Raw genomic sequence first — 72,089 nt, forward strand, 5'->3', positions numbered from 1 at the left:
TTGGTTTGGCTTCAGGCTGTTGTGGAAAGGTGGAGCAGTGACAGTGAAGCCACACAGAATGCTAAGGATATACCAAGGAGGTTTGTCTGTCAGACTGAGGAGCTGGGATTTTCTCCTTGGGGCACCGGTGTGTGTTGGGGCAGGAAGGCCGCGGGATCGCTGAGGGTTATAGCAAAGGGAATGATATCATCAGAATTTAGTTTTAGATCATCTTTTTGTGGTGGAAAAGTTATCTTCGTCAAACCTCCCCCCCCCAACCGACACACACACCTAACAACCTACTTCAAATCACACAACATGAAGGAGAAACATTACACTCACTTTTCAAACACAGCTTCATGATGATCCTTCTCTCTCTTCTAACCTGTCACTGAATGTGGATCCATATTTCCCACCAGACTGCCATGTCCTCCTAAGAGAAACTTCATTGGTAATGGAAATAAGGCCAAGAGATCACACGCAGAAATTAACCAGGAAATTTTAAAGCATTAAGTCATTTTGCTTCAAAATAGAAAACATCCCACAATTCTGTCCCAACAGGAATTTGCAGCTGGAAGCTGCTTCTAAAAAGGCACCTACGATTTAAATACGCCACATCCCCCTGACAAGTTCCCAACCCTGTGTCAGTGGGAGTCTCTCTCTCCGGCTTCTGACTTCCCTCTCAAGCTACATGAACCACTGACCTCTACTTGTTATCATTCCTTATCCCCTGCCCCAGATGAAAGTAAATATGGAAGATCATAACTGAAAACAAGGAAAAGGAACTAGTGTTTCTGGAACACCTGTTTAAGGCATGTTAGGTATTTCCTGATACCTTTACTACATTCATTTTTTTTTTTCCCTGATAGCAACCCCGTGAAGCTGGTAAAATCCTTGTCCTATTCTGCACTGGAGAAATTGGGTTTCATGGTGATTCATTTCTCCTTTATCTGTGCCAGGCACTGGGGCACTGGGCTAGAAGTTCAGGGTCACAGGGCACGGTCCTTTTGGCTCATGTCTTTCCAACTACATCATAAACAGGGCTTGGTCCTTTTATTGAGGTCTTCTTTTACCGCCACCAGTGCTCACACAGCTCCCTGAGTTTCTGGTTCCCCGTTTTTCCCTCCCTGTGGCATTCTCGGCTTGTGACTACCTGCCCATTCAGACTTTGGAGTCTTCATGTCGCTTCCCCTCTGGGTGTCTATAACCTCCTAATTCTTGATTGCTGACGTGAGGATGCCCATTTCCTCTTTGGTTTGTGTCCAACTCTGAGCCGCTCATGCCCTCGGGTCAGCTCCACTCTGTCCCCTAACACACTTATCTTCCAGCATCGCCCAGACAGGACCCAGTTGCTAAGCACCCACAGCACCTCCGATCTAGGGCCTGCCAGGCCTTTTTATCCCACCTTGCAGCCAGAGAGATCTTTAAAAACTGCTCTGTTTCCTTCACCTCCTACCACGGACCATTTAAAAAAATATTGCCTTATTTTTCCAAGTGAAGCTGTGGAGAGCTTCGTGATGAAATACTCATGCTTTCTATTTTGATTAAAAACTTAGGAGCCAAGAAGACCCAGCTATTTCTTACAAACCGAATATAGACAGTAAAGTCAGGCTTATGAAGGGCGCCTGGTTGGCTCAGTCGGCTGGGCATCTGACCCTTGATTTTGGCTCAGATCTTGATCTCAGGCTCATGGGATCGAACGCCTTGTGGGGCTCCACGCTCAGTGGGGAGTCTGCTTGAGACTCTCCCTCTCCCTCTGCCCATCCCCTACCCGCCCCAGCCCCGCTCATGCGCACTCTCTCTAAAATAAATAAATCCTTAAAAAATATCAGGCTTGGGGCGCCTGGGTGGCTCAGTCGTTAAGGGTCTGCCTTCGGCTCAGGTCATGGTCCCAGGTCCTGGGATCGAGCCCCGCATCGGGCTCCCTGCTTGGCAGGAAGCCTGCTTCTCCCTCTCCCACTCCCCCTGCTTGTGTTCCCTCTCTGGCTGTGTCTCTCTCTGTCAAATAAATAAATAAAATCTTTAAAAAAAAAAAAATCAGGCTTATGAGTAAATTTGGCCCAAGAATATAGTGAGAGAATCACAAGGCTATGAGATTTCTGAACAACCATTTAGCCTGCCTTTTAACCCTCAGATAGGAACATGACTGAAGTTTGTAGAGGGGACAGGGTGAGAATGCTATATTAAAAAAAACACCCAAAAACCTGAGGGGATGATCTATTTAGGCCATCCCTCACCTAGTACCATTCATACTAGAGATCACAAGATTTAAGAAAGAGACTTAGCTACATAGAAAACAAGGTTTGAATAATTTTTATAAAGGGAGAGAGTCTTTCTAGTGGCAGTTACCCAACTTGTAAAAATCAGTATGCAATAGCCAAAACTGTGGGGCATTGTGCTGGTTTGCTATTTCTTTTAAATATGAATAAATTTTTAACTAATAATAATGTCTTTCATGATCCAAGGTGGGGATATTAATGATCAAATCTCATGCTTCAGGCTATAAAGCAATTACTGCAGAGAACAGAGTTCTCTTGCCTGTGTTCCAAATGAGAGAGAGAGAGAGAGAGAGAGAGAGAAGGAGGGAGGGAGAACCACCACACACACTGGGCAAACCCATCTTCCCTCCCGGGAACCTGCACGGAGCCACTCCAATTTTCTAACCACGGTGCCCTGACTTTGAATCAGAGGTGATACAGCGTTAGGCACAGTATATAAAGCTCTGATTTTCGTCAGTTTTTTTTTCAAAGTTTTCTCTTTATTTGCCAAGATTAACGTCTTTTCTCTAAGTAAAATAAGAGTAATGTTTGGCTAGTTAATAAAAAGAAAATAACACAATGTTTGTGTTCGCACATGACTTCTTAAAGCAATGGAAGGCCGGTAGAGAGGCTCTTGTTTAAAAGTGATAATGAACCTACAGCAACACAGGCATTATGCAGGTGGCATTGGCTTGGAACTCATGTTTAACTTGTTATATTACTCATGGTAATCCAATACATAATAAGTTCATTTTTTTGCTGTTGTTGTTGTTCTTATGATTGTATTCAAGCTAAAATACTAAAGGAAAACAACAAGGGCAAACACTGTAGTATTGGGACTTGCATTGGACAGACCTGGATTTAAGTAAAGGTTTTGCCAACTGCTGGCTGGATGAATCAAACTAGTCATTTAATCTGAGTTTCAGTGGGAGAGATTAAAATAGGAAATATAAAAAAGTGAAAAGAATGGCAGTGACCTCCTAGGGTTATTGCAAGGACTTTAAAAATTAGGCAGTGTCCAAGATATGATGCAAATTTTCAACAAATGACAGTAATTCTTATCACTAAATATAATGGGCTTCTCATACTTGAACGCAGATTTAGAAATTAAGATTATTTTGGGGTGCCTGTGTGGCTCAGCCTTTAAGCATCCGCCTTTGGCTCAGGTCATGATCCCAGGGTCCTGGGATCGAGCCCCACATCGGGCTCCCTGCTCAGCGGGAAGCCTGCTTCTCCCTCTCCCACTCCCCCTGCTTGTGTTCCTGCTCTTGCTATCTCTCTCTCTCTGTCAGATAAATAAATAAAATCTTTTAAAAAATTAAGATAAATTCTTACGCTGTTTCTAACAAAAATGCGTATTTTTTTGAGTAGTATATCCAATAAAAATGAGCCTCAGTACAGAAATTCCCGAGTGGGGCTGCTAATTATTATGAAGTTACTTAAAAAATAATATGCCAGTGCAATTAGACTCTTCAGCTAAAAGTAAACTTTCTAGGTTCTTACTACTCAAAGTGAGGTCAGAGACTCAGCGGCAGTAGCAGCACCTGGGAGCTTCTCCAAATTTTAGAACCTCAAGCATTATCCAGACTACTGAATCTGAAAATGCATTTTAATAAAATCCTTGGGTGATTCATCTGCACATAAAAGTTTGAGAAGGATTGCTCTATAGGTCGCCTGGAAGTGTCTGCCTTCAGCTCAGGTCATGATCCCAGGGTCCTGGGATCGAGCCCCACGTTGGACTCCCTGCTCAGTGAGGAGTCTGCTTCTCCTTCTTCCTCTGCCCCTCCTCTCTTCTTGTGCTCTCTCCCTCTCTCAAATAAGTAAAATCTTAAAAAAAAAAAAAAAAAGGATTGCTTCCCTATAGAGTTCTCAGACTTCAGCATGTTTCATAAGTACCTGGGGAACTTGTTAAAGCACAGATAGCTGGACCCCAACTCCAGAGTTTCTGATTAAGTAGGTATAGAATGGCTTAAGAATTTGCAGTTCTAACAAGGTGATGCTGATGGTGCTAGTCCAGGGACCACACCTTCATAATGACTAGAACATTCAATAAAGACTCCAGAGGTCACACTTTAGTAGTAATACTACTAGTAAATGCTACTCTAGACCCACTCTAAGAAGACTTAAGGATAAGCCTTGAAAATATCAAATCTAACAAGTAACAAAATTACCTACCACAAAAAAGCCCAACACTACTTAAAGGAGAACGAGAAATCCAGACAACAATATAACGTTCAAGATGTCCACCATACAATCAAAAATTAATACCCATGCCAAGATGCAGAAAAACATGACCCAGAAGCAGGAATCAGTCAACAGAAACAAACATTGAAATGAAAGAGATGATGGAATTAGCAGATAAGAGCATTATAACAGTTATTGTATATATGCTCAAAGATTTAAGGAAAAACATAAACATAAAAGGAGAGAAGTGGAAAATATATTACAAAACCAAATGGAATTTCTAGAGATGAAAGATATACATGAAAAATACATTGAATGAGATTAACAGGAGGTATATACCCAAGAGAATTAAAAAAAATATGTCACAGGGGCACCCGGGTGGCTCAGGCAGTTAAGCACCCAACTCTTTTGATTTCAGCTCAGGTCCTGATCTTAGAGTCATGCTATTGAGCCCTGCATTGGGCTCCACGCCCAGCATGGAGGCTGCTTAAGATTCTCTCTCTCCCTCTCTTAGTGTCCCTCGCTCCCTGCCCCTCCCTCCCACCCCTACTCATGCACTCCTTTTCTCTCTAAAAACAGAAACAAAATCAAACAAACAAAGATATATATATATATACACACACACATATATATATAGCATTATATCAGATACAAATGTTCTTAGGAACATTATCCATAATAATACAAAAGTAGAAACTCAAATGTTTAACAACTGAAGAATGGATAAACAAAAATGGATAAACAAAAAAAAACAAAAAATGGAATAGTATTCAGTCATATAAACAAAGTACTGGTACGATATCAGTCACCACATGATTGAACCTTGAAAATATTATGTTAAATAAATGAAGATAGTCACAAAGACCATATTGAATGAGTCCATTTATATGACATGTCGAGAAGAGGTAAATCTATAGTGACAGAAAATGCATTTGTGGTGGTCTAGGGATGGTCAGGCAGCCCATTTTGAGGAAAATGAGGAATGATTGCTAATTGGTATGGAATTTTTTTAAGGGGTGATGAAAATGATCTAAAAGTCATTGAGGTCATAGTTGGATAATTCTTTGAATATCCTAAAAACCATTGTATTGTATACTTTAGGTGAAATGTATGATATATGAATTATATCTTAATAAAGCTATTATATTAAAAATATAAAAAAGTTACCATTATATTTCACACCTAGGAGGTCATTAGTGACCTTTTCTTGAACAATTCCAATTTGAATTGGGAGAGGGGAACCCAAATTATGTTGTGTGTTGTTAAAAAAGAGGCGGGTGATGTGAAAACAATGTGGGTAGACCATTCTCTTAATGTAGTCTAACTGTAGGGGCGCCTGGTGGCTCAGTCTGTTAAGCCACCAACTCTTGACTTTGGCTCAGGTCATGATCTCATGGGTCCTGAGATCAAGCCCCACCTCAGGCTCCGTGCTCAGTGGGGAGTTTGTTTGAAGATTCTCTCCCTCTGCCCTACCCCCCACTCACACGCTTGGGCTCTCTCTCTTTCTCTCAAATAAATAAATACACTTTTTTAAAAAAGTCTAGCTGTAAAGAGAAGAAAACAGTGTTATTTAGAGGGGTTTCCATGAAAGGGAATGAGGTAAAAGGAGGTGAAGGAGAAAGAAAGATACAGAAGAGTGGAGGTGGGAGAGTTGACCGAGCCAAGTGTGAGAGGAGATGGAATCTAAAGAAAGGGATTAACCTTGCATAGGAGATCACCACTCTTCAACTGATCCAAGAGGAAGGAATGAAGGTCAAACATCTGCCTCTGAGTTGCTCGAAACGTGGGGGCAGCAGCTGGGCTATCTGACTGAGGACACGTTGCCCAAAGATAACTAAACCTCCCCAGCATTCTAGTACTACCCATTCTGAGGCCTGTTATGGTAGCGGTGGTGGTGGTGGAGTGTGTGTGTGTGTGTGTGTGTGTGTGTGTGTGTGTGTGTGTGAAAGGGGGAGACCATCCTTCTCAATGATGTTCTCACTGAGAGGAAAGTGACGATTCCCACAAGGAAACCTGATAGTTTTGAAGACACAGAATCTATAGGGGATGTTCAAGCCAAATTCAGAGATGAGAGTAGGGGTTGCAAGTTCAACTGTCTACAAGGTCCAGGTAGTTAATAATAACTTCTGATATTTATTGAGTGCATATTATGCACAGGCATCAGTTTGAATACTTCTTATTCATAAACACACTTAATCTTTACAATAGCCCTATGAGGTAGGTATTCTTAATCACTGAGGTGCACGAGGGTAAAGGAACTCACCAAGGATACAGAGTTAGGAAGCTGGTAGAGCTGGGGTTTGCAGCTGAGCCATCTGACTGAGAGCATGTGCTCCAAACCATGAAGTTATATTGCTTTCTTTAAAGAAATACACACAATAAAACGGGGTGAGCCTATGATGACAGAAGAGCCCACGACCATCCTGAAGGAAGCAGACATTACCTATGTCCAGCCCATTCCTCACATGCATGAAGTGGGCTCAGTGTTTCCAGACCATAAGACTTTTTTTAAGGAGGAGCTGAATCTGAACTTGTAAATAAAATCTCACAATTTTTAAACACTGGCAACTTATTTTTTTTAAAGTTTAGATATGTCATGACAAATATGTTCATGGGCTGGTTATGGACGTAACGAGCCAGTGTGTGATCTCTGCTTTAAAGAGAACTACAGGCTTCTGTCCAAGAGAAAGAGAGATATGATACAAAATATGAAATCTGATAAGTTTAGAAGCCTGATATGTCTGCAGATGGCATTTTTTTAATGTACAGCATGAAGGGGAAATGAATGCACATTCAGAAACATGCAACCAAACAAATACGCACCAAGAAGAAAATCAGGTAACACCAGTACAAAGGAGAGAAGACAGCAGACGTAAATGAATGCACATTCAGAAACATGCAACCAAACAAATACGCACCAAGAAGAAAATCAGGTAACACCAGTACAAAGAAGAGAAGACAGCAGACGTAAATGAATGCACATTCAGAAACATGCAACCAAACAAATACGCACCAAGAAGAAAATCAGGTAACACCAGTACAAAGAAGAGAAGACAGCAGACGTAAATGAATGCACATTCAGAAACATGCAACCAAACAAATACGCATCAAGAAGAAAATCAGGTAACACCAGTACAAAGAATAGAAGACAGCAGACGTTTTAGAATAACAATGACAAAAATGCTGGGCTACTGTCATGGACAAGGATGATCAGGATGGGATGACGTTCTCCAAGAAAGATAAATGTGATCTGGAAGAATAAATCTCTTGCAGTAAAAATCCTGTCCCACTTACATCAGACATACTGTATTCAGTGAGAGGTAAAAAAATAAGGGACAATCCATCACTATCTCACAAAGTTACGGGAAGGAGAGGGGAAAAAAGAGGGTTGGCATCAGTAGGAAAAACAGTTTCCCAAAACAAAATTAGGCTCTGTTACCATGAAAAGGGAGAATAGATGCTGAGTGGTCCTACGGGGCCATGGGCAGTAGGGGGCACAGCTAGAATCGGAAAACAGATTGCTAGGTCAGCTCTCTTCCATGGCTGCCCAGGATCACCATACCCAGGGTGATGCACCTAAAACAGTGTTGTGTAACCTTTTCACAGCCCATTTGCAAACACTTCTGTCTGCATTGAAAGGATTAAAAGGTACAAACTGACGTTCCAGTGTCCAGCAATCATTACAAGGCCATCACTACAACGGGACCAAAGCTACCTGCACCTACGCAAGAGTCCACGGTTATCACACCATTCACTGGCCTGCCCTGCGGGGCTCAGCCTCTGGCCGGGAGAAACTGTTTACTGCCCCCTAGAGAGCTCTCTTTTATATCTGCAAGGCAAGGTTGTCTTTTGTTCCAGTAGAGAAACTCTTTTGGTCGGTTCAATCCCATGGTACATCTCCTATCTCTTACTCACAGCTGGTCATCAAATCCCATGACCGTCTGACAAAATTGCCAAAACAATGAAAATAGCAAAATAACAAGAGTGATCACTTTATGAATGTATGTTATATGTAGGTGCTGATCTGAGACTTGACACATTTACTGCACAATGTGATTTTGCCCTGATCAATTTTTAGCTAAGCTGGAACTTCTATAGCAGCTGGATGTACGTAGCTTCTAGAAACTCCTACTCATTTACCCATGCCAGGGATGATGGTTGACAACTCCACCCCCCATCCCAGATCTTTTCAGACCTTGATTTCTCTAGGTTCCTCCTACTGTTGTATAAGTTGGAACGCCTACAGTACATTCTTCATTCCAGGTACTCACAAGGTTTCTACTCCCTGATTAAACACTAACTCACACTCATTCTGACTTTAGGAGGCAGGTGCTATTATTATTCCTACTTCACAGGAAAAAAAAACAAAAACAAACTGTGGCACAAAGAGGGAAAATTACTTGCCCAAAGTCATACACCTGAGGAGTACTGTGGGATTTGAACCCACACTAATTTTTTGACTTAATAGCTGGCTTAACCACCATAACAGAATATATAGAGAGACAGGTATTATATAATTGCCTTTACAGTATATATACATATATAATATATATTACGCATATCTAGTAGATAGATACAATATATATATACTATGTGACATATACAGTATGCATTATAAGTAGCAGATATCATATATATATCATATAAACTATGTAACTGGTTAGATATAGATATTCCCCTTATATATACAATTTAGCTCTAGGATTTATGGAAATTGATTTTTCAACTGTTTTTGCTAATGGATAACAAAATGCCATCTGTGTGTGATTGAAAATATACATACACAAATATATATCCTCAACTGTATATTTTCAGTATTTTTAGATCATTTGCAATAACAATTGAAAAACCAGTTTTCTATAAAATCCTGGAGCTAAATTGTCCTACAAACGAAAAGGAATGGGTGCAGCTACTTTTTTTGGATAATACTGGTGACTCCAAAAATAAAAAATAAAAAAAGGAACGAAAAGATTGAGCTCATTAACGTTCAAGCAAGGATGCATTTGAATAAAGAAAGTTAATAAGTACTCAGCGTGGAGGATCCATGAGACAGTATAAGCTTGTGAAACAAATTTAATGTTTAGAAGAAAATGATAGCTAATTTCATTTAATGAGTACACGGCAGACTAATTATTGTAATGAAATATGTTTAATTAAAAAGAAGCCTGTTTCCTAATGATTATACTGACTGTAAACCAGTTTGGAAAACCCCAAAGACAACTTAAGACGATATATATATAAAGGCTGCAGGGAAGGTTTGCACAAGGAGGGTAAATACATGTGTTTACTTGGTCTAAAATAAGCATTCTAGTCATCCTAGGCTCTTTTAATGTAATAATATGCCCTGATTTCTTAAGGCAATGCCGATTTGGAAATAAAAGAAAAGAAATAAAAAGAAATAACAGAAAGTATTAGGAGAGTCATTTAAATATATTTTAATATGAATTTGGAGGAAATATATCTTAATACAAATTTGGAGAAAAATCTAAATTATATCAAGTTTCATTCAGGATGGAGTGCTAAAATCCATTCATGGAATCAAAATATGTAAGAAGTCTGTGTAGCTCCAGTTTGTAGTGGGACTTAGGAATCACGTATAAAGCATGCTTTCATGTCCTATTTCGGTCATGCAACCACTGGTAGCTCAATGGACAGGGAGCAACATAGTAAGTGGGCAGAATTGGGGGTTTCAATCCCAGGCTGCAAAAATGTGACCCTTTCTGCCTGTGATTTCTTTAAGTGTATGATGGTGAGAGTGTGTGCTTTGGAGTGTGGGTGGTGTTATCAGATATATCTTTAAGAAAATTTCAGTCTGGCGGAACATCCATGATGATTCATTTTCTGGGCATATTCTGCACCTGAACCATTGATTCTTCTTGCCTCTTTCCTGACAAATGGTGGGATGGAGCAGTAGCATGCTGGAGACCCTGGTGTGCTGGGGTTAGTCTGTACTAGTTCCTGAGAGCTGTCCAAGTTTTTAGAAAGTAGCAGGTTGTTTATTAAACACAGATATTATTAAAATTTAAATTATATAAGCTTACAAGTCGATAAATTATAGTAGAAATAGAGGTAATAAATATTCAACAATTCTGACTTATTTTCCTAATTTTTTATTATATATGCTTTTGGGGTTACCTACCGCCATCATATCTACATAGTGGGTATGCTATATACTCTTCATAACTCCACTTCTAGTGACTTCATGGTAGCAGCTTAAAACCGATCACTGTGGAAATATTTGCATCATGGAAATCAGCATTGCTGCAAATTAGAGCTTCCCTCTGCCCTTGATGGTTGTTAAATATTTACCAGCACATCCCTGGGTAGAGGCCATCATGAGAACTGATTTATGCTGCCTAGATCCTATGTTTGGAGGGTAACACTTGAGCTCTGGCTGCTGTGCAGAGCAGAGGAAAATGATAACAGGTGAGTCTGCAGAAGAAACCACACACATGTTTCCGAAAGCGGTTGTTATTCTGGGGAATCTAGGCAGAGAGAAACTGAGGTTCTGGCCAGGAGCTGTTGAGAGGAGAACTTAGAAAATCAAAAAAAAAAGTGAGGTCTAAAGAATGGGTGGGTTGTGAAACCACAGAAGAATTATTGGACCAAGTAGATTAGCAGGTTTTATAAGGTGGATCCTAGGGCATAAATAGGGAAGAAGCATTTAAGGACAGGGACACTGATTTAGACATTTACTCTACATTGCTTCAAACAAAACCCTATTTTTTTCTGAAATGATTTCTTCTCCCTCTATTCAAAGTTCTTCGATGTCTGACCTCACATTAAAAAGGAAAGAAGCCAGATTAAGACAAGTTACATGGAAGTATGATTAACATTCTTTAACACTAGAGCAAATGTTCACACAAACACACACATAGTCACACACACATAAGCACACTCACCCCCATACACACACATGCACACCCCATTTACAGGTCAGCTAGAATGGCATTCATTGGGAAAAACTACTGGAGATAGAATTAGCAGCAGGTATGTCGGTTTGCCATTGCTCATTCATTATAGCAGAGCCAGACATAAGACTAGACAACCCCAGACTTTGAGCTGTGAAGTTCTAGGCTACATGATTAGAGAAGCACTGGCTTCTTCCTTGGTGTGATTCCATGCTGTGATGTGGTAGAAACTTGATTCCAACCATATCCTGCCAGCTTAGTATTCATGGGTGGTGGCAAATAGTCTCTGCCCCAGGCACTGGGGTCCAGCCATATAGTTTCAATGATAAGATGTACCAAACTAGAAGTTGCAACATCAGGGTTTATGGCTGGGAAACCAACAGTCCTTCCTCCAGGGTAGGAGCCAAAGCCTTGCATTTGACTAAGATTGCTCATCCTAAAGACTGGGCCAGCTACCACATCGCCAGCTACCACAGAATTTGAAGAAGACCAGCTCTGTTCCTCAGAGAATGGTCTTCACAGTATAAGTCTTGGACATATTTTTCCTTATTTCTCACTGACACATACTGTGGATTCTCCAAGAGATTTTGGGTGTCTAATAGATGAGTTCATCAACACAGATTAATTAGTCTTTATTAGACGGAAAGTTCAAGGATTTTTTAATTAAATCGGGAAGGTCTTCTGCTGCCTATCCCCAGTCTTCTAGAATATTTCATCCTCCTACAAAAAGAACAATTATGAACACCTAGAACAAGAATAAAAGATTTATTTTTTTCCCCAAAGTGCCAACTGCTCTGAGGAAAAGACTATGATTTTTTACTGACGTCTGCCATGGGTACAGCATAATAGGTAGGATAAGTCATGCCAAGTATTTGTCACTTTACCTAACTTTTCTGTAAATGATTTTCCCCACTTCAAAAAACATATTTTTGTGGGCACCTGCTTATCTCCTTAAAAATCACAAGCTACTGATTTTTGCTATGATTTTTTTTTTGAAAGACTACGCCATCCTACGTAAGATAATTAGAAGAAAGTTAAATTAATACGCTGTATCTATCCTTGGATAATACTCTAGTAAGGTCAGATCTGATTGTGTCTAAGGTTTGAAGAACATTATAGTACAGATTCCCTGGGGAAAGATTCCTTTCTCTCTTCTGGTGTGACGAGGTGCTCAATGTAAAACTGGCCATCTGAAATATGTTGTTGTTTTTTTCTGTAAAAGTAATGGTAACACCTGCTCTCTCTTGCTTTTGCAAACATCAACACATTTCTCTATGTTATGGGTTATAAAGTCATTTTCTATTGGATAAATTTAAATAATTACCAACATAAAGAACCAAAATATATAGATTTCAGGAATCATTTCATAATTCATGCATTATTTCTAATGATGTTAAGCATTCAGTAGGTGCTTATTATGTGTTAGATACCGCAATAAATACTCTCCATATAGGTGTCAATCTACAGAATAATACTGTCTCCCTATAGAAATGTAGTTAAAAATACAGAGACCAGGGACTCACGCGAATAAATGACACTCTGTGAAATGTGAAACTAGAATATTTCCCCATAAGTTCCATAAATTTGTACCCTCCTCCATGCTTAGCAGAATAATTGAGCACTTGTTAAGTACTTATAACATTTCAGAGCATTTTACACTAAAAAATTTCATCTATTTCATTTCACTTCACAATAACCTGAAGATAGATAAATATAGGAAAATAATCCATTTTGGGGGTGAGGAATGAGCCTTGGGGAGGTTAAATGATTTGTTCAAGATAAGCAAGTCTGTTCACTCCAAAGTTTCTAACTTTACCCGTTCACCACACTGCTTTCCCATTCGCTGTTGGATGGTTTTAACATTTGAGTGCCAATTTATTTTTTACCTAGAGGCCCAACTTATCTATTTAAAGCTTACACTTTATAAATTCATCCTCCCTCTGGGCGCCTGGGTGGCTCAGTAGGTTAAGCATCTGCCTTCGGCTCAGGTCATGATCCTAGGGTCCTGGGATTGAGTCCCACGTCGTGTTCCCTGCTCAGCAGGGAGCCTGCCTCTCCCTCTGCCTGCCACTCCCCTTGCTTGTGCACTCTCTCTCTCTGTCAAATAAATAAAATCTTTAAAAAATGAGTCACGCTCCTCTAACCTTGCATTGTCCTTATAGGGTTCTTAGGATAAAGTTCATAGTTTTAAGCATGATCTAGAAGGCTCTGGAGAACCAAATCTTCACCTAACTCCCCAGCTTCCTTTCAAAGTACATGGATTACACTCAGTTCTTAACACCGAGCTCCTTCTTAAGTAAAGGTCTTCACATATGTTCTCCCCTTTGTTTATGACACCTCCACCCTCCTCCTCCCTTCAGTCAGGCTAGCTTTTATTCATCCTTTGGGTCTCTGCTTTAGAGAGACTCATTCTTTAAAATTTTCCCCAAAATTTTCCACATTAGTTGAAGACACTGTTATTCATTTGTGTACACTCCATATATAAAGAAAACATTTGTCAAAGTCTTTTTGGCTGTGCTGCCGGTGGACCAATTCCTTATTTGGTCAATTTCCCAAAGTATGAGTTATAGTGAGGAATAGAGCCCTCCTCCCATTGTGAAGGGCTAAAGGTAGATATTCTTTCCCAGCCTTCCTTTTTGTTAGAATGCAGATCCCTGGGCGAGGTTTAGCAAATTAGATGCACCTGCTTCCAGGCTCAAATGAGAAGCTGGTGATTCAAAGAAACATGGACAGAAGAGGATTTATTCCCAATATGGTGACAATGGCTGTGCTGACATCCAGTTTTAAGAGATCACAGAGCTATCAACAGCATTGGTGTCAGTGGTAGAATCCTTGATCCAGTTCTGGCAATGTAAGGAGTACAAGTCATGGATCCCAGTGATTAGTGGAGTTGGTAGTGTCCTCACTTGACCAGTTCTGTAGCTTAGTTTTGGGTGTGACCTGGCTATGTATCCATCCTTATTTTCATCCACTTTTTCATCTTGGTTTCCCAAACTTCCTGCCAAACCTATAAATTAATACATATCTTTTCAATAAATTATATTTCTGTTTAAAGCAGCCAGGTTCAGTTTCTGTGGCTTGCAAATTAGAACCCTGAAAAAACATTGTTGCCCTTTTAACCTCATGATTTAAAATGAATACATATTTCAGTGATGTCTGCTTCTCCCACTGAACTATAAGCTTGAAGACTTGTACTTTGTCTATTTTATGAGCCACTGATTTTCTGGTGCCTAGCACAGGGTTGTCAAATAGTAAATACAAAATTAATTTGCTGAATGAAAAGAGTGAATTAATATCTGCAAAGCCCTTGCCTAAATGATGGAGAGGGTAAGGGATAATAAGGCATACAAAGGAAAATCACAAACATGATCCACAATAAAAAAGATATGCTTATAATGAATTAATATGTATGTGTGTACACAGACACACACATATATACATATGACCTAATGAATGAACATTATATGAGATAGAACGTGAAAAGTGTGGGAAAGACAGAAAGGTCAAAAGGAGAAGAACTGAAGGCATTATGAAAGAGGTGATTTTCAGGCAGGATCTTGAAAAATAGACCAAATTTTGACATCCAGAATTGGAAAAGGGATTATTCAATAAAGTCTGGATAGCTGGAAGGATGAACAAAGGCACAGAAGTCAAAATGCATAGAATTATGAGCAATTATCCATTTACTTAGAATGTAATGGGCAGTCATTAAAAGCTATTAGGGAGGGGGAAAGGCTATTAGGGAGGAGAATGACATGTCTAGGCTGCATTATAAGAAATTCAAACCGACAGAACTATTTAAAATTTAACACAGAGTAGGAAGAGTAGACAAAAAATCAGATATTAGAAAATATTGGTATAATTCAAAGGAGAGGTAATAGGGCATTGTTTAAGTAGTAGAAATGAGACAGATTATTATTATTACTCTTATTATTGTTATGAAACAGATTATGAGCTATCGAAGAGGTAGGACTGCAAAGACTTGGAAACTTGCTGGGTATGGGAAGCATAATAAAAGAAAAGTTTTTAAAAAGTGAAAATAAAGCATGGATAACTGGGAAAATAGTGATACCAAGAACAGAAGGAAGAAATCATGGGGATAATTGAAGTTTTACAGAGAAAGATTAACTTTCTTGTAGGACATCTTGAGCTTCAAGTTACAGGTGCTTTACAACAGGCAACTGAAAGTAGAGGTCTGGAATTCAAGAGAGAAACCAGAATTAGAGATCTAGATTAAGTGAAGCAGATGGTGTCCACACTCTCCTAGGTCCCCTCAACTCCCTTTATATCATTTCTGTGTACATTTCTCCCCACTTTGGTGTGGGTTCAAGCATCGGCCCCCATGGCCCATTTTGGAAGACAACCATGAGTTACTAGAGGTGCACTACCAGCATGTGCATATTGCTGGAAGAGTTCGAAGTTTAAGTGCCTTCTTCTCTTCTGTTCTTAGCCTTTTCTAGTGACATTCAGGTAAAGAATATGAAAGCCTCACCTTGAATTATGCAACACTGACATGTAACTTACATTCCACTTGTTCTGCAGGATCAGGCTTATGCCTGGATCACCCTTGCCTGGCTTCCTCCCCTTCCCTGTCCTTGCTCTACTCCCTTTCCCATCTCCCATAAGAGTACTTCTTTACTGAATCAATTGCACATGAATCCATTTCTCAGGGTCTGCCTCTGGTGAACCAGAGGGAAAACAGGGAGCAAACCATAATGTAAAGTATGGACTTTGAGTCCATGTGCCAATGTCAATTCATTCTTGGTATAAAATGTACCATTTTGGTGACTGATGTTGAAGATGTGAGAGGCTATGCATGCATGGGAACAGAGGATAGACAGGAAATCTTTGCACCTCTCTCAATTTTGTTGAGACCAAAAACTAAAACAACAAAGTCTTAGAAAATAAATTAAAAATTTAAAAAGTGTATATTTCACCTTCATTTTTGAAAGGAATTTTTGCTGTATATAGAACTTTAGGTTGGCAGTGGTTTTTTTTTCTTTTAGTAACTTAAAAATGTTGTTCTACTCTCTTCCTTGCATTGTTTCCAACAAGTCTGTCGCCAGTCTTATCTCTGTATCTCTGTATCTCTGTATGTGATGTATCTTTTTTGCTGGTTACTTTTGAAGATTTTTCTCCTTATCATTGCTTTTAAGAAAGCTATGATGTGGCTTGGTATAGATTTCTGCATGTATCCAACTCCTGGGGTTTATTGAATTTATGAGATATGTGGCTATAATTTGACAAAATTTGGAAATCTGGCAGCCATTATGTCCTCAAAATTTTTCCCTTTTCTCCTTTTGAGATTAGAATTACAAATATATTAAAACACTTCAGGTTCTCCCACTAATCACTATGTGCTTTCATTTTTTTTTCAGACTTTTCCCCTCTGTGTGTTTCATTTTAGATCCTGTTTCTATTTCCATGTCTTCAAGTTAACTAATCTTTTCTTCTGTAGTATCTAACCTGATGTTCATTCTCTGCAGAGTATTTTTCATCTCAGACATTCAATTTGGGTCCTTTTTATATGTTTTATATTTGTTTCTACATGATATGTTCAATCTTTATTTTTTGAACATATGGCATACATTTATGGTAACTGTATTAATATTCTTTCTACTAACATAATCATCTGTATCATTTCTGGATTCGATCATGGTGGTTGATATTATCCTCATTATGTTTCATATTTCCTGCTTCTTGGCATACCTGGTCATTTTTAATTGGATGCCAGACATTGTGAATCTTTTCTTGTTGGGTGCTAGACGTTTTTGTATTCCTTAATATTCTTAAGGATTGTTCTATGATTAAATTGAGTTATCTAGAAACAGTCTGAGCATTTTGAGGCCTTTAAAAAAGCTTTATAAGGCCGGACCAGAGCATCCTTTCATCTAAGGCTATGTCTTAGTACTGAGACAATACTTTTCGGAGTACTCCATCCGGTGCTCTATTAATTAGGACATTTTTCACTCCAGGTCGTGGAAACAAAAACTGTTCCTGGCCATGTATGAACTCCTGGGACTGTTCCTCTGCTCCTTTGGAATGCTTCTTCCTTGGCCTTAGATAAGTTACTTACCTTCATGTGCTGATTAGCACTCATCTGACGATTTAAGGGAGACCCTTTGCTGACCTCCCAAGCTTTCTCTGCACGCAGCTCTTTCCTTGCTAGTATTCTATGAACTCAGCTCCTCTGGCGCCCTCAAATCCAGCTTCACCAAATCAGCCCCTGGCCTCCACCAGAGTCCTCCTCACTCACTCTAGAAACTCTTTCCAAGGTGAGAAAATAATAGGGTTCACATTACCTTTTTTCTGTTCCTCAGGGATCATTACCTTGCATTGTCTGATGTGCAATGTCTAAAAACCATTGTTTCACATATTTTGTCTGGAATTTATTTCAACTGGGAAGATGAATCCAGTCTTATTCTATTTTGGGCAAAAGTCACATGTTGTTGTTTTTGATGATAAGAGAAATATGCATATATTCCTAGAGGGGAAAAGATTGAGTGTAAGGTAAAAATTGAAATTGAAGAGAGAGAAGGAAAGATTAATGAATGAATTTCCTAAAGGAAGTACAAAGGAGAAATCATGAAAAGCTGGGATGGGACGTACCCTTGGACATGGGAAAAAGACATTTTGTCTGAGACAGGAAGGAAGGAGGTGAGTAATAGTGATACAGCAGAGAAATTTAGATGCAGAGTACGTTTGGCCAGTTAATATTAAGTGAGCTCCTATTATGTAATGTGAATAAATCTCAACTACTTTCTGCAGTGTGGGTCAGGAGATGGAGCACAGGTCTCCCTGAAATCACCCTCCTTCCAAATCCTTATTCCTGAGCTTTCCGTATTCCTGATAAAAGTGAGGGTTTTATAGATTATCTAATGAGTTCTTAATCAACTTACTTTAAAACTGCTGTTGGTCTGATTCACAGCTCACATTGGTATCTGATATCTATCATCTCCTGGTGTCTCCACTGATCTTTTCAAATTAATATCCTGTTACACAATACTACCTAAGGGATATGAGACACATGAAAATACAATTTCAATTTGGGGAGGTAAGTGTTCTGCACATCAGGTTGTGGAAACACAATGGATGGGTGGGGGCCCTAAATAATCTTCAATGGCCAGATGAATGCTGCCATAAAGAATTGCCCTTATGACCCAATTATCCACAAAATAGACATGGGCACAGGAGTGGTGAGAAGAAAAGATGTTCCATTAGGGGGAGGAGTATGTGTACAGGTTTGGAGGCAGGAGAATTATTGGAAATGTAGATGGATTAATAGGATAGGTGAGGTCAGGGAGCTCATCAGAAGCTGTATCTCACAAATACCCTGAATGCATTCTGGGTGTTTCAAATTGATCCTGAGAACAGTAGGGAATCCTCGAGGAGTTTTAAGTAGAGGAGTGACTGCAATCGATTTTGTTTTTAGAAGTCATTCTGGGAGCAGTGCAGAGAATACAAGGGAAGGGACGAGACTGTGAGAATATTTGTTGTGACAGGGCATAATATCCTGAGATAGAAGGAGAACAGTGGGGACAGAGAGAAGTGATACACGCTAGAGAATAAGGTAGTAGAACCACCAGGGCCTCACAACTGATTAAATATGTGGCAGGAGAGGAGCTACCCGGGGAAACACCCAGATGCTTGTCTTGGATGACTGGATTGACAGCCTTGTTTTCAATGAAACAAGTATTACTGGTTAGAGGTCCCAAAACTCCTTGTAAGGTAAGAAAAAGTAGGGGCATCTGGAATGGTTTAGAGCTGCTTCTTTATTCCTTGAACATATTGTCTACTGTGCCAGGCTTAAAGATAGGGGAAGGGAAAGAAGCTATGGGAAAATAAGCAAGACAAGTAGTGGTGGGGGGGGGCGGGGAGTGAGAGAAAATGACCACCTCAGGAATCCCCAAGGCCCAGTCCAGGTTAGATAACATGAATTAGTAGTGGAAACAAGAGTCTTGGTGATGACCTTCTTTCAGCAACCCTGGGTGCTGTGAAAGTAGAATCAGAGAAAACAGGTAGAGATGGTGGGTTGAACCCCAGCTGCAGAACAGGGGCAGTGTGGATAAATTTACAGTAAGGTACAAGATGGGAGACAATGTCTGGGACTAATACAAGCATCTGTAAAATGCCTTCCCGTGAGCACAGAATGGGGCCAATGAGAGAATAAAGAGAGAATGAAAGGCTGGAGGCCAAAGGGCTGAGAATGAAGGAGAGTTTGATGAATCGGAGATAGCCATCAGAGAGAAGGTCAGCATCTGAGGGAATGGAAGTAGTGAAATTCCAACAAGGTGGGTCCAGATGTGATTTCACCTCAATAAAGGTAGCAAGTGGTTTCCAGGCAAGATTGTTGAAAGTATCGTGAATATGAATGATGACATTCCAAACAAGGGTGTCCACAGAAAGTCTAGGAAGAAGATAAAAGTCACTCTGGAAGTCAGTAAAGGAAACAGGATGGGGAAAGAGCAGAGAAGTGAAACTGTGAAGTGCTCGTAGTCAATTGTGTAGGGGAAGGGACACACTGGTGGGGTGGGGTGGAGATGAGTGCTTTCCTTCCTTGGAGTCCAGAGGTGTTGCTTGCATTAGAAGGAAACTGGTATCATCAAGAGAAAACAGGTTTGGGTAGTGATCATGAGAAGGGAGAACCATTCTAGGAAGGAATTTATTTTCAAGTAAATAATATGTTACAATAATAGAAGAGGACTCAAGGACAATTCTTTTCATTCCACTGGTCATTGTGGCAGCAGGTAGAAGAGGGAAAGCAGGGACAGTGAGGGATACATCGTATACAGCAAGGAAGGTGCTGGAAATTTTTAAAGAAGTGTAGTTGAGGACCTCCGAGTCATTCGCATTTCTGGAAACTCCAAAGTCATTTTAAGTTTATTCACTAAAATTGGGGGGGGGGCATCATAGTTTCTGAGCATCTCCATGATAAAATTCTTTGAAGAAGTCTTTCCTTTGAATGTTCTTTAAGTGCTTATGGAGAAATGTTAGGCAGAAAATTTGATATGAGACGATATGATACGATACAATACAGTACACAGGAAGATTATTCCCTACCTCTCAGGGTCTGAACACAGAGTTCACTGAGGAAACAAATTAGTGCAGAAAACTTTAAATTTCCCATTAAATAACTAATGCACATTAAATATCAGAAAGTGATGACTAATAGGAGGAATATACAAAAGGTTTCACCCACACCCTGTTTTGTGGTTTTTGCCCTAATCCTGCCACCACACTTGTGAGTTTCACTTATTAAAATAATAAAGAAGTAGAATGACTAAAATCTGCTGACCAGTGCATGGAGCTCTACACAGTCCCTTAAAGGCTAGTACTGACAGAAAAGATCAGTATTCCATTTGGAGAATGCCTGATGATGTTAGCTAATATTTTTTTCCAACCTGATCTACCTGCGTATGCTGGTGTGTGTCCTTTCGTTTCTATTCAGCTGATCTTTGAGAAGATTAATCTCATATCCTTTATTTCACTTACAAAATGTTGACATTAAAATCAAAGATAAAATGGGGATAAACTGGGGCAGGGAATCTAAACTATACATAGCATCCTTTTAAAAAGAAGTCCATTTAAGTGTTTAAGAGACAACAATTCCTAAGTTTCAGACAGGTAAAATCAGTAATTAAAGTTTTATGCGGAAAATATAGCCTATGCAACATCATGTGTACACAAGAGCATGATATGTTTGTGTGTAAAAATTAAAAAAAAAATAGGAGTCATCATATTAGCTGCCATTAAAGGGGCGCTTCCCATGCGCTAAACTCTTTTCATGTTAATGTAATCTGGGCAATCACAGGAGGTAAATACCCTTACCCCCATTTCACAGATGAGCACAGATGAGCACACCACCGGCACACAAAGAAGCCGGTTGCCTGTCCAGCATCCAACGCCACTGGACCTGAGCCATCTGACTCTGTCCTAGTGGTATTTTAAAAAATCCTACTAGAGTCCCATTTAAAGCATATCCGCTCCACTTTTTAGGTGTGACTGGTGACCTTGATTTTACCTTCTGAGTCACAACTTCAAGACTTGTCTTGTAGTTAAATTGAGGAAAGTGGGGTAGGGAAGTTGTGAGAGCTGGGGGGCGGGGGAGGGCAGGTGGAAGAGAACAGGTGGAAACTAAGAAGGGGGTTAGAAGAAACAAAGAGCAGGGCGCCGGCCCGCGGAGGGGCGAGCGGAGCGGGGCAGGAAGGACCGCGCCAGGTGGCCGCCGCACCTGTGCACGTGACGACAGGCGCGGGCGCCTGGGCAGCTGTGGCGCGCTCACCTGGACCCACGTGACGGGGCGGGGCCCCGCGCGGCTCAAGACAGCGCGGCCACGCCCCCTCCCGCGCGGCGCGCCGGGACCCCGCGGACCCGAGCGGCGGCGGCGGCGGCTGCGGGAACCCGGGCGGCGGAGGCGGGCGGAGGCGGGAGGAGGCGGGCGGAGGGAGGCGGTGGCGGTGGCGGTGGCGGTGGCGGCGGCGGCGGCGCGCGGAGACGCAGAGCGGCAGCGGCAGCATGTCGGCCGGCGGAGCGCCAGTCCCGCCGCCCCCGAACCCCGCCGTGTCCTTCCCGGCGCCCCGGATCACTCTGCCCGCCGGCCCGGACATCCTGCGGACCTACTCGGGTGCCTTCGTTTGCCTGGAGATTGTAAGTGGGGCAGCCTCGGTGACGGTCGCGCCCGGGGAGCAGGGAAGGGTAGCGGCATCCTTGCTCCCTGGGCTCTCTCCCTCTGCGCGCGCCCCAGCTCCCTTCCCTTCGACGTGGCCTTTACCTGCGCCCCTCCCGGGGTCCTGCCCTCTCCCTGCCTAGCGCAGCCCGCACCTGGGCCCACTTGCCTGGCACCTGTTACGCTGGCGCCTGTTCCCCCGCTGGAGACAGAAATCGCCCCGAGAGAGCGAGCAGACGGCCCGGCGGCGCCCAGGATTGGGGACTTTCAGAGGGGAAGGGCGCTTCGGCCTGGGGCACCGCCACAGACCACCGGCGGCTTGGCCAGGGGCCGCGCTTGGCTAGAGCTAGAGCAGGCGCTCTCGGTCTCGCCTGTTGCTAACCTGCCATTTTGTTGGGTGGTGCAAAGGTGTAGCCAGCCGATGATTGAGTGACCTGGAGGCTGCCACGATGTGAAAAGCCGAGGCGGGAGGTACCAGGAAGAGAAGGTGGGCTTAAGACCTGGGCCTTTTCCCCCCACCCCCACCCCTTGTCTTTATTTGTGCCCTTTGGATTGGGGAGAGGAGCAGGGCTTAGGAGGCGGGGAAGGGGAAAAGGTCAAGTATGAACTGTGCCCTTGGCGGTTTCTAATCCAGTGGGTGCTAGAGTGGCAGAGGAAAGGTAGAAACGTGGTTGTCAAGTTCCTCGCTGCCTACCTTTGCACCTTCTGGCTTCCTAGTGGACCTGTGCAGCTCCACACCTTCTCAGCACACTTTATTGGGCCTAGGTGAAGGTGAGGTCACCTGGCCACCCTGCAACCTTATTGGGCTAGAGACTTAAACTTTTTAAAGGCGATTTTATGGAGTTGGAAGCTTTTGGAACTCGCTGTGGACCAGGGGAAATGTGCAAACATAAATTGGGCAACTCGAGGTTGCATCACGCCCTGAGAATGGCAAATCCAGAGTGCAACGTTAGCAAGTCCCTGCCCTTCCTGCAGGCTGATGTTGTTTGGTTGGCTAGGAGTTCCCGTCTTCCTTCCCTCACCTGTTCCTTTGAGTTTGCATAACCTCGATTTGGCTGCTTCAGTTTCACTTTTGTGCTTGTGGGGCTGGAACGCCTTGTGAGCATTGGTTTTCTGCTCCATTATGCCAAGGTGGCTAAGGCGTGCTAAGTTAAGTTTAGCTCAGATTGGAATCTGAAAAAGGAGACAAGTGAGTTATAGGCTATGACATCAGTAATCGGATCGTGATGGCGAGGCTGGAAGAGGCTGGTTTGAGTCTGAGCCCAGTTCAGAAGCATCCGAATGCTTGGGATGAGGCGCAGGCCTCCATGTGAGAAGAGTAGGGAGAGAATGGCACTGGGCCCGGGCTCTGTTGTGTGTGGGGGAGATGTGCTTAGAACAGTAGGATCTGGGGAGAAAGCTTGTTTAAGTTCTGGGCTGCTTTAGTTCCGTGTTCCTCAAACTCCAGTAGTTTGCATGCCTCTTTTACAAGTTTTTGCTAAATCCGCATTCCACCTGTACTAGAATTTACAGAATGTTCACTTCGATTCCCTTCCTAAACTTTAGTACCTACTTTAAGCCTCCTCCTAAACAATAGGACACATGAATCCTCAAATCTGATATACTGGGGGTATTTTTCTAATATTTACTCAAATATAGACTTACATATTTACAGATGCATGTATATATGTAAAGATATGTGAGGGTACATGTGTGAATATATGGACATATATACAAAGAAGTCTCATCCATGTGCTGTCAAATCAAATACTGTCTCAAGGACCGTCCATGGTCTTGTGACACTGTTGGAAACGCTGCCTAATTCTGAAGGGAAAAAGTGGAAGTGATTTATTCTATTCTATTTCCTCTCCCCTGCCTCCATATTTCTTTATCTGGCCCAGTAGTTAGTTCTCAACTCTGCTGTACTTAATTACTTGGGCAGTTTTAAAAAATACGGTGACTCGCCCAGACTAATTAAATCAGAATCTCTGGGGGGTGCCCAGAGTCAGCCCGGTTCTTCTAAAAGCTCCCCAGAGGTTCTGGGGTACAGTCATGGCTGGGACTGAGAGCGGCCTTTATCAGGGCCCTCTGGACAAGACAGCAATAGGGAAAATATGAATTTTCTCCCTGTGCGAGAGCTTCTACCCCTCCCTATTCTAGTAGGGATCCAGGCTCACAGAAGTAGCCAGACTTTCCTCTTATCTCTTCACGTTGTCTGGCTTCTTATTCCAGAAACATGTCTTGGACCCTTATCTGCATAGAATAGCATCACTTCCAAAAGCCATGTCAGTTTACTTTTCCCTTGTTATGGCCAAACATATGTGATAGGTTAAAATCTAGGCCTCCCGTACCCCTTCACTTGAACATCATCCTCTCTCCTCCCCAACCCATCCCTGCAGAAATAAAAGAACCGAAATCGTCTAATGAAATTGGTGACCTCAGAGAAATAACAGACCTCACTGGAGCGAAACTATAGATCCTTCTTGGCTCTTACCCTTCCCCCCGCTTAGAAATATTGGATTATATGCCCTAAGAGAGCAGAGATCAGACTTGCTCAGAAAATTCAGTCTCACAGTTGGTGGCTGTACTTACTGTGGTGAGCACTGAGTAATGTATAGAATTGTCGAGTCCCTATGTTGTACACCTGAAACTAATACAACATTATATGTCAACTATACTTCAACGTACTTTTTTTCGAATTTTACATAAAGAATTCAATCTCAATCCCCCTTATTATACCCATTCATAATCTCTCAAGTATAAGCCACTTCTTGAGAGATAATTCAAAAGATGCAAACAGCGCCCCCCTAACAGCACCAGGCAAGGCAATTTATAGCACTGGCTCTGTAGGTCGAGAAGATTGCAACCACATATGCATGGTATGCTTTTTTGAGATAGTTGTGTTCCACTTCCAGATATGTAGGTTGTCAGCCCCTCAGTTTTTGCACCGAGCTATGTAGTTATTTTTGCAATGCAAAGCCTTTTAGCTTAGGAAGGAAAACATCCCCTTCAAAGTTACATTTTCAAATTCTCTCAGGGTTTCCTGAATTAATGTTTTCTAAGTCATTTGTTGGGTATTTATTGAATACCTACTGTGTGCAAGGCACTCTTCCAGGAAAAAAAGATGTTTAGACCTTTCCTCGCCTGAAAGAACATATAACCTAGTTGAGATGGTATGCGTAAAAATAACTAACTACCATTCAAGGAAGAAAGATAGAAGTATGGAAAGTGAAATACAGCTAAAGTGTTTTCCAGGCAGGTCTGTTCATAAGAAAATGACATCGGAGCATCTGTACTATTGGGCTGAATAAGATATTTTGGGTCCCTGGCTTCAGCATTATCTTGTAATAATGCACAAGAAAGATTAGATGTGACAGTATTAAACATGGAAAAGAATAAAGGTCAATATGTTGAATTCAGTGTGTTTCATGGTTTCAGTGTTTGGGAAACTGCCCACATTCCCCAAGATATTCATTAGTGTTTTTCTTTATGGGAGATATTCTAGGACTCATATTCACATGCTTCAACCTGCAGTGTTGTGGATGTCCCAGTAATTTTCAGTTATTCAAGAAATAGTTAAGAATCTGCTATGTATCAGGCCTTATTTTATACCCTGAAAATAGGATAGCTCCTACCCTTAAAAGAAATTATTATATTGTGAAGTATAAAGTCAAGAAAGAATTATAGGGCTGTATTTGAAGCGATAAAATTGATTCATGAAAAGTACTATTGAAAAACAGGGTAGAGGGGTGCCTGGGTGGCTCAGTCGATTAAGCATCTGACTTTGGTTCAGGTCATGATCTCTGGGTCCTGGGATGGAGCCTAGCTTTGGGTTCCCCACTCAGCAGGGAGTCCGCTTGTCCTTCTGCCCCTCCCCCCACTCGTGCTCACTGGCTTGCAAGCGCACTCTCTCTCTCTCTCTCTCTCAAATAAAATCTTAAAAAAAAAGAAAAAAACAGGGTAGAGCATGTCTGGCCAATGAGGAGTCCAGGACAGACAGCTTGAATGGGATGGTGACATTTGAGTTTAGTCTTAAATGATGAGTAGACATTCAATAGACACAAAAAGTGGGGAAGAAAATTCCAGGTAGAAACAAGGGCATGTGTAAACCCTAGAGACGAGACAGACCATGGCATGAAGGTTCTAGCGGTTGTTAGTTTGTTTTGTTTTTTTTACATAACTTGTGGGAAGGTGGCAGAAGTCGAAAGAACAGGTAGGGCTTGAGCTGTGATGTGCTGAGAAATGGTAGGCCAAGGCATAGGATGGGGAGCTGCTGAAGGTCAGGGGCATACGGGATCATACTTGTGTTTTAGAAATCTTTGAGTAGTGAGGCTTGGCTCTAAAACAGATTGAAGGCAGAGAGATCAGCTCAGGGGCTTATTTCAGTGGTTTGAATGAGGGATAATGACAACTTGACAAATGAAAAAAGTAGAGAAGAAGAGACAGATTTGACGTTTAGAAGGTCAACCGAGTACGCAAAGTTTGGCGTGTCCTGAAATGATACTAGGCCAGACTTAAATATAAGATGTAACTCAGAGGAATTATGCCAGAAAAACAAATGTTAACGAGAGGATGATGGGGAGGGTGGGGCTCTGGAGCAGGCGTGTGCAGTCATGCAGAGCAATCTGTGGAAGGGATTTCAGGTTATTTTCAACCCAGAGCTTTGACATTGGACTAACATATAAATGGTCAGATGTATAGAGTTTCCTTTTCTTGCCCAGAAGATAGATTTGAGTTGCACAGGGACATTGTATGTTGGCAGTGGTAAGAGGAGCTCTCCGTGGATAGGTTTCCCTCTCTAAAAGGGTTTTTATTCTATAAGCAAGATTTCCCCTTTACCTCTGGGTTAAAAATCTCCAGCCATGTGTAAAGAGTCCTTAAAATTTCATAAGAGAAAATAAACTGATGCCCCTGCCAAAAATTATTTTCAGCAATTGTTTGCCCCTGACTGGCAGCCCTGTACGAAACATGAAGCATAGCAATATGGAAAACTTTAAATCAGGTTCCTGAACGTCTTGACTTTGAGCTTCAAAGGAAAAGGTCAAGGAGAGGAGATTGGTTTTGCAGAACCCTATAGAAACATTGTAGCTGGTAGTAGGAGCCGTGAACATGGCATATTTGAGTTGATATGTCCGAATAGGAAAGACTGTGTAATGACAAAGGACAGGAACCAGGCTGGTGTACACCTTATCCTGCACGTGTGATACCTATCAGATGCAGATGCCTGCAGGATCTGCAGGACAGTGTATGAAAATTTTCTAGAGAAACTGGCTGGCGTGGAGAAGGGCAGCTTTGGAGTAGATGTCCTGAGCAACTTTTTAAAATGTCATGATTCTTCTCCAGGGATCTGCGGTCTGATCTGAATTTCCTATGTCCTCTTTTATATGAAAGAGTCACCATATATGACATTCTTAACTTTTGTATAGTAGCTTCCAGAAGGAGGGAGGTAGAAAGGAGGAAAAGAGGCAATGATTTGTAGGGTTCCTGCTGATGTCAAGGCATTGTCCTGCAGGGACATTTTTAACCTAGGTGATAACTAGTTGCCCACAAACATGAAAAGAGGATTTTTAAAAATCAAGGGCAATTAGAAGAAAGAATAAAAAGGGGCCAGTACATATTTCTCCCGTATAAGATGTGCTTTCCATTTTAGGGTTAGGACTGGCTATTTAAGAAACCAAAATGGAAGTTTGGGTCAGATGGGGAGGAAAAAAAAAAAACTGTAGTACCAAATTCTTTTTAGCATTCTCAAACATATTTTTTTAAACTTTCAAATGTAAGTCTAAAAAGTAAAACTTCTTTTGCATTAGTAAGTTTTGTACAGAGGCCTCTTCCATATCTGTTATTTCTCATTGCTTCCCAGAACTTGTCTTGTTTTCCTTTTTCTGATTTAAAACAAACAAAAACACCTTGCCGGCTTGTACTTACCAGGGCTAGTCCAGGACCAGGACCAGTTTGGATGGAAGTCCGCACGGGGAGAGGACAGATGGGGACTGATGGAGGGAGCAGGTGGGGGGCGGGTAAGCCATGAGATAGACACTACCCTCGTCAAGAGTTCCAGCAGCTGTTGCAGTAGAATAGGTGAACTGAAAAAATTTGGGGCCCGAAGAAGATTGAAAATGGGGTGTCATGAGCTAGACTGGCAAATCTGCCAACTTCCCCATAACTTGCCATCCCCGCCTCCTGAGATCCTGTACTCAGTGGTGGGTGTTGCCAATAATAACTTAAAAATTGAGAAGTACGTGTTCCTGCTTCACTAGTCTTCATGCCTATTTTCGAACACCCACCATGTACCAGGGAATGAGCTAGGCTCCAGACAGCAGTGCGTTCTGAGCCTCTCAAGCTGTACTTCTGGAGCATTTTCTTCTAGAACCATTCATTACAAACACTGGTTGGTTTTCATTCATTTCAAGGAGAATGCACTTGAACTTCTTCCGGAGAAAGCATTGTCGTGGGTTCTGAGCATAGAGTGATGTTTAAGGCAATGCTGCTGATTCTGACCTCACAATCCAGTGGGCAAAACAGCCAGATGCACCTGTGATTTCAAACCAGTAGTTGTAAGTGTTACAGAAGATACACACATCAATAACCATGGAAGCACTGAGGGATGGCATCTGGCCAGGGAAGTCTTTCTGGAAGACCTGCTACCAGAGTTTAGTTATCCAGAGAAAATTTAGGTGGCAGCATGCTAGGCAGAAGCATGGACCAGCGTGATGGACTCGTGTGCAGGGGTTAAGGGACGAGAGGCTGGAGTGCCAGGCTAGGGTAGCTGGGAAAGTAGTGGAGCTGGGAAGAAGGTGAGCTTGGAGAGGCAGCAGCAGTATCTCAGTACTGTTACCACTTGACTACAGTCATGCGGTGAATGAATTTACACATTTATGGGCTGCCTTGGAAGCACATCTATAAGTTGTATGTGTTGACCGAAGTATGTGCCCAGTTAAAAAAAATCTTGGAGGGCGCCTGGGTGGCTCAGTCAGTTAAGCATCTGCCTTCGGCTCAGGTCGTGATCCCAGGGTCCTGGGATCGAGCCCCGCATCGGGCTCCCTACTCAGCGGGGAGTCTCCTTCTTCCTCTCCCTCTGCCTCTCCCCACTGTTCATGTGCGCGCACCCATTCTCTCTCTCTCTCTCTCTCTCTCTCTCTCTCTCTCTCTCTCTCTCTCTCTCTCTCTCTCTGGATAGGGAATCAACCCCCCCCACCGCCACCTCCAGCAAGCCAGTCCACAACAAAAGGATAGAAACCCTGCTCTAGAATGAACACTAACCTTTGAGGGAGGCACAACAGCATAATGTCAAGAGCATAGGCTCTTGGAAGCCAGTTGCCAAGTTCAAGCCCCACTTCTAACAGTTATTAACTGTATAACTTAGGGCAAGTTATTAATGGCTGTCTACTTCCACTGATCTGTAAAATGGGAATAATAATAGTAATTATCTCTCAGTGTTTGTGTGGATTAAATTGGTACAAATGAAACCCTTAGAGCAGTTCTTGGAGTATAAGCATTTGATAAATGCTAGCTAATATTTCTATTATCCTCATCAGCTTCAACCTCTCACTCAAGCTAACTCTGTAAACCAGACTAAGAGACACTGTTTTTCTCTCTAGGCTTGCTGGCTGGTTCATTCTCACTGCTACAGTGATGAAATGCTCGATCTATAAATAGCAGGAAAATCAGAAAGAAGGGGTTATATGTTATATACAGGAAGTTCTAAATAATGAAGTATTTCTCCTTAGGGGTAGTCTAACCAGTCCTTCGTACCTTCAGGTTCACTTACCTTTGCCTGTTCTCCTTCCAAACGTTGACTAAAAATAGGTGAGAGTAGGCACTGGCCTGTTTACTTCGTTAGTGCGCTAATAAGGGTATACTAACATGAAGGTGTCAGATGGGTTTGCCGATTGTTAGCTAAGATATTGGAGGGCATGTTTTAAAAGCATGCTAGTAGGAAACAAGTGACATTGGCAAAGACAAAAGGGTATTTGCAAAACGACTCCTTTAGAGACGGAAGGCCATCCAGACAGGAGACAAGTTGAGAAATCTGCCATCTGAGCAGCAGATATTGCAAGAGTTGCTTCTGGCTCAACACCACCTTTTCCCGCGGGGCTACGGCTCTCACCAGTCTGTGGTTCCTAGTGAAAACACATTTTAAGTCCAACTCGGAAGGTTCAGTTCAGTGTGGTGTGTGGAGGAAAACTTCCACGGCTTTCTTATGGGAAGGTTTCGATTCAGTCACACCCTTACGGGCTGCAGGAGCCAAGCCAAGGCAATAAACATATGGTAAAGCCGCAAAGGAGATCTGTGGTTTTAGGACGGAGTAGCATTGAGTAACTGCAGCTCCACACATACTTGAGCACTCCAGGTGTCTGCCAGGTACACCTGAATTTCAGCTCAGAGGGTAAGGGGGAACTGAGTCACAGGGGAAGGCTGCCACCTAGTTCTAGGAAACGTTGGCCTTTGCAACAGACCTGGGAGTCTGGTCAGCTTTTTGGTAGAGCTTGAGGTTCAGAGGCATGAGCCCCAGCTTATTACTTCCTGAAAGAAATGTCAAAATGGGGTGCATTGGGTGAGTTTGATATGTAATTACTGGACTTTTGGGGGCACTGGAGAGTGATGGAAGGCAGTGATAGACAGGAGGTCGGAATGTGGATTCAGATCCAAGAGGAGAAAACGTGGGTGGACATGGCATTCCACCTCTCTTCACAGTGTGTGTACTGTGCAGTTGCTACGGTACTTTATCAGCTCTTCTCCCTCAGATTTTAACCATTTTTGTGCTCAGAAAACAAGGCTCCCTCCAGAGTCACCTGTACTAAACTAGGATGCTGATAATTACAGTATGGCTGGTAAATGCTCTCAGCTTCGTAATGCCCAGAGTTAGCTGAAGTGAGTGTAATAATGTGGATAGTGGTAGTGTTATTAGAAGATCAGTTTTTGAAGTTGGAGCCAAGTTGGGAAGCTCAGGGAGAAAAAGTAGCTTTTGGCAAAAGGAAATCCTAAAGCAAGGAAGAAAGAACCATGTCAAAGCCCCAGTGACCCCCTACCCCAGCATGACAGTCTCGCAGGGAGGAAGGTGGGTCTCCCTGGTGGCCTCCCTTCGCTTCTCTGACCCATCCCTCCGGCACCTCCCAAAGCTGCTGTGGTGAGCAGGACTTTAGTCTGGATCCCACAGACTCACGGAGCCAGGGGTGGGGTGGGGTGGGGCGATTGCTGATACAGGCAGAGGGGCACTCACACACCATCCTCCTTCCCCAGGCCCCTTCCCACACAGCACACACGCCACAGGTGAGGAGGCGAATCTGTTCTCTGGTCATATAAGCATTCCGTTTCCTCTCTGAGCCTTTGAGGTGTTGGAAGGGCTGTAATTTTGAGTGTGACAAGAATGGTTCATTTGTACTGTTTCACACCAGCATCTGCTGTCAAAGCCCTGGTCTACCTTGAAAGCCTGCTTCAAAACCTGCCTCCCCTGCCTCCCTCTCTCCACGCCTCCCACTATATTTCTTCTCTCCTCTCCCAGTCTCTCGGAGCACACTGTGTGGGGCTCTTTTTATAGCACTCGCCACAATCTGCTCCTGAATCAGATTTGATGGTGTCTATTTCTCCCTAATCTAGAGCTCCTGGAGACAGAACCTCACCTTTTTTTTTTTTTTTTTTTCTCCCTGAGTATTCTTCTACAGTGCCTGGCGGTAGATTTGAGGCCTTCCAGTTTGAGGTCCAGTCGGGGTTCATTAAATGCTCTCTTTAATTTCAGGGGATCATATAGCCCTTCTTCAGAGAGTCAATTTATCATAATCCCTATGTCCTATAATTATGCTTTTCTATCTGAGTCTGCCTGCCCCTAATAAACATGGCCAATTGATCTTTATTACCCTGTGTATGTACTTGCACCTTGGTTCTCAATAAACGACTCTTTAATTAATAGATAATTTAATAGCAACATATATTTCTTAAATAGTATTTAAAGTAACGTTAAGTTATTTGTAGTGGGAGAATAAGAAAAGGTTACCAGGAAGATGATGCTGGAAAAAAAAAGGAAAGATCTGAAGATCTTATCACCTTCAAATATTTAGTAAACAGTATGAAAGAGTAGAGAATCTTTTTACCAGGAACATTATTTCTTTCATAGTTACTAAAAAGGCTGTGGCTAAAATTTTTAAATATGCATTAATATTCATGACTTAGACTTATTTCATAAAACTTTGTGGGTTGATTGTTAATTTTTTTGATCTTTTTTGTTTTATTTGAAATTAGGACTTCAGGTATACCAGCTACCCCAATTATAAATTGATCAGATTGGTGCTGCAGTTATCATACTCAAGTGATAATTTATTATGCCTTCAAAAATGTTTTTCAGAGTGGTAATGGATTGTATGACTGGGACTTTGTTTAGAACTTGTGATTTTAACTTTTAGCGATTTGTGCAATTTGGCTATTATCTCGATACTTAAGAAGCAAGATACACATGGTTATTGGTTTTTAATACGTAGAGTTCTAGCTGTTCTTGGAAACTTGGAGTTTATTTACTAAGCAAATATTGGTGAGCCTTCTGCATGCCAGGTGGGCATGTTTCTACGGTGTGACGTGTGTGTGTGTGTGTGTGTGTGTGTGTGTGTGTGTGTGTGTGGTCAGAGGTGGGGTGCTGGGGTTGATTCCCAGTTACCTGTAGGTATCTTCAGGACAGGTGTGTAGCCTAGGCTTTTGGACTGCCAACTCTAGCCTAGTACCTGACTGATAGGAAGAGATCATTCTGTCGGTGGATAAATGGCTTAGATGCAGAGGCCTGTAAGGTGGCTGGCTGCCCAGAAAGTCTCCTAGTGAGGTTGGACTGGGAGCCAGGCCATCCAATGATAGTGTTTCTCATCAGTGTAACATATCCACATAGGGAGCTTGCCCAGGGCACAGGGGGGACACCTGAGCGTGGGGTGGAAGTCAGGAAAGATTTTTGGGGTGGTGTGCTCTTCCAGTTTCTCAAATACACATGGGGAGGGAATGGCATTCGGGGCCAGCATACGTCAGGCTACTCAGATGCAAAAAGCACTTTGTCTTTGGACTGTGGATTTTTTTTTCTTTAATGTAAAATGTGAGGGGCTTCGTGGCAAGAGACAAAGGCTGAGAAAGACAGGTTATGGAATGCCATGCAAAGGATGTGTAGCCTCTATCACTTTGTGGTAGCTTAGAGGAGACTGCTGTGGTTACGTTTATAAAACTGACCGTCTCTACCCCGTAATTGTTCTCCTCCTGTGATTTCTCCCTCACTCCTAGTTGCCTAAGCCAGGAATCTGGGTTTCCTTCTTATCTGTTCTTTTGTTGTTATGTCCCCTGTCTGATCAGTCACCACCTGCCACCACTTCTCAGCTTCTGTCTAATCCATTCACTCCTCTCTGTGCTCCTTGCCCGAGTCTGGGCTGTGCTCTGTGGCTGTAATGGTTTCCTCTGTGGTCCCTCAGCCCTGCATCCATTCCTGTCCGGCCAGAGAGAAGCTTCTGAATACAAATTGGGTCATGCTAGTTCCTGCTCAGGGGTTCTATGGCCTCCCATTGCCCTTGGGAGAAGCTCATCTCCTTGAGCGGACCTGCAGGGCCTTTCAGCCCAGCCTCCAGCTCTCACCTCTGGCCATCGCCCCACATGGTACCTCCTGCTCCTGTCGTGCTGAGCCCTGCCCCTCAGCTCTACCTGATCCGCTCAGGGCTGGCCTCCTGCCCCAGGACAGCCTTCTCTTCCTGCTGCTAAACTCCCTAGTTTCGTCCCTTGGGTGGTTGCTTCCAGGGAGTGTTTCCTGAGTTTCCAGCTCTGGAATTTTAGAGCCCTCCATCTGTGAACCTGCAGTGCCCAGTATTTGCCCAATTGTGACATGTATGAAGCAGCATTTTACTCACTTGCTTAAATGTCTCTTTCTTGGGGCGTCTGGGTGGCTCAGTCAGTTAAGTGTCTCTTGATTTTGGCTCAGGTCATGATCTCAGGGTGGTGAGATCGAGCCCTGCCTCAGACTCTGCACTCAGTGTGGAGTCTGCTTGAGACACACTCTCTCCCCCTCTGCCCTTTCCCCCACTTGCTCTCTCCAAATAATAAATAAATAAATAAATAAATAAATAAATAAATAAATAAATAAATAAATCTTTAAAAAAATAAAAAATAAAATTGAAAAAAAAATAGCCTCTTTCCTGTAAGGGACTGTGAATTCTGTGATGGCAGAGACCAAGTGTAGCTTGTTTACTATCTTATTCCCAGCTCCCGGAACAGCACCTGACAGGCAGTAAATGTTTACTGCACATTAGATCTGTGAATATCCAAAGTACCGATTCCCATGCCCAGCATGCAGAGGAGTATCAATAAATCAGGTAGGTTGTGTTGACTACCAGGTACAGCAGCTGTGGCTATTACTCGACAGAGAGGCAGTAATCTCACATGTACAAATAGGCCATGATAAGGACGGGCACATGGCCATTAGAAGTGACAGGTTAGAAAGATGATGGCTGATCCTTGCTGATAAACTCTCTGAGAAGTGGTGAGGGCAGAAGCCAGTGGTTTGAAGAGTCCAAGCTCACGGATAGAAGGTGGGGACCAAGCAAAGATGAATTTGGAGAAATGGCTGACTGAAAAGGAAATTGTTAGAAAGGCAACAGGGTCAAAGGAAAATGCTTTTAGGTAATGAAAGAATTCTGTGTCTGTTCATGGGCTGAGGATGAGAGTCCAACTTGGAGGCAGGTGCAGAGACAGGTGTGGCTCCAGGTCAGACCTGGGAGCCGAAGTGCTGGCCTTGCGCCAGGTGGGGAAGCTGGTGTCCCGCGTGAGGACAGAGGGAGGCAGTGGGCGGGGTGGCGGGAACGTGTGCAGGGGGCTGGGGAGAAACCAAGGGTAAGAGGCAGGGATGTGAGCATGTTCACTTCTGTTGCCCACACCCGTGACATCTTTCTTCCTTCCTGCAGCTGTTCGGGGGACTCGTCTGGATTTTGGTTGCCTCCTCCAACGTTCCTCTACCTCTGCTACAAGGATGGGTCATGTTTGTGTCCGTGACGGCTTTTATCTTTTCCCTCCTCTTCCTGGGCGTGTTCCTCTCTGGCGTGGTGACTCAGATTGATGCCAACTGGAACTTCCTGGTAAGGGATTTTTAGGTCTATTTCAGGAAAATGCGAGAAACGTATAAATATCTTATTCTGTCCTGAAATGCCTGGTCCCCTGTTCTCTCTGTTGCCTCCAGGGAGAGAGGAAAGGTCTGAGTCCCGGTCCGCTGTGCTGCCACGTGGCCGCGTTGCTGGACAGCAGGCTCCCAGCTTGTGAAATTTCTGTCAATAGAGCCGAGCAATCTTTCTGTTACTCCTTTATGAGTTAAAGGACCTTTATTCAAAGACCCTTTTATTTCATGCAACAAATGAATTGCATTACAGTTATTGAACTATCGAAGAGGTGCCTTTGAGAGATGGATGCTGTGACATGGATCTTGAAATTTTCCATTGATTTCTGCTTCAGATACTAAATACATACGTTCTTTTCAGAAAACCAGTGGCTATATACTCTATTCTCTAAATACTTAGAAAGGGGGATAGTTTATATTTATTTTTAATTCCTGTCCTAAATTAGTAAGAATTGATAATTTTAAGAAATGAATTTATAATCAACATAATTTTAAAAATTAGGACGCCATTAAATTGGATCAACTTACTTTCTCTTTTCCCGTATAATATAGGGGGCCTCTTTCGTGCTTATGCTTATTCCATCTCTGAGGCTATTTCAGAATGGCCAGGGGAGCTTGAATTCCAATCTGTGGCGGACAGCCTTTAATGAAGAAGTTCGTGGAGAACCTCTGTTACATTTCAGTCAGTTGCTGGTTAGAAACTTAAATCAGCCCTTTAGTCAGGCTTATATTGTTCTTTTCAGGTATGGTAACATTGTATTCACCAGCTTTAGGACGGATGTTAGGCATCTTAAAAAATGTTCTAGTTTACAGAGTGTAAGGAGAATCATCATTCCAGATGTTATCAGCAGTGAAGTCTAGTGGATGTGGTTGCCCATTAAACCAGCCCAGCGGCAGATGGTTAGTGTAAAGTTAAGGAGGAAGTGTGGGGCAAGGGTTATAATCTTGCAAAGGCTTTGAAGTTAGGTCTGGTTTGTTTAATAACTGTGTAGCCTTGGCCAAAGTATTGAACCTCTATGACTTCCGATCTCTTCCTCTGTAAAATGTAATAATAGTACCTACCTGGAATTAATGTATTCTAAAGTGCTCATCAGCTTTGTGTCTGATTTACAGCATATGATCCATAATCATCATAATTCCTTAAATATGCCACTTCATGCAGTTTGTAACTTTGAAAGTCCTTTTGTTGAGTCACTAGATTGTACATCTGAAACTAATATTACACTGTATGTTAACTAACTGGAATTTAAATAAAAACTTAAGGTAAAAAATTATTTCCATAGACACACACACACAGGAAGTCCTTCTGTTTCTTAGGGTGCTGATGCAGTGTGTTCCTACATTTTTGCCTTGCTTTCTCATTAACGATAAGAAAATATTTCTAAATAATTGGTCAAGTGATGAAGATCAGAAATCTCTGTATAAGTTACAGATAGATTGCTTAATCTCCTCTTTCTAAATGCCTAGCTTTCCCATAATCATGTATGAGTGAATGCATCATTACCTGATGTTGGTAGGTACCACCAGGCTCTTTAGGTATTAAGCTCAGAGATGGTATTTGGCCAGCATGTACCAGTATAGCCTTCAGTACTAGTTAATACATAGTCATTGCCCCAACCTGCTACCTCTTCCCAAGTGCTGTGCTCCCTGCCAACCTGGCCCTTCCTCTGGGACCTTCCTGGACTTCCTAATAGCCCAGCAACTGAAGGGTTACTAAGTAGAGAGTCTCCAGGGTCCTGCACGGCCCAGCGTTGCTTCTAATGGTTGATGCACATGTTGTACCAATGTTTAAATATTTTTCCAACATCCCTCCTTTATTAGGCGTATGTTCATACCATCTTTTTTCCTTTTGTTTATATTGACTAATTTCTGAGATTGAGTACATCATTAATATCCTTATAAATTTGTTAGGTTTCCTACATATGTGGTTCCCCCCTTCTCTGTAACATTATATTTGTTGTTCAGACAATAAAATGTAAGAATGTGTTGTTGTTGTTGTTTTTTAATTAAACCACTTTACGAAAGGGGCAACTGAAATTGGAAAGACCTACCAGTGTGTTGCAGAGGTCTCCTGCAGAGAGTGGGATGGTCCATTCGTACAGAGGGAGGAAATGGTGGTGGCCCCACACAGCACACAGCACAGCCTCGTCATGGTGGACACACTTTCCAAAAGCCAACTCATGTCTTTACAGAGTTGACTTAAATGCTTGCCATATTTAGAATGTTCTCCTTTTCTTTTTCCTCTCCTTTTGTGATTTTCCACATAATCAGTCATTTCTGACCACAGAGTTGCTTTTGGTGGGTTTTGTGATGTATCGCGTATACTCTCAGCCAGAAAATTTTCTGAGCCATGCATACCGTGGAGTCATCACCAGATGGTAACCATCTTTAATTGCTGTATTCTGGAATTGTTAGACATTAACTGCGCAAAAAATATTTCCCCTTGTGATAACAGTTTAATGTTACCTGTATACAGTGCATGAAGGAAGCAAGAATGCATTTTGATGAAGAATTTATTTTCTAAAAGTATTTGTTGTGGGATATTAACTAAAATATTCATAGCTTCTACCTTTTGTTGATCATGAGGTTGAATTAACATTTGTGGTGGTAGAAATCTTCAGTATTTTTTCCCAAGCTTTCTAACTTTGGTGTAAGTGATGAAATAAAAATATAATATGTAATATATATAACATATATTAAATGCTAAAAACTTGCCCTATTCTAATTTGAGGAAAGAAGCAGATTTTGATTTTTGAGATGGTTTTTCTGTATTTTTTTTTTTTTGAGGAAATACCATTTTGCCTAACTTTAAGAGATACCATACTTATTTTCCATTTTTGGAGAGGTGGGGTATGAAGGCAAGATATATTTTAGAAAAATAAGAGCTACCAAAAAAAAAAAAAAAAAAAGTCCTGTACAATTAAACATGCTTCACTTTATTCCCCCAAAGTAGGTGGCATGCATTTGCCTGTTACGGACATCACTTAATACTGTGAATATCCTGAGCTATATTTTCTGTCCCGCCATTCCTTTACTTATTTGATCTTTATGACAATTCCTTATGGGAGACTATTACCGTTCTCATTTTTACGGTTGAGGAAGATAAAGCTCGGTGTGGCTTTTGTCCCTCTTTCGTGCTGTTGTGGAGACCAGGATCCCCCTATTTACAATGTAGCTTTTTTTTTTAAACTAGTTAGTCAAAAGTTGACCTGAGGAGCAAAGCTAGGCTTAAGATAAGAATATGGGGGATAGTCATTTGTTGCTGGGGAAAAAAAAAAAAAATCACGCTCTGCTTAAGGTTGTTTACCTGAGCAAAAAGTGAAGACAAGCGGGCCACACTGTGGGCAGTGTGAATATCGCGAAGTCTGGCAGAAGAGCGGGAGTATACAAAGGAGACTCGGAAAGGGGCTGGGGCCATCTGCTGATAGGGAGGTGCCAAGCACTCAGGACAGGTGGTTCACAAGGGGTGGTCCCTGGCCAGTGGCAGCGGCCGCACTTGGCAACTTGTTAGACGAGCAGATTCTCAGGCCCCACCCAGACATCCTGAGTCAGAAACTCAGAAGGTGGGATGCAGCAGTCCGTGCTGAAACAAGCTTTTCAGATGATTCTGAGGCATGCTTACCTCTGAGAACCACTGGTTTTGCATAAACAATGTGCCTTGTCCAAAACAACGAGCAAAAATCAGTGGAAGACCTTCTTGCATGTATTCCACACGTAGCAGGAATCGGAATGAGATGTCCAGGATGGCCAAATATAAATGTGGGTGTGGCTCTCCTGTGGTGGAGAGTCTTGACGGAGCACCTGATATGTACCTGGCCCTATAGTAGTAGGCCCTGGAAATACAGTGGTGAACAAGACAGGCCTGTAGTGGCTCTCAGAGTTTGTTGTAGTAGACGGTGTCAGTAAAGAAATAATTACACAGGGGCGCCTGGGTGGCTCAGTTGGTTAAGTGTCTGCCTTTAGCTCAGGTATTGATCTCAGCGTCCTGGGATGGAGCCCCATGTCAGCTTCCTGCTCAGTGGGGAGTCTGCTTCTGCCGCTCCCCTCCGCTCATGTTCTCTCTCTCTCTCTCAGATACATAAAATCTTAAAAAAAATAATTATACAACTGATGCATTAGTCAAAATTATGTTAATGGCCAAGCAGGGAGTGTTCAGGATACTAGAAGAGCATATCTATCATCTCAGGTCCACTGGGAAGCAGACTATAAGATGAATTTAAAAGTACAAGAGATTTTGGGGCGCCTGGGTAGCCGGGGCAGTTAAGCATCTGACTCTTGATTTCAGCTCAGGTCAGGATCTCAGGGTCATGAGATCGAGCCCCAAGTCGGGCTCCACGCTAAGCTTGGAGCCTGCTTAAGATTCTCTCTTTTCCCCTCTCCCTTTGTCCCTCCCCTCTGCTCATGCTGTCTCTCTCTAGAAAAAAAAAAAAATAGTGCAAGAGCCTTTTTTTGAGGGGGAGGGGAAGGGATAACACCTGTGAAAGGTGATGGGGAAGGAAATGGGGTAAAGCAGAAAAGTCCTAGAGTGGGATGCAGATCGATGGTCTTACCTAAATTAATGAGAAGCTCAGGAGCACAGTCTTTGCCTTAAGAGTCTTGTTTTAGGCAAAAGGGGCCAGGCACCAGTATCCCCACTGTACCATCATTAGCTGGGGACTGCCAGGAGGAATGTGGCCTTGGCAGATCCCCAATCCACCGAAGCCAAAGCCGTCTGCTAACTAGACTCCTCACAGCTGGATGTCAGGTTCTTTTTTAAAAGGGACTGTGTGCAGTACGTGATTACGGATGTGCAAGGGCCCAGTAGAACATGAGGAGCTGCTTTACAAATACATGTAACTCCCCACTGCAGGTTACCTGCCTGACTCCAAGGTCCAGGAGCCTGCATAGTGATTTGCTCGCCAGGGTTGCCGTGAATTCAGTTATTTTCCTCCAACACCTTAGAATACATATGACCCTAGGATGATATGGATAGCTGGATAGCCTCGCCCAAGTCAGACGGAGTTAGGAGTGGAAGATGTTTACTGGATGACAACACCCATAAAAGATGAAGGAAAAGGATTGGACAGGGAAGCCTTAACCGCACATCAGTTCTGATTACTACTGAAAAGGAGGAAGAAGTCAAAAGCAACAGGACTGGAAAGTTGATGGTGGGTGGGGGGAGGTGCAGGCGGTAGTTGGTGGTGGGACGAGTCTTTTCCAGCCACACAATACTGCAAGTAAAGAGCAACGGCCCTGAAGCATAGAGTATGTCCTCCCACCAAAACAGGGTCGCGGTGGCTGATGCTCAGGGAGATGGGAGGGTGCCATGAGCCGAGGCTGGTGAAGAGCGTGAGGGCCTCATCATTACCAAGAGCTGTGGTCATGTCACCAGATTTTTCCCGCCCCTTCTAACGTCACATGAGCCACTTCTGAGGGTCTACCTCAGTAAGTTAGATGAGCGCCTGTGATCTCAAACATATTTTTCTCTCAATCTTAATTACTAATTGAGATCCAGCTCTATTCCTTTTAATCCCTAAAAGTAGGGACGTTTGGGCTTTGACCTTCATCAGTTAACATCTGTTGCATAGCTACATGGGTTTGAGCATTTCTGCTATCAATTAGACACACGATCAGTGCATAACACAGTTCTTCAATCTTTTGAAGGCATTGGTGAGTCAGCTTCTACGTTAGAGGTGTTAAGTAGAACGCATTTTTAGTGTGTACCTTTGTAATCCCCATTCCTAGTGAGTTAACTTTTCCTTATTATTCTAGGCAGAGTAAGAACAATTCTCACGGTCAGTTTTGTTTGCTGAATGGGCCTTTACAAAGGCAGCACACTGTTTTTTCTCTGTAATGTTGCTGTATCAATAACAGACAGTTTGATAGAAGAAAGAAAGCAGACTTTGGAACCAGACAGCCCTATGTGGGTTTGAGTTCTCCTTTCAAAAGGTTATGTTTGTATGGCTTTAGAACAGTCATTTAATTAAAAAAAAATCACTTGTTTATAAAATGGGTATAATAAATGGTGATTGTAAGGATGAATGACAATGAATGTAAAGTACCAGGTATCTGGGAGCTGTTGACAAAAATACACAGCAGTGTGTTGATGGATATCAGTTCGTGTAAGACAGTGTGAATTCCAGTAGAGTTATGCTTCACAATCCCAGCAACGTATGAAATCACCTTATGACAATTGAGTTTTGTTTGAGAGGTCCTATACTTTTTGTTGAAGTATATGATATATAATTTGCTTTTTTAGAATATCAGGAGATATGGTATTGAATTCTTAGATGTCGTAGGTCTTTTGCATTCTTCAGTGTATGGGGTTACAGTCTAATGGATGGAAATAATAATTGCTCAGAAATAAAAGACTTAATTATAAAAGGTGTGTATGTATATTATTATATTAATAACTATATAATATACTACAATAATATTTTTATCCAATAACTATAATAAGGTGTATGAAATTATATATTTTATTATAAAATTCAGGACATTAGTTTTGCCACTATGCCGATTACAGCAGGTTGGTTGGTTTTCATTTGGATTCTAATAGCTTGACATTGTTCAGGCAGCCAGAGTAAATGGTGAGTATGGTTAAAGATTGATTAAGTGTTCTAACCTTCCTGAACCTAAACCTCATGAGCTGAAATAAGGAACAGAAAATAAAAGTATTACTTTTAATTGTAGGTGTCTTTTTTTTTTTTTTCTTCTCTTTCAGGATTTTGTATACCATTTTACAGTGTTTGTCTTCTACTTCGGAGCCTTTCTCCTGGAAGCAGCAACCACATCCCTGCATGATCTGCACTGCAATACGACCATGACTGTGCAGCCGCTCTTGAGTGATAACCAGTATAACATAAATGTAGCAGCCACAGTGAGTGTCCATGAGTCCAGATGACCAGCCCCCCTCCCCCACTGTCGCGGTCTCCCAGAAACTCCTCGGGCAGCCATCTCTTTCTCTAACAGTAGCCATTAGCATTACACGTAGACCTGGGCAAAGTTCTGCCCTTCCCCCTGGTGTTGTGGACCCCGACACTGAAGCACGGACACCAAGGACAGCCAGCCTGTGGTTGCGGCTGGCCTGGCACAACAAAGCCGTTTTGTAGAAAGAATTCATTGTGCTTTTTACTTCCTTTAACTGCAGACATGGTAAGGGAGATTTGTTCTTCACTGGTCCATACCTACTTGTAATTCATTTTAATTCAGTGAGTACTTATGGAGAACCTACCATGAGGGCGGAAACTGGTGGGGTGTTGGGGACAGGGATGAACCACATACAGCTCCTGCCCCTGAGGAGAGTCCAGGGGGGTGAGGGGGGTAAATATTCCCGCCATGACAATAGATGACTTACAGATGAAATGCATTCCGTGGGGACATTTTTGGAATTTTTTAGTCTCCCTTAATTCATACACTTGAGTGAGTTTGTTGTTTTTTACTGACATAGGTAATTTGAAGAAATACTACACTATTTCTGTTTTTGTAATTTTGAAAGTGTCAGAAATCCAAATTATTCCCTAAAATGTGTTGATATTTAATATGGCTATATAGCAAGTTAGTGACCCTAATGTTTTACTATTTTATGTAGATAGTATATATAAACAGCCCAGGACTCCCCCATATAGCCATTAAAATCTTTCTGGAGCAGTGTTGTCTACCAGCACTTTCTAAAATGATAGAAATATCCCATATATGCACGATTCAATATGGTGGCTACTAATTAATCCATTAATTCATTCAGTTTAATTAATTTACATTTAAATTTAAATAGCCACATGTGGCTGGTGGCTCTCATATTGGACAGCACAGGTCTAGAGTCTGGGTTTTGAAGGGTGGAGGTGTGATGATGTTAAGACCTACTATCATCAGGCTCCCAAGCCTCTGTTAGGATTTGTCAGAATTCACTGAGTGTCTACAATGAATTAAGACTATATGTGGATTGCAACAGAAAGGAGGCTGGTTCCAGCCTCCAGTTTAGACCAGTGATTTTTATACTTTCTTTTATAGGAAGTAAAACTGTTTTACTTAATGAAATCTTACTGAAAACCCAATAAATACAGATGGCGAGAGCACAGATGCTCTAGTTGGAGTGGGAGGAAAAGGTCTTGAATGATGCCCATCCATCCTTCTCCTGAAACCACCTCTGTCCACCTCATCTCTGAGGCACTGCCATGGGATCCTTAGTATCCAGAGACCACAGTTAGAAAACCACTGGTTTTAGCAATTTTATGAAGCGAAGACAAGTTCAGGGACTTGGAATTGACTTTTTTCCTACCAAGTGTCCTTCCTATGAGTCATCAATTCTCATTGGATTTTCCTTTACTCCTTCAATGCCCTCCTTTTTAGTGGTGCAGGCTATATTCTCATTACCTCTCAGATCCTTGAAGTAGCACCAAATTGGTCTATTTATAGTTGCCCTAAGATCCCACTTTCAGAAGAGTAGTTGGTGCTCAAGTACTTAGTGGATGGTGGATGTCATCAATTTCTCACTAACGTTCCTTTGTCCTGAGAGCCCCCAGTTTTCAGTTTCTCCGTGGTGTGGTTCTGTTCTGGCTGACCCTTGTCGGTGACTTTGTCCCTGTTATCCTTCCCTTTCTCTCTGCCTAAGTGAAACTGCCTTGGGAAACCTCAACATGCTTTTAGTTCTACATTACATACCATCTCATCCATACACTCCCACAGAAGTGAATCTTTAATTTCTGAGTTTTAATAATACCTAGATATATGTGCCATTTTTTTGTGACATTACATTGAGTCCCTTACTTTACTTTTTATTTCAGTATACCTGAGAGAGGAAAGTTCATTTTCACTAATAATAGATATCAGAAGTGGTCATTCTCATTCAGCAGACAATGTCTAGATTAGAGATGTATCAAAGAGACAACCAGCAGAAGAAGGCTGGGGAGAATGAATAGCAGAATGGCAGTTAGAGAATGGTCATGGTCTATGGGTGGATCGGATGGTTCCTTCTCGGAGCTACAGTTTTCTGGTAAAGGATCCCTGCACTAAATCATAATGTTTTACCATATTTAATTGCTTTGTCTTATACTTTGCTATGGACCATGAATTCCCAAAGGGTGAGGACACTACTATTTGTTCATATGCACCAAATGTACTGATGTACACATAGTTGGTGCTAAAGAAATCCTTGTCAAATAGTAAGGATGGTAACTCAGAGTTGAGTGCAGGTTTCAGAACTATCTCCCATGCCAATCTGTTGATTCACTTCTGCGGCTTTACTTTGTTTACTTCTAAAGTCGCTTTCCACTGTCACAGGAAGGATTGGATACATCCTCAAGTTCTGATACTTGCACTTTTCTTGGCTGTGAAATCACTGTATGAATAGACATCTCGTAATGGATTTTTGAATGTCGTTTTGGGGGTTTCATAAATGTTTGACAAGTGAGTCCAGCATGTGAACAAATAACCTAAGGCTATCCACAAATGAGAAAATTATGAGGGGCCAGAATGTTTAAAAGAAGGGGTAATGATAGGGGGTAAAACAGGAGTACACATTATCAAAAAGAGGACTATAAACCATTTTCATAAGTGTTGAAGTATCTTTAGGTAAGTTGATCAGTGCTCAGATAGTTGTTCCTTAGAATGAGTGTTTTCTTAAAGTCAGTGTTGTAAATCTGATGAACTTTTGTTTCCTTTTTCTTAGATTTTTGCCTTTGTGACAACAGCTTGTTATGGTTGCAGTTTGGGTCTGGCTTTACGAAGATGGCGACCGTAACACTCCTTAGAAATTAACGGTCTCTGTTGGTTTCATTTGTCTACTTTATGTGTCTGATCAATTTGGATACCGTTTTGTCCATTTACAACAACATTCCAAAAGAAATTTGTTTAGTATATGGAGAGAATCTAAGTGCAAGTTTTGGTTCATTTCGTAGATGGAATTTTAATTTTATTATGATGTTAAATAGAGAAATGGCCTTTAATTTTACATCTGTCTCTTTTTTAAAGAAAATTTTCCTTTATATCCATAAAATATGCAGATATTGCTCATGAAAAAGGGGTATCTCTTTTGTTTAATTGCTGAGTCACCTAAACCTTAATTTTAATAGGTAACTGAAATTTCCTTAAAAAACAAAAAACGAAAAGCAAAAACAAACTACGTTTTAAATAGCCTTCCCCCTGAACTCTTTTAGTGTAAAACAGAGATTGGCACCCTTTTTCTATAAAGGTTCAGATGGTAAATATTTCAGGCTTTGTGGGCCATACAGTCTCTGTTGCAACAATTCAACCCTGCTGTTACTTTGTGAAAGCAGCCATAGGCAATACGCAAATGAATCAGTGAGCCTGTGTCCCAGTAAAACTTTATTCAGGAAGACAGGAAGGAGGCTGGATTTGGCCTGTGGGCTGTAGGTTATAGTTTGCTGACCTCTGGTGTAACACCTTAGTTATATTTTATGTATTTTACTGAACTGATCCTGAAGGGTATAAAACGAGATAAGTCATATAATATTTAGCCTCATTATGCAATAATCACGTTGCCTTTGTGTTAATGGTCAAGTACTTACCCCTGAAGTGGTGGATAGTTTTTCAGGCTAATTCAAGCAGAGTCTTGGGTACAGGAAAAAGTAATTTATGAAGTAAATCTTAGTTGCTTAATCAAACTAAGGGTCTCTTAACAACTGAGCAAACCTCTCATCTGGCATCCTTAAAATGAAATCCCCAGAGACCATTCATCACTACTGGAACTGGTATCTAGCTACTTATGTCTTGCTTTGGATTTATTTATGCTTCAGAATACAGCTGTTTGTCCTGTGCATGAACATATGACTATTTGTGTGTGGTTATATGAGGCTTTACCAAATAGAGCTTCCCTGAAGAGTTAACTTTTTACTTCTAGTCATTTCGCATTACTTTCTCAGTTAACTTTGAATAGAGTATTAGATATTACTTAAAGTTGAAACTTCTTACATGTTTTGATAATAGCCCCAGCATCTGTGCTGTTTTGCATTGGTAACAACAGCCATCCTGCAAACTTATCTCTGGCTGAATTGCACAAAAAATATTTTAATGCCTCTGTTAGAGACCCTGGTTGTGGAAAGGTGCCAAAAAATGGCTTGAATGGGAGAACAAGTGAGAGTTAGGTTCCAGCTCCCACTACACTGTCCAAGCAGGATACTTATCTCCTGCCCCAGGCGGGCTTCCTCTGGGAAAAGAGGAAACCTTCAGCCCTTTGCTTTTATTGGCTGAGTCATCCCCTAAGAGTGCCATGTCTACGTTGTGCTATTAGATGTCATAGAACATAGAACAATCCCAAATGAGTGACATGATCAATGCTCAGTGATCAGATGCTATTTATATAATAATCACATAGAAAGAAGAATATTATCAGAGTTTGGTTTGTGATATAAAGACGTGTTGCAACATGTGGCAAGAAGAAATCAGTCTAAGAGTTTATACTCATGTCCTGTCTTTTCTATAATATCTGACTTCCTTGGTTTTTCTAGCTTCATACCACACACTCAAACCTGTATTATGAATTGTATATTACAAAGTCATAAATGTGCCATAAGGATATATAGTTCATTCAAGTTGGAATCGTTTAAAGTTAGTCTGCTAGATTTAGTTGTGAGATTTTATTTTTGTTTCCAAAGTATAACAGGTCTGTGCTTGGTGGCATTAAATTAAATGATTTCATGAAATGGCTTTAGTGGCACTTTTGTAAATGGATTGCTTCTAGATCATTAAGAACCAAGCCTAAAACTCATCTGACTGTGAATACTTATATTTGTAGATTAATCGTGTTCCGGGTTTGTGAATTGAGTGACAAAGCACTTGAACAAAAATTATGGCATTTGAGAATTTCTTTATATATGCTATAGAAATGAGAAAGTGTTGGTTTTAAAATCTGGTAACTCCATGATGAAAAGAAATTTATTTTATAAGTGTTATGACTCTAATAAAGTATTCATTTGATAATCTTTTTTGGTCATCTATTTTTTATACAACTCACTTTGAAATTCAGTTAAAGGTTTGATATAAACTTGACAGATTTGGAATTTCTAGACTCACGATATGTAAAAGTTCTGCTTTAAACATTTCTATGAAAAGTTTCTCAGGAAATGTCAGTGAGCCTTTTTTCCTTGATGAAGGCCAAAGAGGTAAGTCTTTGGAAGTAATATTTTAAAGGAAGTTTAAATTATACCCTATTTTATTTAAAAGCATTTATATAGTGCTTAATATGTGCCAGGCAGTGTTCTCACCACCTTTTCAGATATTAGCTCATTTAATCCTCATCATGACAATTCTGTGGAGTAGAAAATATCATCTCCTCTTAAAGATGAGGGAGCTAGGGGCACTGGGGTGGCTCAGTTGGTTAAGCGTCCGACTCTCTTGTCTTGATCTTGGGGTTGTGGGTTCGAGCCCTGTGTTGGGCTTCATGCTGGGCGTGCAGCCTACTTAAAAAAAAAAAAAAAAAAAAGATGAGGGACCTAAAACACAGACCTTAACTGACACCCAGTGTCATGTGTCTAGCAAGAGGCTTTAAAGATTTTTTTTTTTTTTTTTGAGAGAGAGAGAATGAGAGACAGAGAGCACGAGAGGGAAGAGGGTCAGAGGGAGAAGCAGACCCCCTGCTGAGCAGGGAGCCCGATGTGGGACTCGATCCCGGGGCTCCGGGATCATGACCTGAGCCGCAGGCAGTCGCTTAACCAACTGAGCCACCCAGGCACCCTAGCAAGAGGCTTTAAACCCCAGCAGTCTGGCTCCAAAGTCCAGGCACCTAATGGCTGTACATCCCTCAGTTCTTCAAGATTTTACATATTTTATATATATATAAAAATGTGACCCTTCTCCCCCCAAAACAAAATTTTTAGCAGAACATTTAATATAATTGTTTGTGGTAGATGCCATCTTTTAGAACTTTTTTGTCAGAGCCAAGGACTCGTGAGTTTAGCTGTAAGACATTAGGCCAGACCTCCATTACAGGGGAAAAGTTAGGCAGCTTTAGTCCGCAAAGGCCCCCAATGAGCTTGGCTGCCTCTTTCTCTGGCCCAGTAATTCTGGCCTGGGGTGTGGGCCTTCACTGTCCTGCGTTGCCTTACATCAGATCAGCTCTTTCCTGAATTAGCCTGGCTTCCTGATCAGCCGTCGAACTGACATCAGAAGCGTTCTCTAGTCTGAGATACACAATTCGATCTTGATATGTAAACTCTCAATTTCCACCTCTACACGTGCCAGAATCTGGAATTCTAAGTCAGCGTCACGAAGGTTCAAGTTTGTTATGAAGTGAGCCAGTGCCTCAGGGGGGCAACATAATGTATTCATGTGGGAGGGGCCCAGAGCTGAAGGGGAGACGATCATCTTTAGAATGTACATGGATTTTGGTTAATGCTTTGAAAGTTCATCTTTTTAGAGCGAGCCCTAAGCTGTACCATGGGCAGTAGGTCAATACTAGTTGCTCTTGTCTGGAGCCACCTTCTCTCAAGGATTTGCATGGCCTGCTCCCTCACCCTCTTTGGGTCTTTGCTCATTGTCACCTTGAATCTCACACCAGCACTCCTTCTTTCCTGCATTTCTCCTAGGCATTTAGGACATGTATTTTAAATATAGCATGAAGATTTTATTCCTACGTTAGTCCTCTTCTCTGCTAGGATGTAAGGCTTATGGACAGGAGCCATCTACTCTTTACAGCTCCCTCCCCAGTACCTAGAAGAGAGCATAGCAAATAGCATGTACTCAGTAACTAGATATTGAATTAGCAAATGGATGAATGTTATAGCAATACCTAATTTTGTGTTCCAGTCCATATACTCTATAAAAATTGATCGTTAGCACTTGAAAATTTTTGGTATAGAATGGCTAGGCATTTTTCACCTAGTTCTGGATATATTTAGAGTGAATTCTACCTTACAGGTCCTCTAGTAATTAAATATATGTGTGTTATAAAAATGTTATGTGATCAGTCTTGTATAGCAGAGGAGCTAGGCATATAAAAATTAGGCATCCCGTGTAAACTCATTAGATCTTTATTGCAACTTTTTCCATGATGAAAGATGTCACTGTAGACTCAACTGATTTAGTCCCCAAAGCATCACCAGAACTAAGAACTAATGGTCAAAGGCTGTCATTTTTCTATAATTATGTTGGGAGTGGAGGGCTCTGGCTAGTGGTTTTTGCTAAAAATTATGACAGTCAATGTTCTAAGTGTAACAAGAGGTGGAGGTATCTGTATATATCATGTGGCATTTTGATTTTTCATGTTGGCCATCTCCAAGCTTTATCCTTGGATATGCATGAGAGGTATTCTAGATGAAGGATATTGTTGAATTCCCTACCTGCAGTTTCATGTATCATTCTAAGTATGCCTGATGTCCTGAGTAAATGTACAGTTTAGCCGAAGTATGAAGTTCTGATGCGTCAGTATACTGGGCCACATTGCCTTTTCATGAAATTGTGCATGTTATTGATTATTAAATATGCCATCTTACTGAATACTCAAACTTGTGTGCAAAATTTTTGGAATGTGAATAAACTCATTTATATACAAAAGTATATAAAACATTTAACAGTGGTTGACTAAAGATTTGTTACTTTTAAACAATTTAACAGTCATCTCTTCTGAACATGCATGCCTTATTTATGTGTATGAAACATATGAACTAGTGTCAACCTATTTTAACTATTAGTAAAGCACTTTAAATCATAAAATATAGTTAAAATATTTTCTCGTTATCACACTGTGTAATAAATTACCCTGAATATTTCTTGAGGCACATACACTCATTTTGGAGGCTACAGGAATGAATGGATCATTGATCTGGAGGTCAGTACCTGGATTTATGTCTTCTACCGGTTTGATGGAAACTGTTGAATAAAATAATAAGGGAAAGTGTCTCATATAGGGTCTGGCAGCCATAGACATGGTCTTTTATCTATACATTTGCTTTGGTTTCCTGATGAGATGATAGCTACTTATCCATTTCTTTTGAGTAGAAAGTTGCCTATATCTCAAAACTTAACTCTTGGTCAAATAAATTTTTATGGAACAAATATATTCTCAGCAAATGCCTATGAAATTTTGCTCTTCCCCAATGTGAGATGAGTAAGGGTTGCCTCAGATAGTTTTTTATCAGTTATACTTTCGGTGTGCATTAGGAAAGTATAAATTGCGCATCAAAGGCATTTCGTGGGTATTATTCAGCATGAAACTAAATAAACATTTAAGTAGGAAAAAATAGTCCATTAAGAGCTGTATGACTTGAAGTGAGTCGCTTTATTTAAGCCTATATACTCATCTACAATGCTGATCATATTTGCAAACCTGTGACAGTAGGTCCTTTGGGAGGAAGAACCCACGATGGAGTTAAAAATTCAAGCAATTGATTGGAGGTAATGCCTATGAGAGACAAAGAGAAGAAGGGCAAATAAGATTAGGAAGAGTTTCAGACTGTGTTCTAGTTATGAAAAAGTCTCAGCCAACTTATCAGGGAGCTCCTGCACCAAGATTGCCCACAGAGGAGTCCCACACTAGCTTGGAAGGATGAACCCTATACCAACACCATGCTTAGTCACTGGCCTTGGATTGTCTGGAAAGAATATGATCTTGGCTTCAAAGCTGAAGGAAGATCCTGAGGCCCCTGCAACTGGAGGCTGTCCAATAGCTGCCCTCCCTGTGGATGATAACCTGTTGGAGATCTGAATGGCACACTTGGTGACTGGCCCTTTGGGCCAAATAAATCCACTTCTCCGTACATGTCCTGGGAGCCACTTCTCCAAGGCTCCAGTGGGCCTCTTGACCTAATGGAAGTATTATAACAAGGAAGTTAGACAAACCACTAGCTCCATCACTGCAGTTAATCTTGGGGTCACCTCTGGTAGCAGCTACCACAGACTTCTCCAGGTCTTGGTCACTGATTTGGTGTTGTGACCCAAACCCTCATCCCTGAGGCATCTAAATTCTTAGCAGCAATACCTTTACAGGTAGGGGTCACTGCCCTTGTCCATTCACAATCACTGCTGGACAAGGAAATACCAAAAAGGTACCCAAGTGTATCACCTGAGTTCCATACACATTCCTCCCTGTCTTCATTGTGTAATAACAGCCCTATTCCTTCCTGGCCAGGACCAGTAACGCCTGCCAAAATGGTGAATCCTTTGTGCCTGCTGGTTTCCAAAATCCAAAATGCCTCAACAGAAGCCACAGCTTATAGTTCAATGAGACCTTTGCTCTATTCCCTGGTAAGAATGAACTTCCCTTGAAGATTCGGACAGTAACCATACAGAACCCAAAGTTGCAAAGACAGGCTATATCAAGCCCACAGTGAGTCCTAGGGAGTTACAATAGGCTACTCCTATTTCCGCCTCCTTTTTCCCCAACGCCATGAGTTCTTTTGAGGACACAGTGCCCTGTAGAAGTTTCAAATTCAATGCATATCTGGCATCTAAGAAGATGACTCCCCACCCTCACAGAATATTGGCTCTATGCTGGTGCTTCAGCTGTGTTTTCAACAGGCCATTTCAGGCCAGCTGCTTCTGCATGGTGCATTATAGGATATGATCAATGACCACAGTCATAGAACTATCTCCCTGATTTGATGCTATGTTGACTGGGATTCCATGCTTATGGAACAAGCACTCCATAATGTTACTGTGCATGAGTTTATAAACTTTCTCACCTCAAGACACTTTTCCTTCCACAAAATGTGCATGAGATAAAACCCAAAAAAACCATAGGGGTAAATCCCTATGACCTTGGATTCAACAGCGGCTTTGCAGATATGACAGCAAAAGCACAGCAAAAAAAGAATAAATAGATAAATTTAACATCAAAATTCAAAATTCTTATGCAACAAAAGATAGTATCCAGAAAGTGAAAAGACAACTTACTGAAAGGAAAAAATTGCAAATCATATAATTGGTAAGGGTCTGGTATCTAGAATATATAAGTAACTCCTATAACTCAACACCAAAAAGACAACCCAGTTGAAAAATGGGCAAAGGACTTGAATGGACATTTCTCTAAAAAAGATACACAAATAGCCAACAAACACATGAAAAGATGCTAAATATCTTTAGCCACCAGGGAATGCAAATCAAAACCACAATGAGGTATCACTTCATACTCACTAGGGTGGCCGTAACATTTTTTAAAAGAAAAACAACTAAATTAGAACCCTCATACATTGCTGATAAGAATGTAAAATGGGGGGGGGGAACGTCTGGGTCACCCAGTCAGTTGAGCATCCGACTCTTTGTTTTGGCCTGGGTCGTGATCTCAGGGTTCTAAGATGGAACCCAGCATTTTGGGCTCCATGCTCAGCAGAGAGTCTGCTTCTTTGCCTCTGCCCCTCTCCCTGCTCATGCACTCTCTCCCTCTCTCTCTAAAACAAATATTTTGTAAAAAGAATGTAAATGGTACAGTCACCGTGGAAGACACTTCAGCAGTTCCTCAAAATATTTTAGCAGAGATACAAAGAATTATCACATGACCTACAAGCAATTCCACTCCTAGATATATACCCAAAAGAGCTGAAAACAGATATTCAAATACTTGTGCATGAATGGCCATTGTAGCACTATTCACTATAGTGAAAAGGTGGAAACAACCCAAATGACCATCAGTGGATGAATGGAAAAACAAATGTGGTCTATCCATAAAATGAAATATTAATAAGCCATAAAAAGGAATGAAGTACTGATACATGCTAAATTTGTATGACACTAGAAAATGTGCTAAGTGAAAGAAGACAGACACAAAAGGTCACATATGACGCCATTTATATGAAATACACAGAATAAATCTAGGGGCAGAAAACGCATTCATGGCTGTCAAAGGCTAGAGGGAGGGGGCATTGGGGAGATTCTCCTCCCTTCCCACTGTGAGGACACAGCAAGAAGGTGGGCTTTCTGCAAGCCAGGGAGAGAGTCCTCACCAGAACCATAAAAAACTAAATCTCTGTTATTTAAGCCACCCGGTCTGGTATTTTTGTAATGGCAGTCTGAGATGACTAAGACTGGATGCTATGCCAGAATTTGGGTCTACAACAGAGCTCTTTCCTACTTTGGGCCTCACTCAAAGAAGTTTTCTTTTTATGTCAACCAGAATATGGGCCAGAACAATATTCCTACACAAGGAATGTATCACCTTCAGAAAACCCAGCGAAACCTACAAACCATGGCATTTCCATCTTTGTGGTTAAGAAAGCAAGATACAGGATTTTGGCTTCTTCAGAAGGGGATGCCCCAGCATGCTGCTGACAACTCCAGGCTTACAAGTTTTACAAGAAAAGGTAGTTCCCTGAATCTTTGCAGGGTTTTTCTCATGCCCTCTGGAGTGTAGATCTTACCAAGGTCTTCAGCCAGCTCTTGTGCTCATCCTGATGTCGTTAATGTCATGGATCAGTATCATGTGCTGTGGTTACGTCAAGATTGTCCAGATCTCTGCAGGTCATAGCAGAAGAGCTATCCTAGTTCTGGGACAAATCTGTAATGTGTATTACTGTCTGATCCACATGAAAGCCAACTGTTTCTGATCCTCTCTTTTGATTAAGATGGAGCAAAGTCCTGGGATACCTGGGTGGTGCAGTCGATTAAGCGTCCAACTCTTGGTTTTGGCTGAAGTCATGATCTTGGGGTCCTGAGATGAGCCCTGCATCAGGCTCCACGCTCAGCACAGAGTCCACTTGAGATTCTCTCTCCCTCTCCCTCTGCCCCTTCCACTCTTGCTCTCTCTCTCTCTCTCAAATAAATAAATCATAAAAAAAAAAATGGAACAAACTCCTTCACCATACCAAGTGCCTGACACCTTGTTTGGCATGACAGCCACAATCAGGACCACTGCTTGGTTGGGCTTGTGGTACTCTATGGTCATTCTCAAAGATGTTTCTTTTTTCTGAAGAGGCCAAACTTTTGAATTAAATAGAGATATGTTAGGGACCCTCTCCCCTGCATCCTTAAGATGACATTAGTGACATCCTAATGATGACACTAATCCCTGTCATCTCCCTTCCCCTAGAATGTAATATTTATTTTTTAAATTTAGTATATTGGCTGAGGGGCTGTGCAGTTTCAGAAGCTTCCACTTGACCTCCCCTTCTATGATAGCTCTTAGTCTATAGACCAAGGATCCAATATGAGGTTTATTCTGATGGCCAGCTATGGTAAATCCAGTTATACATTTGGGGACCAGGGAGATCATCACCAGTTGGTTCACACGCATAGGAGGTCCTTTGTAAGCTGGATCTTGGCCAGGAATATATTCTCCCCATATGTCCCTACTCGAACAGGTATGATAATCATGCTTGAATCTCCAAACATCCATGTCAACTCAGTCCCTATGTCCAAAGGTCCTCAAAATATCTTGTCATTCCCCTTTACTCAATATTAATCACTTGTTGAAGGATCAATAGTATACATCTGCCCTGATGTTATGAGGTCCTTCCTCATGGGAAGTAGCCATATCTTCAGTCAATACATTTCAGGTTTGAAATGGGTTCAGATTGTGAACTGAGTAAGAAAAAGTGAACGATTGCTAACAGTTCTAGGCTCATCCATTCTTTCCTTCTTTGACTATGATAAGAAGTACTCTTCTTATTGGTTGCCCACCTGTTCCTGCCCCTACAGAAGCCATGTTCTAGTAATCACCTGCATAAATTCCAATGGGTCAAGGCTCTGTGATGCCCTCTCCCAAAATTTGCAACCCCCTGGATTTGGGTGGTTAAGTATCACTTTCTGGATGCTATTGCATCATGGTTCCATCATTCTTATTTCTTTTGATGCGCCAACCTCTGTAAATACCTTGCCTACCCACAGTTATGTCTTTCAAAGGAAATCCATCACTGAACTCCTTTGTGATGTAGAATAGCACTAGCAGCTAACATTTATTGAACATTTATTATGTGCTAGTCACCGACCTAAGAATATTAGATGTTTCACATTTAATCTCCCCGATAACCCGAGACACTCATGTTCACCATTTTCCCACATACAGAAACTGAGGACAGTGAAATTTGAGGACTTGTATAAGGTCACGCAACTAGGAGTAGAGCCACATTTCAAACCTAAGCAATGTGGTCCAAGAGCTCAGTAAGTACTGGTATCCAAAACATTTTTAAAGATTTTAATTCTGAACCAAGTACAAGGAGACTAGTTGGTTTTTATCATAGCCATGAATTTGGTCAACAAACACTGGAGAAATGCTGGAGTATTTTACAGTGAAACAGAACATTTTCCATGGATTGTCAGTTACCTCTGTTTTTGCACTTCAGCCTGGTATCAGCCTTTATATCTGCCAGTGGGGTACTACAAATGGTACCAGGAGGTAAGTGTATCAATAAATGAAAACAAATTTAACATTGGTGTTCCCAGGCTCTATTGAGTCCTACCTTATGGTTTACGGGTTCTGAGACAAACCTATCCAGAACTCAGATGAGTTCCGATCACACAGTGGGTAGCTGTGGGGCAACCCTACTCATCAAATGACTCTAAAGCAAGACTTCATTCCAACACTGGGATGCTTTCTTTATGGAATTTGTTTACTCTGGGTTTATATTTGCACTGCAGGGTCACAAGTGAGAATTCTCTCTGTCCCATTGTCTTTCACTTTTGATCGCTTGGCAGTTTCCATTTCTATTAAATTCAGATTAGCCAAAGAGCATGCATTGCTAAAACCAATGTTCACTTTTCTTTTAGCTGTTCTTCCATCCAACCAGGAGAGGGCAGTCAGAGTACATTTTTAGAGACCAGAGGCAGCTGCTTAAGGGTGGGGGACTTCAGAAAGATTTTCCATTTTAACATGATGCACTCTCCAGTCCCTTTCCTCAAGGTAATGTGCAAGCTCAAAGTTTAAGGCCGTATGTAGCATGTTGGTCTAAGTAAGAGCTGAGAGCTATAGCCTTTTTTAAGGCACTAGCCAAAACTTAATCATTAAAAGCATAGATAGCAATAATTTTAATCAGAATGCCTGTTTCCACAGTGGGGAGGGACTAAAAACATCAGTGTCTTTCATGTCCTTGAGATACTCACTATATTCCAATTAAAGGTCATCTTTTCAATGCCTTGCAATATCTTTCCTTGTTAATAAAAATGTAATTTTGGAGCATGCTCACTGGGTTCTGTTTGCAAAATTTGGCCATGCCTTCTACTAAGTTTGGGCATTACTCTTCCCTTAAAACCTTAGTGGCAATTGAGTTATTAATAGCACACACTTAAGGCCATCATGCATTTCATGCAATAATCAAAAATTTTTTTTAAAGCTGCATCTTGTAGTACACTTTCTAATGTTGTCTTCGCCTTCCTGTCTAATGCTCACTGGGTTCTGTTTGCAAAATTTGGCCATGCCTTCTACTAAGTTTGGGCATTACTCTTCCCTTAAAACCTTAGTGGCAATTGAGTTATTAATAGCACACACTTAAGGCCATCATGCATTTCATGCAATAATCAAAAATTTTTTTTAAAGCTGCATCTTGTAGTACACTTTCTAATGTTGTCTTCGCCTTCTCACAACCAGCTGGGTTGGTGGTGCCATGAAAGAAACAGTTTGGAGTAAAAACTGACCCAGAATTTAAAAGACTGGCCCTAAATCTCACAACTGAGTCAAAATATGAAACAAGTATTCTGTAAGCTCTGATGAAACACAAAGGAGTGTTTTAGTAGGATTATTCTAGCTGCAATGTGTAAGGACAGATTGAAGGAGGAGAGATGAGATATCCTGCAGGCTAGTGCTATAATCTAGCCATAGGGAGGGGGTGGTCAGGTGAAGAGGAGTAGGGAGAGGAAGGAAGGAAGGAAGGAAGGATTCCCTTAGGTGTGTGGTGCTCAGAGAAATTATCAGCACTGAGAGGCTGAGAGAACCAAAACTTCGGGTGCTGATGTAGAAGGAGAAGATGGATGAAATAAATTCCTAGTGATCAAGAAGTTGCCTTTTTAAAAATCAAACTGATGCTAAACTCTATGCTTTTACTCATAAATGTGATGTTCTAAATGAGGAAAAACAAACAAAAAGTCTTCATATTTAAAATCCTGCCAGTCCTCAGATATCTCAGGTGTTCCATGTTTCTGTGCACATGGTAGGCTTGCCCTGCTTGGGGCCCATGTGCTGAGCTGAGGCCATGTGACCTCTGAGATTAAAGATTGTAACTGCAGAAGAACCTCACTTATCCTGAATGATATGCTAGTTGTGTGAATCATGCAAAAATTTAAAAAGCACTTCCTAGAGTTAATGGGCCAATATTTAACATTTCAGGACAGTAAAAAAGCAAAAAGCCGAAACAAACCCTATTGAATGCTTTACAGGAGCCTTAATGTTGTGTGTGTGTTCATTCATTCCTCCATTCAACAAAAATCTATTAAGAGATATTATGGGTCAGGCAGCTTTTTAGGCAATGAAGATAAGAATTTCTTGGCCTCTGCTAACAGTCTTATGAAAGAAAATAGACATCAGAAGACATGTTATATAATATAAGCAGAGTGCTATAGGTGTGCAGAGAGGACACTAATCCCAGGTGAGCATGATTGGGACAACTTCCTGAAGAAGCAGGTGTCTAACCAGAGTCTGAATCATAAATGTAAGTTAATTTAGCATTTGAGGGGATGGGCAGTTTTAGAAAGTGAGGATACCACGTGCAAGGAGTGCACCTTTACCAAAAGGTAAAATGGCTTGAGTGTGTTGGGAGACCTACAGATAGTTCCTATGATTGGGGCACAGTGTGGGAGCCAAAAGTGATTCTAGAAATCAGAGGTGAGGTCACCTGGAGTATAGTATCTATATAAAGAAGTTTGGACTTTATCTTGAGGGTGAGGAAAGCCGCAAGATTTGATGCAGAGCCATAACTTGATCAGATTATTTGCTTGAGAAAGATTTCTCTAATACCGATAGAATAAGTGGATTGTAGGACATGGTAACTGAAACAGAGAATTGAGTTAGGAGGAGGCCATTGAGTAATCCAGGCAAGAGATGATGAAGTTTAGAATAAGATAGTGTCAGAGTAAATGAGGGAGAAAAAGAAATGCATAGGGAAGATATAAACTAGGTATATTTGATAGAACTTGCCAACTCTCTGGATTCTGTCTCGAGCACCTGAATGAAGGGTGGTATATTTCACTAAAGTAATCTACGGGTGTGAGGTTGGGGAAAGGGGAAGTAATAAATTCTATTTGAAACTCATTAGCTAGCACATTTGAATTTGGAAATGCCTTGCCAACCGCAAGTCCTGATCTCAGAAGAACCGTATAAGCTACAGAGAGCTACAGCTTTGGAGTTGTGAGCAGGCAAATGGTAGGTGATGCCTGCTAGGTGATGTCTATTAGCCTACCATTGAGAAATGTGCAGAGGAAAAAGGGAAGAGGAACACTGGCACATAAAGGTAGGGGGAGGAAAAACAGCCCCCCCAAAAAAGCCAATGAGGACCATCCAGAGATTTAGATACAATGTGGCTTGATACAAGTCAGTGAAAGAGACACCTAGGAAGAGTGACCAAAGCATCAAATGCTCTAGAGGCAATGAACTTGATGTTGGCCGTTCAGTAAAGAGGTTGGAGCTATGATGAGAACACAGGCAAGCAGCCAAAAATGAATAGAAAGTATTTATGTCATAAATAATTGCTGAATACCTACTAGAGACTAGACCCAGGGGGAGAAAACAAGGAAGTAAATTTTATGTCTCTTGACATTAAGAAAAACAATTTAATTTATTCATTGACATTCCAAGTTCCACACCTTTCCTTTGTCTTATCCAAAATAATCTCAGTCAGCTCTGATACCTATAGGTCCTTAGTTCTTTACCCACAACTTTAAACTCCAAAAAGCTCTGAAAACTAAGTTTGTTTTGTTTTGTTTTCAAAAATCTGACCTGAATTAATAGGAGGCTATTTTTAGTCTTTATCTCTCGATATGAATATTCATATGTTTTACTGCAGAAATATTGATGTAGATAATTATGGGGTGCTGCACTGTACCCCACTTACGGTAATATAGTATATGGTACATGTTCTTTGCTTCTTAAAATCTCCCCCCCCACACACCAAATTGAAGTCCAGAACACGTATGACTTCACAGGTTTTAGATGTGAGATATGGACATCTAGAATTAAAGCACTTTATTAAAACACCTCAGAAAAAATACATTTTTTTGCTTTCTAGATTAGATACTTCTGATGGGAGCCATATTTAATATTTATTTTGAGTGTGAAACTTTCTAGCAGAAATCGTGTGATTGCACTAAACAATAGTCTATTTATCCCTCTCTATGGCAACTCTCACCACTGCGTCGGTGCACTCGCTCCGAGTACTCAGCAGAGACTGGAGGGTGCTCCTCCGCTTGCAGAGACGCCCTGTCCTAGAGTCGACCTCACTCCCTTGAGCATTCTCTTTGCTTCCTTCACTCTGTGGCCCAGGGTCCGCTGGCTCCCTTTTCTGCCCTGCACCTGGGCCTGCTTCCGTTTTCTTTTCCATGAAATCTTAGGCCAGGAGAATCTTCCCATTCTTATTTGGCAAGCTTGGGATCATTACCATTTCAGAGCTGGAAGAAAACTCAGAGAGAGCATTATGTTCAGTCCCCTCCTTTTAGAAACGAGGATCCTGAGGGGCAGAGAAGCGAAGGGACTTGGCCACATCACCTGGGTAATTTATGACAAAGCGAGGACTTCAATCCAGCCCGCTAATTCACTTTCCCAGCTCAGGGGAATCAACCTCAGATGAACGGGTGCCGTAGGTTATAGAGTGGACATTTGTGTTTGGCTTTGTTTGTTTTTTGGACTGTTTATTTTACTCCCCAATTTTTCTCTGGAATATCACTCCCCCCGTCTCTCTTGCTGTGTTTCAAGCAAAATTTACTCAAATCGCTTGTTCCATGGGTAGCACATAACTGGAGCCAGGCCAATCAAAAAATCATACTCCCAACCCAATCAGAGATCTGGGGAGCTTTGGAACAATTACCAAGAGAAGGTCATATATGCGTCTCATTAATCCCAGTTGGACTTCAATGGCACCTGGGAGGACATGGCCTGGAGTTATTTAGAGCCATCCTAAAATCACGATCTCCTGAAGCCAAGAAGGGAAGCCAAAAGCTTAGAGGCAGGAGACAGAGTGTTCTGATGACACTGAGTTTCTAAATTCTCCCATGCCTAAAACCCCCTTTACCTCTGAATTTTTTCAGTCACACAAACCAATTAATTTCTTCTTTTGTCTAAGCCCACTCTGAGTGGATTATCTGTCACTTGCAACCCAAAATGCCTTAACACATAAAATGACCTTTTATAAAGTCTCTTCAAACACTCTCTGTTTGTGGTTTGATGATTTTTTTCTAAAGGTCTGGTATTTCTGGAATCTCTGATATTTAATAACTTGCTGAATTGAGGTGAAGTGAGGAAACAGGCAGAGTGAAACTCTTGGGTATCCAGAATACCCTACAGTGTCTACTCTACATCAAAGATAGCACGTCTGACGTTCTCATTTTATCCTGGGTATATGACTCCATTTGCTTAATTTGAAACTGACATAGGCATCATGACTTTTCATGTTGCCAACTGAGCTCTGGCATTGGGCTTTTCCATTTATTTGTGTTTATAGAATCATTATCTCTTGTTCTTAAAAACAAAAAGAGTTAAAAGGATTTTTTTAAGACAAATAAGTCTCAAGAGGTTTCTTAAACTTCAAACCACTCTAAAAGAATGGCATGGTAATGAGCTAAATGTAAATGAATCAGAAACTTCCAGATTAAATTTGCTTTCAAATCCACATGAGCTTATAGACCAAAGGGAAACTTTGATTTCTTAAAAAAGCCCACGGGAGAACGGATAATATTTAACATCTTGGTCTATGCCAAATTAGGCCCTTTATATTGAATAATTATTTCATTTGCATATGGAAAGTATCTTCCCATGGCCTACCAAACAGGGGGTTTTCCTGAGTAAAATCAATGGAGAAGACAGCTCATATACCACTGCTCAGATGAGACAAGCCAGAGTCACAAGGCACTTTCCGGTCTAGGAGAAAAGGACATGGTTGCTTAATGACACCAACAGTAACTGATTATGTCAATTTTCTTTTGGAAGGAGACTTCACTCCACTTATTCAGTTTCCAAATCACCTGCCTATTCATCTCTATTCTCATTCCTGGCTTTGGCCACCTGCTTCTCCAACTTGATTCTATGCCACTCTCTTCTTTCTTATTCATATGTAGCTATATATCACTTTGCTTTCTGTATCTTGAACTTGTCAAACTCTTTCATACCTTGGGGCCTTTGTATTAGCTATTCCCTCTGCCTGGAAGACTCTTTTGATGGCTCCTTGTAAATTGGTCCATGTGATATTCTCAGAGGCACCTTCACTGTTCATCCTATCTCCACACCTCATTATTCTTTCTTATATCACCCTATTAACTGCTTTCATAGCTGTTACAGTGACTGTATGTATCCTATTTATTTACTTTTTTCGTCTGTCTCTCCCTTTTAAAATATAAGCACCTAAAGTGCAGGGATAATTTTTTTGTTTGTTTACTGCTGTATCACCAGAGCCATGAATAGTACCTGCCACATAGTGTACAAATAATAAATATTTGTGGAATGAATGAGAGGGTGAAGGAATGAAGGATAAAATTGTACAAATATGCTCCTTCACCTAAAGGATTATTTATAGAGGGGGAAGGTTAATGTGCTCAAATATTAGCTATCCTAGATAAGGTTGAAGAAGAAGGCTTCTCTCTATTTGTTTAGCTTCCTTTAAGAAAAGCAACATGCACCATGACTTCATGATCCACAGCCTAATCTAAAAAGATGGATACGTCATGAAGTGTTCCGCCAATGACCATACACCGCTTATCTCTACAAATTAGGAAAAATCAAATATCCATAATTCTAGAGTACTAGAATGAGTTCTATGATTTTTTTCACCTTGGACTTTCTCTTAGAGATGAACAAGGAGTACAGTTTACCCCTAAGTTTAAGGACAGACACCAACTGCCCAGAGGAGAAGTGACTCAGTATTGATGAAAAACAGGAAAGGTGTCAGGCTGGATATTGTCCATGGTAAGGTCAGTTATTTAAAACCATATGTTAACCGATCTATGTGTACTCACAAAATAAGTTAAACAGAAACCATAATACGTTGTTTCATTTAACTTTATGACAACTCGGAAGACAGGCATAATAGACATTTCATATCCCCATTTTCTTTTTTTTTTAAGATTCATTTATTTATTTGAGAGAGAGAGAGAGATTGCATAAACAGCCTTGAAGCCAAACTACAGAGGTTAAGGTCCCTGGTGGTATCATTAGAGGCAAACATATACAGCAGAGGAAGGGGAGAGTGAGAAAAAGGGAAAGACATAGACAAGAAATGAAGGAAGGGAAGAACAGGTGGAGAAAATGAGAAAAAGAAAAGGAAGAAGTGTTCTATAGTGGAGGGTGAACCTGATTAAAAAAAAAAATGGCCATCTTTCTTCAAAGACACCAAGACACCTTATTTTCTAAACCCAAAACACAGGACAGATGACTGAACCATTTTAGAAAATCCTGGGGGCACAACTACCATGTCCATAGGTCGCACTGCTTACATGTGTAGCCTTCAACGCATTTGTTTTCAGGTTAAAGCATGATGGAGTCTTTGTTGCTGTCATTGTTTTAATGGATATGTGCATTCTTCAAGCAACTATAAGTCTTAAGCACATCTTCCAACAAAATTAAGCTATTCTTAATAGCTTATAATATTCTAAAGACATCCACCTTGTATCTAGGCATTAAGGGAATGAGAAGTAGGGGTAGAGGCACCAGGAAATTGAGAAGAGAATTAATGCCACCTAATTTGGGAGAATGGAGAACAGACCACCAGAGGTGGGCCTGGGAAGTGTGCTATGGAGACAAGGGCCTTGGTTGGCAGAAAAGGGGAAAACAATTATTGAGGGCCTCATAGGATGGGTACTGAGTGCTCTCAACAATTTGCTCTATTATGTCTTAGGAGAATCCCAAGAGGAATTGTTATGACCCCTTATTCAAATGAAGGGGAAAACATTAAGTAACTTGCCCATGATAACGTGTTAAGTGCTAAGTCCAGTTTGATTCTTGGTATTAGAGGAATCTATTCCTTTCTCCTCACACCCACCACCACCATCTTGTTCAACCCACTATCATCTCTTGCCAGGATTCCTACAATTGTCCACCGAACAATATCTCTAATTCCAATTCTGTCCTGCTATAATCTATTCTCTGTGTCGCAGCCAGGAGAAATTATCAAACCAGAAATCAGATCAACACACTCTCCTGATGAAACCCTTCAAAGACAATAGGTCTTCCTCTGACCAAAAAGCCAGACTCCTTACCAATGGCTTTAAGTGGGTCAGCCATACAATGAATCATCCAACCATAAAATGTATCTTCTTTTGAAAGTGAAGGAGAAGCTATTAAAATTAATCTGGGACAAGAGGCATAAACAAGGACTGTCCCAGGTACATAGGGACATGTGATCTTTTACTATAGAGCCTTTCAATGACCTGTTCATAAATTTCCTACCTCACCCTTCACCGATTTCCCCATGGCCTTCTTCTACCCTTGCTGTACTAAACTACTGGAAATCTCCTCTGCATTATGTTCCTTTCACTTCTGGGGTCTTAACACACACTTTCTCATTATCTCATCTCTCTTCACCAATTGTTCTTCACCTAGCTGTTCTTTAGAACCCAGATCCGTTTACTTCCTCTATGAAATTTTCCCCAACTCCTCAAGGCTGGAGTTGGTGATGTTTTTATTGGTTCCATTTCATCATGTGCACACCTCTACCATTATATTTAATAGACCACAGACACGCCTATTTCCTTGTACATCTTTCCCTCTGATTGGATCCTCCTTCACTGTAATTAAGCACCTAGCACATAGTTCCATTCCTACTATATAGCAGACATTTAGAGACAGAGATTTAAACACACATGTTGAGTGGACAGATAGATGAATGGATAAATGAAAGCATAAAAAATAAGTTATTTTCCAGACTTATAAACCACCAGCATGATTCAATTTTCCTTTCCTTCAACGTAATGATTTCCTAGCCTGGCTATACATCTGAATCACTGAATTGGGATATCAGATATTGGGGCTAAAGAGTCTGTGTTTTTAACAAGGTTGCTGGGTGACTCTTATTCAACCCTAATCCAGTTGGTCTGGATTTAAGAACCTACATCTCTGCAATGATCATCTGATAGATTTCCTTTATTCTTATACAGCTTGTTCTGGTGGAGAGAAATGTCAACCCTCTATTTGAGAATTAGAAGTTATTTGCCTTGGAGTTATTAGGTTACAGTATCTACAGTCTCAGAATCCTTGGTACACTAATGTTTTCTTAAAAGAGTTCAGTATACCCAACTGATATGAAATGAACAAAGATACATCTATTCAGATGTGAATCCCAGGGTCCCCACTCTAGATACCCGTATCTCCAATCTGGGAGCTAGCTCCTATTGGCTCACTCCTATGGTCAACATTTCTAAGATAAGAAAGATTCCTTTAAAATAAGCCAAGGGCCAGGAGTGAGAAGAAGGCAGTGTTCTCCTTGGGGAATACATTTGCCGAATTTTTTAAAATTGCCACATTTCCTATCTTTAGCATTTGAAAAATATTGACTGTACTGAAAAGTTTTAAATTTATGGCAGGTTACTAGGGATTTTTCAGCATAGCCAGATCCAAGTATTCCCTTTGAAGTCGTGCCTATAATATAGTGCACTTCACCAAAGAAGAGAAAAGAAAAACAGCCTGTCTCCTTGAGAACAAGAACAAACGGCTTGCAAACATGAGTGGAAAACCTACTTTCTGAGTAGAGGAACTGGTGACCAACGAAGCCATAACCTACCTTCATCTCTCCTGCGACAGCAGCAGACCCCTCCGCTGACTTCTAGAATCATTAGCCTCTGGTCTATCAACCTGCAGATAAGAAATCTCAGAAGAGGAAGAGTGATTAGAACGCTAAAGGAAGGCAGGAAAATGAAGGTGAGAAGGCAGACCCCACTGTCTCTCTTGCTGCCAGTTTGTTGTAAGTGTTGGATGAAGCAGTCAGGTTCTGGGCTCAGTATTTTATCCCTTCATAAAAATAAGCCTCACGGTACTTGCCCAACGTGCCAGGCCTGATTACCACAATTCAATGCCATAAAATGCTTTGCATTCCTTGGTGAAAGCTGCCATATAAAAGGTCAGGATACGAGCCTGGGCTTGTTTTGTTCTTAGGATTGAAATTTCGAGATTACCTATTTGATATTATTATTTTTAAAAACCTCCCATACAAGGGTAAAGATAGATATATCACCATCTAAGGCTACAGGTGATTTCGCCCATAGGCACTTGGGTGTACTTAGGGTGAGGCAAACGGGGAGGCTTGGTATCTCACGTAGCAGGAAATTGGTTGTATATGAATCGGGAGGACGTCTCTATAGAGTATAAATTAGAGGACAATTGAAAAATGAGTAGCTGATCATCAGGGCAGGAAGAAGCATAGTGGGAAGTTAGAAAAGGAAAATGAGTGTACTTGAGTTGAAAATCTAAACTAGGAAAGGGAAAAATTCTAACATAGAGAATCTGAAAGAGATGAAAGGTGTTTGAAGATGTCAAGCAAAAAGATCTTGTTCATCAGTCCAATTAAAAAGATTAAGCATGTATTTTTTTAACTTTTTATTTTGAAATAACTTTAGATTTACAGAATAGTTGCAAAAAATAGTAAAGCAAGTTCCCATATGAAATGAACAAAGGACTGTTCACCAGACTTCCCCTAATGTTAACATGTTACATAACAATAGTATGATTATTGAAACCAGGAAATTAACATCGATACAATACCCTTAACTAACATTCAGACTTCATTCAAATTTCTCTGGTTTTCCCCTTGTGTCCTTTTTCTGCAGGAGGATCCAATTTAGGATCCTACATTGAATTTCATTGTCATGTCTCCACAGAGGTTCTTCTCCAATCAGTGACAGTTCATGAGTCTTTTCTTTTACTACCTTGTCATTTTCAAAGAATACCAGTCATTTATTTTGTGGAATATCCTTCAGTTTGGGTTTGTCTGATATTTCCTCATGTTAGACATGAGGAATCAGGCAAGGATATCACAGAAGCAATGCTGGGCCCTTATCAGTGCATCACAGCATGTTGATATGTCTGATATGTAAACTTTGGTCACTGGTTAACATGGTGTCTGTTGGAGTTCTTCACTATAAAGTTACTTGTTTCCACCATTGTAATTTATCAGTAGATTATGAAGAAAGACTCTGAGATAATGCAAATATCCTTTTCTTAAAAAAAAAAAAGCAAAATAACTTTATGTGTTTAGTGCAATTTTAGGGTCACAGTTTAGAGGAGAAGGTAGAGATTTCCCATATCCCCCTGCTCCCACCCATGCATAACCTCCCCCATTGTCAATATCCCTCACCAGATTGATACAGAGCAGGATTTGTTACAATTAATGAACCTACATTGACACACACTAATCACACAAAGTCTATACATTAGGGTTCACTCTTGGTGATGTACATTTTCTGGGTTTGGACAAAAATATAATGACATTTATCTATCATTATAGTATTATACAGACTATTTTCACTGCCTTAAAAATCCATTGTTCCTCACCTATTCATCCCTCTGCAACCCAATCCCTGACAACCACTGCTCTTTTTATTGTCTCCACAGGCTTGCCTTTTCCAGAATGTAAATAGTTGGAATCATACAATATGTAGCTTTTTCAAATTGGCTTCTTTCACTTACTAATATGCATTTAATGTTCCTCCATGTTTTTTCATGGCTTGATAGCTCGTTTCTTCTCAGCACAAATAACATTCCATTTTCTGAATGTACCACAGTTTATCCATTCACCCGCTGAAGGACATTTTGGTTGCTCCCAAATTTTGGCAATTATGAATCATGTTGCCATAAACATTCATGTACAGGTTTTACTTGGACATAAGTTTTCAAGTCCTTTGGGTAAATACTAGGAAAGGAGATTGCTGGATCATATAGTATGTTTAGTTTTATAAGAAGTTGCCAGACTATCTTCCAAAGTGTACCGTTTTGTATTCCTACCCAGGGATGAATGAGAGTTCTGGTTGCTCCACATCCTCACCAGCATTTGGTGTTGTCAAGTGTTGCAGATTTGGGGCATTCTAATAGGTATACAGGGGTATCTCATTGTTGTTTTAATTTGCATCTATCTGATGACATAGAATGTATGGCTTCTTTTCATACAAACATCATTTTAATCACGTACTTTTGCCCACTAATTTTAGCACTTATCAAGGGTTCTTATCTGCAAAAACTTACTGCTGTCAGTTTTGCCTAATGATAATTTTTCTGTTTCCCTTGTTCTTTCTACATTTAATAAGAGTACAATATTGTTTCAGTGAGGCCAAAGGGGAAGAAGATTCACATTGTTATTTGTATTCTTTTTTTTACCAAAGATGGTATTTTCAAACTCTCCTAATACTTGGTGTAAATAGAATTCTTCATGCCCATTTAGGAGCTAAATGGAATTTTCATTTCTTTCTTTCTTTTTTTTTTTTAATATGGATCACTTTTTTTTATTATGTTATGTTAATCACCATACATTACATCATTAGTTTTTAATGTAGTGTTCCATGATTCATTGTTTGCATATAACACCCAGTGCTCCATTCAATACGTGCCCTCTTTAATACCCATCACCACGCTAACCCATCCCCCTCACCGCCCTCCCCTCTGGAACCCTCAGTTTGTTTCTCAGAGTCCATAGTCTCTCATGGTTCATCTCCTGCTCCGATTTCCCCCCCTTCCTTTTTCCCTTTGTGCTAGGGGCTGCTGCTTCTTCTTTTTTTTTAACATATGATGTATTATTTGTTTCAGAGGTACAGGTCTGTGATTCAACAGTCTTGTACAATTCACAGCACTCACCATAGCACATACCCTCCCCAGTGTCTATCACCCAGCCACCCCATCCCTCCCACCCCCCACCACTCCGGCAACCCTCAGTTTGTTTCCTGAGATTAAGAATTCCTCATATCAGTGAGGTCATATGATACATGTCTTTCTCTGATTACTTATTTCGCTCAGCATAATACCCTCCAGTTCCATCCACGTTGTTGCAAATGGTAAGATTTCATTCCTTTTGATGGCTGCATAATATTCCATTGTATATAGACACCACACCTTCTTTATCCATTCATCTGTTGATGGACATCTTGGCTCTTTCCATAGTTTGGCTATTGTGGACATTGCTGCTATAAACATTGGGGTGCACATACCCCTTCAGATCCCTACATTTGTATCTTTGGGGTAAATACCCAGTAGTGCAATTGCTGGGTCATGTGGTAGCTCTATTTTCAACTTTTTGAGGAACCTCCATACAGTTTTCCAGAGTGGCTGCACCAGCTTGCATTCCCACCAACAGTGTAGGAGGGTTCCCCTTTCTCTGCATCCCTGCCACCATCTGTCATTTCCTGACTTGTTAATTTTAGCCGTTCTGACGGGTGTGAGGTGGTATCTCATTGAGGTTTTGATTTGGATTTCCCTGATGCCAAGCGATGTTGAGCACTTTTTCATGTGTCTGTTGGCCATTTGGATGTCTTCTTTGGAAAAATGTCTGTTCATGTCTTCTGCCCATTTCTTGATTGGATCATTTGTTCTTTGGGTGTTGAGTTTAAGAAGTTCTTTATAGATTTTGGATACTAGCCCTTTATCTGATATGTCATTTGCAAATATCTTCTCCCATTCTGTCAGTTGTCTTTTGGTTTTGTTGACTGTTTCTTTTGCTGTGCAAAAGCTTCTTATGCTCATGGATTGGAAGAACAAATATTGTGAAGATGTCAATGCTATCTAGATCAATCTACACATTCAATGCAATCCCTATCAAAATACCATCCACTTTTTTCAAAGAAATGGAACAAATAATCCTAAAATTTGTATGGAACCAGAAAAGACCCTGAATAGCCAGAGGAATGTTGAAAAAGAAAAGCAAAGCTGGTGGCATCACAATTCCAGACTTCAAGCTCTATTACAAAGCTGTCATCATCAAGACAGTATGGTACTGGCACAAAAACAGACATGTAGATCAATGGAACAGAATAGAGAGCCCAGAAATGGACCCTCAACTCTATGGTCAACTCATCTTCGACAAAGCAGGAAAGAATGTCCAATGGAAAAAAGACAGTCTCTTCAACAAATGGTGTTGGGAAAATTGGGCAGCCACATGCAGAAGAATGAAACTGGATCATTTCCTTACACCACACACAAAAAGAGACTCAAAATGGTTGAAAGACCTAAATGTGAGATAGGAGTCCGTCAGAATCCTAAAGGAGACCACAGGCAGCAAACTCTTCGACCTCAGCCGCAGCAACTTCTTCCTAGAAACATCGCCAAAGGCAAGGGAAGCAAGGGCAAAAATGAACTATTGGGACTTCATCGAGATGGAATTTTCATTTCAATGGGTATAGTCTGAAATAGCAATCTGATGATAAAAGTTAAATTCTCATAATTTTAGGTCCTTTTTTATTTAAAAACTCAGCAATTAATCTTTAATTCCATATTCAGTGCTAGGTACTGTAGTAAGCGCTGGAGATACAGTACAGGCTAATACAAGCATGTTCCCAGTCCTAATAAAGTTTTCAGTGGAAGAGAGAAGGCAAGTGATAATATAATTCATTGAAATTACTGTGAGTTCATAAATGGAGAAGAGTGGTTCACTCTATAGAGGAATAAATGCACCTAACCTAGTCTGGATTAGGCAACTGGTCTGATCTACAGGTGTCTCAGGCAAGAAAAAGCTGAAAGAGCTGAAAGGATGCTAGTGTATAAAGATAAATCAGGGATATAAAGAACGAAGAAATCATGAGGCTGAGGAAATCCTAAAGGGAAAATCTTGCAGGCCATATCAGAACATATCAGAACCATTAATATTGACCAGGAGAGCAATAGAAAGTCACTTCAGAGCTTTTAACAGACCTGCAACAAATTTGTGTTTGCAACTCCTAAAGACGACCCTGGCAGGCTGTGTGCAGACTGGTTACAAGTGGGGAAAAAGAGGCTATGAAAAGACCACTTGGGAGCTTAGTGAGGCAGGACAGACAAGAGACAAAAGTATTTCAGATCTGGGTAATGATAGTGTAAGTGGAGATAAGAGGGAAAATTCAGGAAATGCTAAAAGATAGAATAAATCTGGAAGAAGCACGTGTAAACGTTAAATGGGGAGTTGGATAATATGTGTCCAAAACTCAGGAAAAAGCTGATGCTGCGGGTATGGATTTTGAGGTGATAAGCATATTGTTGCCGTGACAAACCATGGGAGACAAACGGTTGCCTAACATAAGTGTGGGTTGAGAAGAAGAGGCTGGTGACTTATGCCGGGAAAGAGTCTCCTGGAAATGTCAGAGGGAAAGGTGGGTCACCTTCATCCAGGAGTGTCCGAGGGGTGGGACAACAATAAGACAAGGTAATGACATAAAAAAGAAAGCATACATTCTTTTCTGCCAGCATGTAGTTCCTGACCCTCCCCCCGCCGCCCAACCCCCGTTCTTTCCCTACCTGCCTACTTCTGTTCCTCCACTTTTTTTTTTAAGATTTTTATTTATGTATTTGAGATAGAGAACAAGCAAGAGAGAGAGCAAGAGTGGGGGAGCAGAGGGAGAGGGAGAAGCAGGCTCCCTACTGAGCAAGGAGCCTGACGCGGGGCTCAATCTCAGGACCCTGGGATCATGACCTGAGCCAAAGGCAGATGCTTAACCAACTGAGCCACCCAGGCGCCCCTGTCCCTCCACTTCTTTATGTCATGTTGTGAAACTGAATGGACACTTTTGGTGAGTCTTCATATCAAATGGCCTTTCCGCAGCCTTCTCTACCATTAGCACCTCCCCCAGTTCCAGTTATCTATTCCTGTATAACAAATATGCCAAAGACTTACTGACTGAAAACAACTTACTGTCTCTCATCGTTCTGGATTGTGATAGTGGCGGGAAGACATTTCTCTTCAGGGTCGTGATCCTCCATTGTTATCATTCTAGTTGGATGTTCCTCACCCACAGTCTCTTTGGCAGACACACTCAGATGTCTGCTGGGGCTCCCGTCATCTGAATGCTTAACTAGGGTGAGCCAACATGACGGGTTGTTTACATGGTTGGTGCTTTGTGTCATCTGTCAGCTGGGGGTTCAGCTGGGGTTATGTCCTGGAGCGTCTACACATGGCTTCTCATGCCAGTGTTAAGTGTCTTGTATCTCAGCTCTAAATCTACCTTTTTCTCCCCTTTTGGGGGATACTGCAACTGGACCCTGCCAACAAATCTTTATTGCCAGCTGGTGAAATGTCAGGCTTTTCATAGAGGACTCTGGGTGACACTGGTATCCCTCGGTGATTGTGGCAGGAAGATATTTCTCTTCAGGGTCGTGATCCTCCATTATCATGCTGCATGGTTGCCTGGTGGTCCTTGTAGTCTAGCTCCAGATGCAACCATTTGGGTAATTGCAGTAGGCAGCTTCTGTTGTAGCTCTGTTTTACCTCAGGCCATGCGCTCTCCACCAGGCCCTCCTCTGGGCAGCTCCAGCTCCCTCCTCGACCCCCCTCTCTCACCTTTTCACTACTTGCAAGCTGCCTGTTTCTGGCTAGTCACTACCTCTTCTAAAATGTTCAAATCTCAGCACTGGGGGAAGGGACTCTCTCTGAGTCTTAAATTCCTTCTCTTATCCACCTCTAACCTAGAGGTGATAGGATCTCTTCAAATCCGCTTTCTTCTTTTAGTGGTTGACCACCTCTCCTAGATAGTAATAACTTATATTACATTTTCCCTGTTCAGATAACTGGTATGATTTCTGTCTCCTGACTAAACCCTCATTGATTTACCCCTCCATGTGGTGTGCTCATAGGATGGGCTCCTAGAGAGAGTGACTTGGGACTCACCCCTGGCTTATCTTTTCTTCCCTATATATGTTTATCCTCCAGTTATCTCATCTATTACCTGGTTTAAAATACCATCCAGATGCTGGTGGCTCCCAAATTGCACCTCCAACCCATACCCTACTGAGCTCCAGCTCATGCATCTGCTATGCACTTAACGTCTCCATCTGATAGTTCTAG

The 72,089-nt window shown here is 41.3% G+C and overlaps 1 protein-coding gene and 1 long non-coding RNA gene across 2 annotated transcripts in view; one reads left to right on the forward strand and one right to left on the reverse strand.

Annotated features, from left to right (window-relative positions):
• The window catches only part of LOC113910272, a 2,062-nt gene extending 1,520 nt beyond the window's left edge, over positions 1-542 (reverse strand). Inside the window, exon 1 of the long non-coding RNA XR_003515991.1 lies at positions 322-542. This is a non-coding gene — a long non-coding RNA (uncharacterized LOC113910272). The remainder of the gene's footprint in view (positions 1-321) is intronic.
• Positions 543-21,743: 21,201 nt separating this feature from the next.
• MAL2 (mal, T cell differentiation protein 2) lies at positions 21,744-47,014 on the forward strand. The gene is made up of 4 exons (XM_027572250.2): positions 21,744-21,979; positions 34,889-35,059; positions 41,798-41,953; positions 44,741-47,014. Exons 1-4 carry the CDS (start codon positions 21,848-21,850, stop codon positions 44,810-44,812), a joined length of 531 nt encoding a protein of 176 aa, XP_027428051.1. The 5' UTR covers positions 21,744-21,847; the 3' UTR covers positions 44,813-47,014.
• Positions 47,015-72,089: the final 25,075 nt, after the last annotated feature.

This window comes from Zalophus californianus, chromosome 4 (assembly GCF_009762305.2).
Source record: "Zalophus californianus isolate mZalCal1 chromosome 4, mZalCal1.pri.v2, whole genome shotgun sequence".
Lineage (NCBI taxonomy): Eukaryota > Metazoa > Chordata > Mammalia > Carnivora > Otariidae > Zalophus > Zalophus californianus.

What these genes read in the sequence shown, in the direction of transcription:
- MAL2 (XM_027572250.2), top strand. Translation starts at nt 21,848, where the DNA reads ATGTCGGCCGGCGGAGCGCCAGTCCCGCCGCCCCCGAACCCCGCCGTG. An exon ending in CCTTCGTTTGCCTGGAGATT is followed by an intron (nt 21,980 to 34,888) that starts GTAAGTGGGGCA and finishes TCCTTCCTGCAG; the next exon opens with CTGTTCGGGGGACTCGTCTG. An exon ending in ACATAAATGTAGCAGCCACA is followed by an intron (nt 41,954 to 44,740) that starts GTGAGTGTCCAT and finishes CCTTTTTCTTAG; the next exon opens with ATTTTTGCCTTTGTGACAAC.